This window comes from Hylobates moloch, unplaced genomic scaffold (assembly GCF_009828535.3).
Source record: "Hylobates moloch isolate HMO894 unplaced genomic scaffold, HMol_V3 SCAFFOLD_15, whole genome shotgun sequence".
Taxonomy (NCBI): Eukaryota; Metazoa; Chordata; class Mammalia; order Primates; family Hylobatidae; genus Hylobates; species Hylobates moloch.
Window position 1 is genome coordinate 64,214,609 of NW_026652290.1, and position 51,667 is coordinate 64,266,275.

Here is a 51,667-nt window from a genome sequence, read left to right on the forward strand (position 1 = left end):
GATTTGAGCCATGAGCCGGGCCTATATTTATTATTATTTGGAGACAGGGTCTTACTATATTACCCAGGTGGGAGTACAGTAGCTATTCACAGGCATAATCATAGCTCACTGCAGCCTCGAATACCTGGCCTCAAATCGAAAGATTCTCTCCGGGGCCTGAAAGCTTAAGGGAATGAATAACTCCTCCCTCTTCAGGCCCAGTCCCAAGGCGCAAGGCCACTTGCGCCAGCAGCGTGTGTCAGCAAGACAGCAGAAGCAGGAAGAGAGCTGGCTGAAAGACACGTACCCCCGAAGACAGAGAGAGAGGCTGTGTGGGTACTGCTAGCAGTTACATCAGACTGAGACACTTCCTGATTACAGGAGACTATAAAACCCCTGCCCCGTCCTCCTTTGGTGCTGACGCCATATTAGGCCTCAGCCCACCTGCACCCAGGCGCTCATTAAAACAGCGTGTTGCTCCACACCACCTTGTGTTTATTGGTGCCCTCTCAGGGTTCGAACCGATACAAGAGTCTTGCACAAATGATCCTCCTTTTTCAGCCTCCAGGATAGGTGGGATTACAGGCAAGTGCCACCTGGACTGGATTATCCCTTGCATTTTTAAGAAATCTGACATTTTCTAAACATTTTACAAAGGATGTTGCTATGGCCATTTCTCATAGTTAGAGAATCAAATTAGCCTGTCTGTTGGAATGGTGAAAGTTAATTAAGAATTTGAAGTAGGCTGGGCGTGGTGGCTCATGCCTGTAATCCCAGCACTTTGGGAGGCCGAGGCCGGTGGATCACCTGAGGTCAGGAGTTCGAGACCAGCCTGACCAACATGGAGAAACCCCATCTCTACTAAAAATACAAAAAAATTAGCCAGGCTTGGTGGCACATGCCTGTAATCCCAGCTACTCGGGAGACTGAGGCAGGAGAATCACTTGAACCCAGGAGGCAGAGGTTGCAGTGAGCCGAGATTGCGCCATTGCACTCCAGCCTGGGCAACAAGAGTGAAACTCTGTCTCAAAAAAAAAAAAAAAAAAAAAGAATTTGAAGTAAATTCATTAGAAGATGAGTTTGTTGCTACTCCAACTCCTCATCCTGTTTTCCTAACTGAGGAAAACAAACTCCATTCTGTTGCAGGTTTTCTTCAGTGTATGCTTCCTGGTGTATACAGAAACAAACCTAGCCTGGATGATCTCTCTCAAAGAGGTCTCATATCAGAGAAATCCCCCTCAGGTCTTATACATTGTAGTGGAGATTTTGTACACAAATTGCAACTGACTATGCCTTGTTCCTGGCAGTAAGGGACAAGGATAGCTTTGCTTTCACGTAGTGAGGACTTCTGAAGTGCAAACCTGATCATAATACTTCTTGCCTTCATGTTTTTAAATGTTCCCTATGGCCTCTGGATGATACTCCCACAAGTTTATAGATGCCTCTCTCCACTGTGAGTTCCTTCTGGAACAGTGGCTTCTTTCTTTCTCATTGTGCTGCCAGCTCCTAAAACAGTCCTGGGGACAGGAGGCCCTTACTGAAGAAATGTTTAAGGCATTGAGGAAAGAACTTCATCCTGATGCCTTGGCATGAAGATGCATTCGGGGGTCCCAGGGGTGTAATGACATTTCTCAGGACCTCAAGCCTGGGTGATGTGCGACACTCATTTCTTAAGCCCACAGGGGCTCTCCCTTACCCTTCAAAATCCCAGGAAGGGTATCTGAGAGAAGCTTAAGAACTTCTCTTAGGCCAGCTGCGGTGGCTCAGGCTTATAACCTCAGTACTTTGGGCGGCTGAGGCAGGAGGATCGCTTGAGCCCAGGAATTTGAGACCAGCCTGGACAACATAGTGAGTCCTTGTCTCTACTAAAAATAAACTATTAGCCAGATGTGGTGGTGCGTGCCTGTGGTCCCAGCTACTCAGGAGGCTGAGGCAGGAGGACAGCCTGAGCTGGGGGAGGTCAAAGTTACAGCGAGCAGTGATTGCACCACTGCATTCCAGCCTGGGCGACAGAGTGAGACCCTGTCTTAAAAAAAAAAAAAAAAAAAAAGCCGGGTACGGGGGCTGTTGCCTGTAATACCAGCATTTGGGAGGCTGAGTGGGGAGGATTGCTTGAGCTCAGGAATTGGAGACCAGCCTGGGCAATGTGGAGTCCTATCTAGGGAAAAGGAGTCAGGCTGGCAAGACCAAGAGAAAGCAGAAAGAGAAAGCAGATAACCTGTGGGTCTGCATGGTCCAGGATATGTAGCCCTCCTACATCCAATTTATCACAAGACACCTGTAGATTAATTAGCTCATTGCAACCTTGGTGTTATCAGCACTGCTCTAAGCCCTTGTCAGCACACAGTACCATCCTATAAAATCCTCAGCAAGCCTTTGTCTCCTTGCAGTCTGCCCCTCTCTCGCTGACCTGCCCCTTGCACCGTTGCAATGTATTTTCATACTTTCTCTAATAAATCTGCCTTTCTTTACCAACAACTGTCTTGGTAAATTCCTTTACCAGCTGCATGATAGCAGTCTCAGATAGTTGCCACTCACCTGCAACAGGCAACATGGCGAAACCCCATCTCTACAAAAAATACAAAAATCAGCTGGGGGTGGTGGCGCGTGCCTGTGCTCCCAGCTACGTGGCAGAGCTGAGGTGGGAGGATCGCTTGAACCCAAGAGGTTGAGGCTGCAGTGAGCCATGTTTGCACTGCTGCCCTCCAGCCAAAGAAACAAGAAACAAACAGAAAAAGACCTTGCCTTTAAGAGCAAGGATTGTGGGACTCCAGAGTGTGGCTGTGCATGAAAGACAATGAAGTGGGCACTATGCTGCTGGGGGCAGAGAAAAAAAGGGACATGTGTGACCTAACACAAAAGCTAGAGCTGGGTCTAATGGCAAAGATGACTATCAGGCTGCTTGTGGGACTTGTGGGACGCTGCTACGGCAAGCTGCATTTTTCTAAGATTGCCATGACAGTATGTGTCTGATTCCACGTGTTCCCCTTACAATGTGACTGGATATTCCTCCATTGAGAGTTGGGTCTATGTTCCCTACCCTTAAACCTGAGTAACCTTTTGTGTCTACCTCAACCAAAAAAAATCTGGTGGAATGATGCCATGTGACTTCTAAGATTAGGTCATAAAACAGCTTCTCCCTGCCTCTCTGTTAGGGTACCTGCCTTGGGAAACCCTGAGCTGTTATGTAAATCTAACTACCTTCAAGCTCTCTTGCTGGAGACACCACACAGAGTTAGAAGGGGATGTCTGAGGAACCGCAGGTGTTTCAGTACCTAGCTGTTGGAGTCTCCTCAGCATAGGCTACCAGGCAGGTAAGTGAAGAAATCTTTGAAATAAGCTAACCCCAACCAGTCAGGCTGCAATCTCATGAGAGACCTTGAGCAGAACTGCCCTTGAGTTGCTCTAGAATTCTTGACACATAGAAACCATGAGAGGTAAAAATGATTATTATTGTTCAAAACAATTAATTTTATGGGTGATTTGTTATATAGTCATAGTGTTTGGGAAAAGGAACTAAACACATTTACCAAAATTGACCATAACCTGGGCCAAATTGTAGTTAGGATTTAAAAAAAACATTTGGGGTAATTGCAATTTAGTGTTTTTTTTTTTTTTTTTTGAGACAGAGTTTCACTGTTGTTTGTCCAGGCTGGAGTGCAATGGCGCCATCTTGGCTCACTGCAACCTCTGCCTCCTGGTTCAAGCGATTCTCCTCCCTCAGCCTCCCAAGTAGCTGGAATTACAGGTGTGCACCACCACGGCCAGCTAATTTTTGTATTTTAGTAGAGATTGGGTTTCGCCACGTTGCCCAGGCTAGTCTCGAATTTCTTACCTCAGGTGATCCACCCTCCTCGGCCTCCTAAAGTGCTGGGATTCCAGGCAGGAGCCACTGCGCCCGGCCGCAATTTACTCTTAAAAATAAGAACCTAGGTGCCGGGCGCGATGGCTCATGCCTATAATCCCAGCACTTCGGGAGGCCAAGGAGATTGGATTGCCTGAGGTCAGGGGTTTGAGACCAGCCGGGTGGCGAAACCCCATTTCTACTAAAATACAAAAATTAGCCAGGCAGCAGGCACCTGTAATCCCAGCTACTCAGGGGGCTGAAGCAAGAGGATCGCTTGAACCTGGGAGGCAGAGGTTACAGTGAGCCGAGAATGAGCCACTGCACTCCAGCCTGGGCAACAGGGCCAGACTCCATCTCAAAAAAAAAAGAAAAAAAAAAAAGAAAGAACCTAGGCTGACTGCTGTGGCTCATGCCTGTAATCCTGGCATTTTGGGAGGCTGAGGCAGGCAAATCACTTGAGGCAGGGAGTTTGAGACCAGGGCAAAACCCCCTCTCTAGTAAAAAATACAAAAACAAGCCAGATGTGGTGGCACACACCTGTAATCCCAGCACTTTGGGAGGCTGAGGAGGGTGGATCACTTGAGGCCAGGAGTTTGAGACCAGCCTGGCCAACATGGTGAAACTCCATCTCTACAAAAAATATAAAAATTAGCCAGGTGTGGTGGCACATGCCTGTAATCCTAGCTACTCAGGTGGCTGAGGCACAAGAATCCCTTGAACCTGACGGGTGGAGGCTGTAGTGAGCTGAGATTGCTCCACTGCACTGCAGCCTGGGCAACAGAGCAATACTCAATCTCAAACAAAACAAAACAACAAACAAGAAAACTGGCTGATGCAGGAGGATCATTTGAACCCAGGAGTTTGAGGCTGCAGTGAACCATGATCACACTACTGCACTTCAGCTTGAGGGACAGAGTAAGACCCTGTCTCTCAAAAAAAAAAAAAAAAAAAAAGAAAAGAAAAAAAGAGAAAAGTCCAGGCATGGTGGCTCATGCCTGTAATCCCAGCACTTTGGGAGGCCGAGACGGGTGGATCACTTGAAGTCAGGATTTCGAGACCAGCCTGACCAACATGCGGAAACCCTGTCTCTACTAAAAATACAAAATTAGCTGAGTGTGGTGGTGCATGTCTGTAATCCTAGCTACTCAGGAGGCTGAGGAAGGAGAATCACTTGAACCTGGGAGGCAGAGGTTGCAGTGAGCCGAGGCTGTGCCACTGCACTCCAGCCTGGGAGATGGAGCAAGACTTTCTCTCCAAAAAAAAAAAGTCTAATGTCAATGGATAGAAAAGATCTTCCCTAATCTGATAAGTGACTCAATGAAAAACTATAGCAAATATCATACTAAATAGTAAAATAGTAGTAAAATATAAAAGTTTTTCCTCTTGAAGTTGGGAGCAAGACAATGATATCCACTATCTCTACATTGTCCTAGCAAATACAGAAGGCAAGAAAAAAATGTATAAGGCTCAAAACAGAAGGAAAAAACTGTCATTATATGGAATTGACATACTTGCATGCCAAGAGAATTCAAAATAATCTACAGAAAAATTATTAGAATAAAAATGATTTTAAAAGAATTAAAACATTAAAGGCCGGGTGCGGTGGCTCACGCCTGTAATCTCAGCACTTTGGGAGGCTGAGGCGGGCGGATCACCTGAGGTTGGGGGTTCGAGACCAGACCAACCAACATAGAGAAACCCCATCTCTACTAAAAATACAAAATTAGCCAGGCTTGGTAGTGTATGCCTGTAATTCCAGCTACTTGGGAGGCTGAGGCAGGAGAACCGCTTGAACCAGGGAGGTGGAGGTTGTAGTGAGCTGAAATTGAGCCATTGCACTCCAGCCTGGGCAACAAGAGTGAAACTCCGTCTCAAAAAAAAAAATTCTTTTTAAATAAATTAAAAAGAAAGAAAAAGACTGATAAACTATTCTAGAGTAAAGAAGACTAAAGAGACATGATATGGTATAAAATGTATTTGGTTTCTTTCTGCCCCAGAACTCCTAAAATCCTACAAATTTCCTGAGTGCTAGGAGGATCTTTTGTTATTCATAATTAGCTCCTTTGATAAGTCCTGAGTTTATGCTAATGAACCTGCTTAGGGCGGAGCCCGTAGATAGCTTCAGGATGGGGCTAGTCACCAGAAAGTCCAGGTGATTAGAGGATTAAAGGGTTGGAACTTAAGCCCCGCCCACCAACATCTGGAAGGGCTGAGAGTGCAAGAAATTTAGCTCTATTAAAAATTTAAACACTGCAGTCGGCTCGAGTACTCCCAGTAAAACGAGGTGTTCTCGGCGGTCCCACCCTACCCTGCCGTCGCCGGGCTGCGCCGCCGGAGCCGGAACGCGCCTCCGCTGCCCTCGCCGCCTCCATCCCCGCTGCCCTCGCCGCCTCCATCCCCGCGCCCTCGCCGCCTCCATCCCCGCTGCCCTCGCCGCCTCCATCCCCGCGGCCGCCGCTCCGCTCGCCGTCCGCGCGCACACCATGACGAAGAACGAGAAGTCCCCCAACCAGAGCCTGGCCGAGTGGAAGCTCTTCATCTACAACTCGACCACGGGAGAGTTCCTGGGGTGCACCGCCAAGAGCTGGGGTTTGATCTTGCTCTTCCACCTAGTTTTTTATGGGTTCCTGGCTGCACTCTTCTCATTCACGATGTGGGTTATGCTTCAGACTCTCAACGATGAGGTTCCCAAATACCGTGACTAGATTCCTAGCCCAGGACTTATGGTTTTTCCAAAACCAGTGACTGCATTGGCATATGCCTTCAGTAGATCTGATCCAACTTCGTATGCAGGGTACACTGAAGACCTTAAGAAGTTTCTAAAACCATATACTTTAGAAGAACAGAAGAACCTCACAGCCTGTCCTGATGGAGCACTTCTTGAACAGAAGGGTCCAGTTTATGTTGCATGTCGGTTTCCTATTTCGTTACTTCAAGCATGCAGTGGTATGAATGATCCTGTTTTTGGCTATTCTCAAGCAAACCCTTGTATTCTTGTGAAAATGAACAGAATAATTCGATTAAAGCCTGAAGGAGTGCCAAGGATAGATTGTGTTTCGAAGAGTGAAGATATACCAAATGTAGCAGTTTGTCCTCATAATGGACTTATAGACTTAAAATATTTCCCGTATTAGGGGAAAAAAACTGCATGTAGGATATCTACAGCCATTGGTTGCTCTTCAGGTCAGCTTTGCTCCTAACAATACTGGGAAAGAAGTAACAGTTAAGTGCAAGATTGATGGATCAGCCAACCTAAATAGTCAGGATGATCATGACAAGTTTTTGGGACGAGTTATGTTCAAAACCACAGCATGTGCATAGTATGAGTAGGATATCTCCACAGAGTAAATGTTGTGTCGTCTGTCTTCATTTTGTATCAGCTGGACCTCCCATTCTAGAATTATAAGACCACCTTGGAGAAAGGTGTGTGGTACATGACACTAGGTTACATCATAACGTGCTTCCAGATCATAGTGTTCAATGTCCTCTGAAGTAACTGCCTGTTGCCTCTGCTGCCCTTTGAACCAGTGTACAGTTGCCAGATAGGGACCGGTGAACACCTGATTCCAAACATGTAGGATGGGGGTCTTGTCCTCTTTTTATGTGGTTTAATTGCCAAGTGTCTACAGCTTAATATGCTGTGCTATGTAAATATTTTATGGCTATAACACTGTCATATTTTGATGTCAACAGAGTTTTAGGCATAAAATGGTACCCGGCCAACATCAAGTGACTTTATAGCTGCAAGAAATGTGGTATGTGGAGAAGTTCTGTATGTGAGGAAGGAAAAAAAGAAAATAAAAGTGTATTTGAAAAATATTTTTTTAAAAATTTAATCACTAAGATTTGATAAGTTTCCTTTCTGCTGAACACCCGGAGGTGCTGGGAGGGTGGCACACCCAGAGGTCATGGCAGCACCACACCCCTCCCCCCGTACTTTGCCATATCCATCTCTTCATCTGGTTATTCATCTGTATCTCTTGAGACAGAATCTCCCTCTGTCGCCCAGGGTGGTTTGCAGAGGCACGATCATGGCTCACTGCAACCTCTGCCTCCCAAGTAGCTGGGATTACAGCTATGTACCACCATGCCCGGCTAATTTTTGTATTTTTTAGTACAGACAGGGTTTCACCATGGTGGCTAGGCTGGCCTTGAACTCCTGACCTCATGTAATCCACCCACCTTGGCCTCCCAAAGTGCTGGGATTACAGGCCTGAGCCACCATGCCCGGCGAAGACCCTGTCTTTTTTTTTTTGAGACGGAGTCTCACTCTGTTGCCCTGGCTGGAGTGCAGTGGCGCAATCTCAGCTCATTGCAGCCTCTGCCTCACGGGTTCAAGCAATTCTTCTGCCTCAGCCTCGTGAGTAGCTGGGATTACAGGTGCCTGCCTCCACACCCAGCTAATTTTTGTATTTTTAGTAGAGACGGAATTTCACCATGTTGGCCACGCTGGTCTCAAACTCCTGACCTCATGATTTGCCTGCCTTGGCCTCCCAAAGTGCTGGGATTATAGGCGTGAGCCACCACGCCCAGCCAAGACCCTGTCTTAAAAAAAAAAAAAGGCAGAGCATGGTGGCTTATGCCTATAATTCCAGCACTTTGGGAGGCCAAGGCGGGCGTATCACTTGAGCCTGGAAGTTTGAGACCAGCCTGGCCAACATGGTGAAACCCGTCTCTACTAAAAATACAAAAATTATCTGGGCATCGTGACACGTACCTGTAATCCCAGCTACTCAGGAGGCAGAAGCAGGAGAATCGCTTGAACCCAGGAGGCAGAGGTTGCATCACGCCATTGCACCCCAGACTGGGCGACAGGGCAGGACTCTGTCTCAAAAAAAAAAAAAAAAAAAAAGCTGAGTGCGGTGGCTCACACCTGTAATCCCAGCACTTTGGAAGCCTTGAACCTGGAAGGCAGAGGTTGCGGTGAGCTGAGATCGCACCATTGCACTCCAGCCTGTGCAACAAGAGCGAAACTCCGTCTCACAAAAAAAAAAAAAAAAAAAGACAATCTTGCTCTGTTGCCTAGGCTGGAGTAAAGTGGCGTGATCTTGGCTTACTGCAACCCCCACATCCCAGGTTCAAGCGATTCTCCCACCTCAGCCTCCCAAGTAGCTGGGATTACAGGTGTGAGCCACCACACCCGTCTCATGGCGGACGTACAAAAAACTTTCGTATTTTTAGTAGAGAAGGTATTTCACCTCGTTGGCCAGGCTGGTCTCCAACTCCTGGCCTCAAGTAATCCACCTGCCTTGGCCTCCCAAACTGCTAGGATTAGGCAGGAGAATAGGACCTGGAGGCAGGGAACCTAAGGACTTCCGAGAACTAAATCAAATGGAAACATCTCAGCTATGACAGGAAATATCCTTTTCATTTACATAGGCTGTACAGTGAGTAAATGATTTTGTAACTTTACTCCATCCTCTTCATTTACATAGGGTGTACGTCAAGTAACCAATGGAAACCTCTAGAGGGTATTTAAACCCCAGAAAATTCTGTAACAAGGCTCTTGACCTCCTACGCTCAGGCCTGCTTTCACCCTCTGGAGTGTACTTTCGTTTTCGAGAAATCTCTGCTTGTGTTGCTTCATTCTTTCCTTGCTTTGTTTGTGCATTTTGTCCAATTCTTTGTTCAAGATGCCAAGAACCTGGACACCCTCAACCGGTAACAGGACTACAGGCATGAGCCACCACACCCGGCCTATGATATCTTTTATAGTAAACTGGCAATGTGTTTCCCTGAGTTCTGTGAACTGTCCTAGCAAATTAGTCAAACCCAAGGAGGAGGTTGCAGAAACCCTGGTTTCTACCCAGTCAGAAGTACCAGTGGCCTAAGGATAGTGTCAGAATTTTCATTCACTCATTCATTCATTTACTTATCATTCTTGTGGGTACATAGTAGGTGTATGTATTTCTGGAGTACATGAGATATTTTGGTACAGGCATGCAATGTATGGCTCAGAATTGAACTGAATTATGGGACACCCGGTTGGAGAATCCACTGAGGGATTGCTTAGTGGCATAAAATCCCCACACATTTTGGTGGCCAAGGGTCTCAGAAGTCTTCTCTGTTGATTGTGAGATTAAAGGCCAAAAAAAACGGTTTTTCTTTTTTGTAGAAATGGGATCTCCACCTGTCACCCAGGCTGGTCTTGAATTCCTGGCCTCAAGCAATCCTCCCACCTCACATCACTGTACCCGGCTTGGTTTTTCCTTTTACGCATGACAACTAAGTGCAATACGTGATGCTGGATTGAATTCTGGACTAAGGTTTTAAAAAACTTTTTTTATTTTGCTACAGGGGACATTAGTGAGATAACTAATGAAATTTAAATAAGGTACACAGATTTTATAGTACTGTATCAGTGTTAATTTCATGATTTTCATAACTGTATTGTGATTATGTAAGGGAATATCATTGTTTTTACAAAGTTATTTAGAGGTAAAGTAGCATCATGTCTGCAATTTACTCAAATGTATAAACAGAGGAGCCAGGTGGGGTGGCACACGCCTGTAATCCTAGCACATTGGGAGGCCAAGGCAGCTGGACACTTGAGGTCAGAAGTACAAGACTAGCCTGACCAACATGGTGAAACCTCATCTGTACTGAAAATACAAAAATTAGTTGGGTGTGGTGGTGCACGCCTGTAATCCCAGCTACTTGGGAGGTTGAAGCACAAGAATCATTTGAACCCGAAAGGCCAAGGTTGCAGTGAGCTGAGATCCCAGCGGAGGTGCACAGACTGCTTGAACCCAGGAGGTCAAAGTTGCAGTAAGCTATGATCATGCTACTGCACTCCAGCCTGGGTGACAGAGCAAGACCCCATCTGTAAAAACAAATAAATAAATAAATTGATATGATCACTATGGAAAGCTGTTCGTATACTCAATTGAACACACACGTACCCTAAGACCCAGCAATTTTACTACTAAATATATGTCCTGCGGAAATATGCACACAGATGCACCAAAAGACATATACAGGAGTATAATTCACATCAGCCCCAAACTGGATACAACCCAAAAATAGAATGGATAAGTAAAATGTGGCATGTTTATACAACTGAACACTACTGGCAATAAAAATGAATGAACTGCAACTATATACAACCACGTGGATGAATTTCTCAAACGTAATGTTGAGCAAGACACAAAAGAACACATGAATATGAGTCCGTTTACACATACTTCAAAAGCAGGCAAAACTAATTCTTAAAAAAATTTTACTTTTTAATTGAAATATAACCAGAGAAAATGTACAAATCTCAAATGTATAGCATTTTAACATATGGAAAACATTCATAATGACTATTAATTACCTAGATCCAGATATGGAATATTTCATCCCCCAGGAGCTGCGTCCCCCTCCCAGATGATAACTCCAAACTTCAACTGCTATTCTGATCTATTTGTACCTTGAATTAGTTTTTTTCATAGACTACCATTGCTTTTTTTCCTTCATTTTTTTAAAGACAGAGTCTTACTCTGTCACCCATTAAATAATAATTACCATTGCCTGTTCCCGCTAACCTCTAGCAATCAGTTTCACTTTTTGTCTTTATGAATTTTTAGTATTTATTTAGAAACAAGATCTCGCTCTATTGCCCAGGCTGGAGTGCAATGGCATGAACACAGCTTACTGCAGCCTTTAGTTCCTCAGTTCAACTGAGCCTCCTGCCACAGCCTCCCAGGTAGCTGAGACTATAGGCACATGCCACCATGACCAGCTAATTGTTTTAAATTTATTTTTTATGGAGATGGGGTCTCACTCTGTTGCCCTGGGTGGTCTCAAACTCCTGAGCTCAAGCAATCCTCCCACCTCAGCCTCCCAGTGTTGAGATTACAGGCATAAACCACCATGCCTGATTTTTTTAAAAATAATTTTTTGTAGATATGGGGTCTCCCTACGTTGCCCAGGCTGGTCTTGAAATCCTGGGCTCAAGTAATCATCCTGCTTTGGCCTGATTACTATTTCTACTATTTCTTGACCTGACTGTTGTTTCCATAGATGTAGTCACCTTTTTATTATTTATTGATCTTTATATTTAGGATTTGTATACTTTTCTGTATATATGTTACACTTCAATAAAATTTTTCTCAAAAAATCTAAAGATTTTATTAGCTATTGCTCCTCAACTCAGCACAGTGACTGTAGAATTTTATCCAGGTATGTTCTAAGCATTAGCTTCTTTCATTTCTGCTACTACAGGCATATTTCACGATTTTATGACTATTATCATTTTATGAGTTTGCCTATTTAAACTAAAGACTCATATTAAGACAGGAAGGGGGATAACATTTAAAAAATTACTGTATTGTAAAAGTCATTGTTTCTCTGTGAGGAGAGATGATGAATATATGAATTGTTTTTTCTCTCTCAGCTTCCAGCTACTAAAGAACAATCTGAGATCTGAGAGACATTCTGAAGAGGTGGGGAAAGGGGCTTACCAATGAGCACGCAAGAGCATCTTGTTTGGACACAGTGTCTACCTGGACACCCCCAGTTGGTCCCATTTAGATTAAAATATGTCTCTGGCCGGGCACAGTGGCTCATGCCTGTAATCCCAACACTTTGGGGGAGGCGGGTGGATCACCTGAGGTCAAGAGTTCAAGATCAGCCTGGCCAACGTGGTGAAACCCCGTCTCTACTAAACATACAAAAATTACTTGGGCATGGTGGTGTGCAACTGTAGTCCCAGCTACTTGGGTGGCTGAGGCAGGAGAATCACTTGAACCTGGGAGGGTGGAGGTTGCAGTGAGCCGAGCTGGCGCCACTGTACTCCAGCCTGGGCAACAGAGTGAGACTCCATCTCTAAATAAATAAATAAATAAATAAATAAATAAATAAATAAATAAATGTATAGCTCCAAGTCTTGTCTTCAACGTTAAAGTCTGACACTAACATCCCAAGGCAGAATCTTGTTATTTCCAGTGGTATTCATTGTCATGAATTCATTAGTTTGATGCTGGGACTATGTAAAATTCTTTTTTTGTTTGTTTTGGTTTTTTTATTTTACAGAGCATAGTAGAGGAGTGAGGCTATATATAATTATATAATTATCTTGGCTGTTTTCTGAGAAAACTTACAGGAGGAATGGATAGCAATAATTTTTTTTTTTTTTTTAGATGGAGTCTCAATCTGTTGCCCAGGCTGGAGTGCAGTGGTGTGATCTCGGCTCACTGCAACCTCTGCCTCCTGGGTACAAGCAATTCTCCTGCCTCAGCTTCCTGAGTAGCTGGGATTACAGGCGTGTGCCACATACCTGGCTGGTCTCAAACCCCTAACCTCAGGTGATCCACCCACCTCGGACTCCCAAAGTGCTAGGATTACAGGCATGAGCCACCTGTACCAATAATTATTGAAACTAGAGTTTTATGTAAGAATTGACATTTCTTTTTGTTGTTTATATTTCTCCCCACCTCCATGATGTACAACCTTTCTATTAAGAGAATGTTGAGCTGTTGTGATGATTAATGTTAAATGATGTTATATTTATCTGAATTAGTTTCAATTTAATCACCATTTCATGAAGTCACCGCAAAATGAATTGCTGACTCTAAGAAAATAATCACTTTTAGGAAACAATTAGTTTGGACACTGTATTTCTACTGTTAGGTGACAACCAAATAGAATTTTATGTTTGAAAAATTAGAAGCAGTTAATTGCACTCAAATCATGACTCTCTCCTGAGGAAAGTACTTTGCAGATTGTAATTATCAGTAATACTTTGTAAATGAAAAAGCAAGCATTGAAGAAATTAAGCGTTTTGTGGTTCTCTGTGAAATTAAAGCCAGGAATGAGAACTCTGTATTTCTGGTTCTTGTTCTTGTACCAAATCATCTGACCATAGATAGGCAACTTTTAGAATTTAGCCAAGAATAAAGGAAATTGTCAAGATAACCTTAATAAATTTATGCAATATTAATATGCAATCCTCTTTCACATTAAATTTATGAAATCATATTTAATGCCAGGCCTGGTGGCTCACACCTGTAATCCCAGCACTTTGGGAGGCCAAGGTGGGCAGATCACTTGAGGTCAGGAGTTTGAGACCAGCCTGGCCAACATGGTGAATCCCTGTCACTACTAAAAGTACAAAAATTAGCCAGGCGTGGTGGTGTGTGCCTTTAGTTCCAGCTACTCGGGAGGCTGAGGCAGGAGAATCGCTTGAACCTGGGAGGTGGAGGTTGCAGTGAGCCAAGATCTGTTCCAGCCTGGGCAACACACTGAGACTCTGTCTCAAAAAAAAAAACAAAGAAAAAGAAAAAAAAGAAATCATATTTAATGTATACCTTAAGATATGGAATTTTATATTCTCACTTTCAGCTGGGATCCCTAGTCACTTAGGAGAGTCATTCTTTTTCTTCGAAACAAGTCTGTCTCTTATTGCCCAGGCTAGAGTGCAGTGGCTTGATCTCAGCTCACTGAGGCCTTGACCTCCCAAGCTAAAGAGATTCTCCCACCTCAGCCTCCTGAATAGCTGGGAATACAGGTGCACACCACCACACCTGACTTTTTGGAGAGACAGGGTTTTGCCATGTTGCCTAGGCTGGTCTTGAACTCCTGGGCTCAAGTGATCCTCCTGCTTGGACCTCCCAAAGTATTGGGATTATAGGCGTGAGCCATCGGACATGAACTTGGGAGTCATTCTTGACTCCTTCTGTTACCAGAAAGGGGTTCCGATCCAGACCCCAGATTTCAAGAGAGGGTTCTTGAATCTTGGACAAGAAAGAATTGGGGTGAGTCCACAGGGCAAAATGGAAGCAAGTTTATTAGAGAAGTAAATAAACAAAAGAATGGCTACTCCATAGGCAGAGCAGCCCTGAGGCCTGCTTGTTGACGATTTTTATGTTTATTTCTTGATCATATGCTAAACAAGGGGTGGATTATTCATGAGTGTTCAGGGAGGGGGTGAGCAATTCCTGGAACTGAAGGTTCCTCCCCTTTTAGACCGTATAGACTAACTTCCTGATGTTGCCAAGGCATTTGTAAACTGGGATGGGGCTGGTGGGAGTCTTTTAGCATGCTAATGCATTATAATTATAAATAAATATAATGAGCAGTGAGGACCACCAGAGGTCACTTTCATCACCATCTTGGTTTTGGTGGGATTTGGCCGGCTTCTTTATTGCATCCTTTTATCAGCAAGGTCTTTGTGACCTGTATCTTGTGCTGACCTCCTATCTCATCCTGTGACTGTGAACCACCTGGGAATGCAGTCCAGCAGGTCTCAACCTTCTTTATTTATTTTTTTTCAAGACAAAGTCTCACTCTGTCGCCCAGGCTGGAGTTCAATGGCGCAATCTCGGCTCACTGCAACCTCTGCCTCCTGGGTTCAAGGGATTCTCCTGCCTCAGCCTCCTGAGTAGTTGGGATTACAGGTGCCCACCACCACGCCTGGCTAATGTTTGTATTTTTAGTAGAGACGGGGTTTTGCCATTTTGGTCAGGCTAGTCTCGAACTCCTGGCCTCAGGTGATCCGCCTGCCTTGGCCTCCCAAAGTGCTGGGATTACAGGCGTGAGCCACCGTGCCTGGCCGACTCAGCCTTATTTTACCCAGCCACAATTCAAGATGGAGTCGCTCTGGTTCAAATGCCCCTGACACTGCCTGTCTCAAGTTCAAACTTTTAAGCTCTGCTCTTACTTTTTTGCTTTTCCTTTTTTTGGAAATAATTTCAAGCTTATAAGAAAAGTTGCAAGAATAGTGAAAAGAATAGTTTTTCTTCAAATCATTAATTTTAATTTTAATTTTTTTTTGAGACAGAGGCTTGCTGTGTCGCCCAGGCTGGAGTACAGTGGCAGGATCTCAGCTCACTGCAACCTCCACCTCCTGGATTCAAGTGATTGTCCTGTCTCAGCCTCCCGAGTAGCTGGGATTACAGGCGCGTACTACCATGCCTAGATAATTTTTCGTATTTCTAGTAGCGACAGAGTTTCACCATATTGGCCTGGTTGGTCTCAAACTCCTGGCCTCAAGTAATCCACCCACCTCGGCCTCCCAAAGTGCTCAGATTACAGGCATGAGCCACCGCGCCGGGCCTAATTTTTTCTTTTCCTTCCTTCCCTCCCTCCCTCCCTCCCTCCCTCCCTCCCTCCCTTCCTTCCTTCCTTCCTTCCTTCCTTCCTTCCTTCCTTCCTTCCTTCCTTCCTTCCTTCCTTCCTTCCTTTCTCCCTCCCTGCCTCCCTCCCTCCCTCTCTCTCTTTCTCTCTTCCTCTCTTTCTCTCTTTCTCTCTTCCTCTCTTTCTCTCTTTCTTTCACAGGGTCTCACTCTTATTGCCCAGGCTGGAGTGCAGTGGTGCAATTATAGCTCACTGTAGACTCAACCTGCGGGGCTCAAAGCGATTCTCCCACCTCAGGCTCCCGCGTAGCTGAGACTACAGGCACAGGCCATGACCCCCAGCAAATTTTTGTATGTTTTGTAGAGACGGGGTTTTGCCATGATGCCCAGGCCGGTCTCGAACTCCTGGGCTCAAGTCATCCTGTTGCATCAGCCTCCCGAGTAGCTAGGATTATAGGCGCCCACCACCATGCCCAGCTACTTTTTTATTTTTGGTAGAGGCAGGATTTCGCCATATTGGCCAGGGTGGTCTCAAACTCCTGACCTCAAGTGATCTGGCTGCCTCAGCCTCCCAAAGTGCTGCCTTTTTGTTTTTTTGAGACAGGGTCTGGCTGTGTTAGCCAGGCTGGAGTGCAATGGGATGATCACAATTTACTGCAGCCTCAACCTCCTGGGCTCAAGTATTCCTTCCTGCCTCAGCCAGGCACACACCACCATGCCGGGCTAGTTGTTTGTGTTTTTTGTAGAGACAAGATGTTACCATATTGTCCAGGGTGATCTTAAATTCCTGGGCTCAATCCTGCTGCCTCAGCCTCCCAAAGTGCTAGGATTATAGGCGTGAGCCACCTCGTCAGAACATTTGTTTTCTTTTCTCTGGAATAAAAGTTCAGGAGGGGCTGGCGTGGTGGCTCACACCTATAATCCCAGCACTTTGGGAGGCAGAGTCGATCATTTGAGGTCAGGAGTTCAAGACCAGTCTGACCAACATGGTGAAACCCTGTCTCTACTGAAAATACAAAAATTAGCTGGGTGTGGTGGTGCACGTCTATAATCCCAGCTACTTGAGAGGCTGAGGCACTAGAATCGCTTGAACCCTGGAGGCGGAGGTTGCATTGAGCTGAGATCGTGCCACTGGACTTGGGCCTAGGAAGCCGCTCCAGCCTCCATCTCAAAAAAAAAAAAAAAAAAAAAAAAAAAAATTCCAGGAGGGGAGGGCAGTTAGTTGCTGGACCAAATAGTAGTTTGCATGTCGTTATAGAAAAAATTGTTTGTTGCAAGCCGACAAGAAATTGCATAGTGGCACATGCAGGTTGTTCCAGCTACTTGGGAGGCTGAGGCAGGAGAATTGCTTGACCCAGTGAGGCAGAGGTTGCAGTGAGCCGAGGTCACTCCACTTCACTCCAGCCTGGGCAACAGAGGGGAGACTTAATCTCGAGAAAAAAAAAAAAAAGCTTGTCTGGTGTGGTGGCTCATGCCTGTAATCCAGGCTTTTTTGTTTGTTTGTTTGTTTAAGACAGAGTCTTGCTCTGTCACCCAGGCTGGAGTGTGAGTGGCATGATCTTGGCTCACTGCCACCTCTGCCTCCTGGGTTCAAGCAATTCTCCTGCCTCAGTCTCCTGAGTAGCTGGGACTACAGGCGCGTGCCACCACACCCAGCTAATTTATTGTATTTTTAGTAGAGACGGGGTTTCACCATGTTGGCCAGGCTGGTCTTGATCTTCTGACCTTGTGATCAAACCGCCTTGGACTCCCAAAGTGCTGGGATTACAGGCATGAGTCACTGCACCCAGCCAAGTCCTGGCATTTTGGGAGGCCAAGATGGGAGGATTGCTTGAGGTCAGGAATTGAAGACCAGTATGGTCAATATAGTGAGACCCCCAACTCTAATTTAAAAAAATTCTTTTTCAGACTGTTTTCCAGAGTGGTTGTATTATTTTACATACCTACCAGCAGTGTATGAATGATCTAGTTTCTCAAAATCCTCACCAGCATTTGGCGATGTCACTATATTTAATTTTGGCCATTCTGATAGATGTGAAGTGATATTCCACTGTGGTTTTAATTTGCATATGTTTAATGGCCAGTGGTGTTGGATATCTATTCAAGTGCCTTTTTGCCTTCTGAATAGTTTCTTTGATGAAATGTCTGTTTATATCTTGTGCCTACGTAATTGGTTTGTATTTTTACTGTTGAATTTTGAGGGTTTTTAAAAATATATTTTAGATATTAGTCCTTTGTCTGATGTAAACTTTGTCAATATTTCCCCCCTACAGTCTGTAGCTTTTACTTATATATTGTCTTAATAGAGTCTTTTATAAAGCAAAAAATATTTTAATTTTGATGAGGGCCAAGTTGTCAATTTTTCCATCATGCTTTTGGTGTTAAGTGTAAGAATCCTTTGTCTAGCCTGAGATCCCAAAGACTTTCACTTATTTTTTTCTAAAAGTTTTATAGTTTTGCATTTTACATTTAAATCTATGATTTATTTTTGTTAAATTTGATAGAAGTTGTGACGTTTAGGTTGAGGTTCATTTTTTTTTGCCTATGCATGTTCAATGCTCCAGCATCATTTGTTAAACAGGCTATCTTTCCTCCATTGAATTGCTTTCATACCGTTGTCAAAAATCAATTTGCCACATTTGTGTGGGTCTATTTCTGGGTTCTCTGTTCCTTCACCAATATCACTCATTTGATTACTGTAGCTAAATAGTAAGACTTAATATTTGGTAGAGTGATTCTTTTTTGTTTCTTCTTTTTCTTTTTTTCTTTCTTTTTCTTTTTTTTAATTATTATTATATTTTAAGTTTTAGGGTACATGTGCACAACATGCAGCCTTCTTACATATGTATACATGTGCCATGTTGGTGTGCTGCACCCATTAACTCGTCATTTAGCATTAGGTATATCTCCTAATGCTATCGCTCCCCTCTCCCCAGACCCCACAACAGTCCCTGGTGTGTAATATTCCCCTTCCTGTGTCCGTGTGTTCTCATTGTTCAATTCCCACCTATGAGTGAGAACATGCGGTGTTTGGTTTTTTGTCCTTGTGATAGTTTGCTGAGAATGATGGTTTCCAGCTTCATCCATGTCCCTACAAAGAACATGAATTCATCCTTTTTTATGGCTGCCTTTTTAGGATTCTTATAGGAATTGCATAAAACCTGTGGATAAATTTTGGAAGGAACTAACATCTTTGTTATTTTGAGTCTTCCAATCCATGAACATGGTATGTCTCTCTATTTATGTACATCTTTCAGAATTTCTTTCATCAGCATTTTGTAATTTGTAGGATACAGATCTTGTACTGTTTTATTTTATCTATTTATATACTTTTTTGGGACAGAGTCTCACTCTGTTGCCCAGGCTGGAGTTCAGTGGCACGATCTTGCCTCGCTGCAGCTACTCTGCTTCCTAGGTTCAAGTGATTCTTCTGCCTCAGCCACCCAAGTAGCTGGGAATACAGGCATGTGCCACCAATCCTGGCTTATTTTTAGTAGAGATGGAGTTTTACTATAGCCAGGCCAGTCTTGAACTCATGATCTCAAGTGATCCACAGGTCTTGGCCCCCAAAAGAGCTGAGATTATAGGCGTGAGCCACTGAGCCCAGCCCTGTACATGTTTTATAAGTTTATACCTAAGCATTTAATTTTCTTTGGAGTGATTATATATAGTATTGTGTTTTTAATTTCAGTTTCCACATGTTTATTATTAACATATAGAAATGCAATTGATTTTTCTGTGTTGGTTTTGTGTCTGTGACCTTGCTGTACCCATTTATTGGTTCTAGGAATTTCTTTGGCAGATTCCTTGGAATTTTCTAGATAGACAATCATATCATCTGCAAATTGGGACAGTTTTATCTTTCCTTCCTTCCTTCCTTCCTTCCTTCCTTCCTTCCTTCCTTCCTTCCTTCCTCCTTCCCTTCTCTCTCTCTTTTTCCTGCCTTCTTTCTTTCTTTTCTTTCTTTCTTTCTATCTCTCTTTCTTTTCTTTTTTTTCTTATTGCACTTTCAGTACTATGTTGAATGAGAGTCGTGAGAGGACATCCTGTTTTAGCAGGAAAACATTCAGTCTTTCACCATTAAAAGTATGGTTCCTTTCTTTCTTTCTTTCTTTCTTTCTTTCTTTCTTTCTTTCTTTCTTTCTTTCTTTCTTTCTTTCTTTTTCTTTCTTTCTCCCTATCTCTCTCTCTTTCTTTTCTATTTGTTCTTATTGCACTTTCAGTACTATGTTGAATGAGAGTTGTGAGAGGATATCCTATTTTAGCGGGAAAACATTCAGTCTTTCACCATTATAAGTATGATGTTAGCTGTAAGTTTTTTTTGTAATCCTACATTCATTTTGGAAACAAATCTACCATGTTGGCTTTTGATTAATCCATGTTCTGGGAAGTCCTCTATGATTTCCAGTTTATCTATTGTTCCTTTTGTAAGAGCAGGTATTTACCATAAATTCTGCCCTTAGATCAAACAACCTTGATGTTATGGTGCTTCAATTGTCCTTCACATCCCTTCTGAACCACCCCTCCCATATGTTATAAAAGCCCTGAGTCGGCCAGGCATGGTGGCTCATGCTTGTAATCCTAGCACTTTGGGAGGCTGAGGCTGGCAGATCACCTGAGGTCAGGGGTTTGAGACCAGCCCGGCCAACATAGTGAAACTCTGTTTCTACCAAAAATACAAAAATTGTCAGACGCGGTGGTTCACGTCTGTAGTCCCAGCACTTTGGGAGGCTGAGGTGGGTGGATCACCTGAGGTCGGGAGTTTGAGACCAGCTTGACCAACATGGAGAAACCCTATCTCTACTAAAAATACAAAAAATTAGCTGGGCATGGTGGTGCATGCCTGTAATCCCAACTACTCAGGAGGCTGAGGCAGGAGAATCGCTTGAACCCAGGAGGCAGAGGTTGTGGTGAGCCGAGATCACCCCATTGCACTTCAGCCTGGGCAACAAGAGCAAAACTCCGTCTCCAAAAAAAAAAAAAAAGAAAAAGAAAAAAGAAAATTAGCCAGGTGTGGTGGCACACGCCTACGATCCTAGCTACTCAGGAGGCTGAGGCAGGAGAATTGCTTGAACCCAGGAGGCAGAGGTTGCAGTGAGCTGAGATCGTGCCACAGTACTCAAGCCTGGGTGACAGAGCAAGACTCCGTCTCAGAAAAAAAAAAAAAAAAATGCACTGAGTCTCGGGAGTAAGAGTATGGCATCCAACATCTTGTCATCGCTGCGACCCGAGACACAGACATAACTTCTGTTAGTAAGTCTCTGTTAATGTTTTTTCTAAGAAGCTGGATTTGTCCACCTATTTCTTCAGCCTCTCAGCTTCCTCAGACTTTGGGGCAGATTTACATAGATCTGCTGGCCATGGAACAATGCTCTTTATCAAGTTGGGGAATTCCTTTCATTCCTGGTGTGCTGAGACTTTTAAATTTTATTTTATCTTATTTTATTTTGAGACAGGGTCTTACTCTGTCACCCAGGCTGGAGTGCAGTGGTGTGATCATAGCTCACTGAAGCTTCAATTTCCTGGGCTCAAGCAGTCCTCCTGCCTTAGCCTCTGTAGCAGCTGGAACATTTTGCTAAATCTTTTTTCTTCAACTGATATGATTATATGATTTTTCTTTAGCTTATGGATATGGTGGATTACACTGATTATTTTTTGAAATATTGAACCAGCCTTGCATATGTAGAATAAATCTCACTTGGTTATGGTATATTATACCATAAACAAACCATTACCATTTTCATACATTGTTTGATTAGATTTGCTAACATTTTGTCAACGCTTTTTGTGCCTAAGTGATCTGTTGTAATATATTGGTCTTTAATTTTTTTTCTTTTGCCTTCTTGGTACTTTGGCTCAAGCCTGTAATCCCAGCACTTTGGGAGGCTGAAGTGAGCGGACCATTTGAGGTCAGGGGTTCCTGACCAGCCTGGCCAACGTGGTGCAACCCCGTCTCTAGTACAACTACAAATATCAGCTGGGAGTGGTGTCGGGTGCCTGTAGTCGTAGCTACTTGGGAGGCTGAGGCAGGAGAATTGCTTGAATCCTGGAATGGGAGGTTGCAGTGAGCTGAGATCGCACCGCTGCATTCCAGCCTGGGCTATGGAGCAAGACCCCATCTCAAACACACGAATAAAAAACACAGAAAGAACATTTACTCCAAATTACATTTAAGAATATTCACCATTTTGGAAAACAAATATTCTAATACTAATAATGAGACCAAATCACATGCCTACTTTATATAATTGTTCCTGTTACATGATTAGATAGTAAGCCACGGCTGGGTGAGGTGTCTCATGCCTGTAATCCCAGCACTTTTGGGAGGCTGAGGCAGGTGGATCACTTTAGGTCAGGAGTTCGAGACCAGCCTGGCCAACATGGAGAAACCCCTTCTCCACTAAAAATACAAAAAATTAGCCAGTGTGGTGGCTCACGCCTGTAATTCCAGTTGCTCGGGAGGCTGAGGCAGGAGAATTGGCTGAACCCAGGAGATGGAGGCTGCAGTGAGCTGAGATTGTGCCACTGCATTCTCTAGCCTGGGCAACAGAGTGACAATCCGTCTCAAAAAAAAAAAAAAAAAAAAAAGACAGTAAGCTACTCTTTCATAGAATTACTCAGGTTCAGGGACATCAGAAATGATGTTTATAGCAAGCTCTTGGTCAAAACCAAAGTCAATTGGCTGATTCTGGCTTAATTCATTTTAGTATATGCCTAATGCATTTGTTTATTATATAATATAAAATAATATACTGCGGTAATACCCTACTGCAGTAATATATTATGTATCTGCAATAGGGTATTATTACTATATTACCTTAATCTGTTTTATGTTGCTTATAACAGAATACTTGAAGGTGGGTAATTTACAAAGAAAAGGATTTTTTTTTTCTTTTTGAGACAGGGTCTCACTCTGTCACCCAGACTGGAGTACAGTGGCCAATCTCGGTTCACTGCAACCTCCACCTCACAGGCTCAAGTGATCCTCCCACCACAGCCTTCCAAGTAGCTGGGATTACAGGCGTGCACCACAATGCCTGGCTAATTTTTGTATTTTTAGTAGAGACGAGGTTTCGCCATGTTGGCCAGGCTGGTCTTGAACTCCTGACCTCAGGTGATCCACCCGCCTCTGACTCACAAAGCGCTAGGATTACAGGCATGAGCCATTGAGCCCAGTAAGTCATCATCTTTTAAAGGCCCATCTCTTAATATTGCCGCATTGGGGATTAAATTTCTTCTTTTTATTTTTATTTTTTTCTAAGATGGGGTCTCACTATGTTGCCCAGGCTATTCTTTTTTTTTTCTTTTTCTTTCTCTCTTTTAATGTGTTTACTTATTTAACAGCATTACTGAGGCGCAATTGACATACAATAAACTAGACATATTTAGAGTACACAATTTCTTAAGTTTTGACATAGGTATGCATCTGTGAAGCCATTGCCACAATCAACATAATAAACAAATCCAGCACCCCAAGAATTTCCTTGTTATCCCTTTGGATAATCTCTTCCTCCAGTTACCCTCCCCCGGCAACCACTAATCTGCTTTCTTTCACTATAGACTTTAGTTTGAATTTTCTAGAGGTTTAAACAATTGGAATCACATAGTACGTATTCTTTTTTCTGGCTTGTTTTGGTCAGCATAATTGCTTTGAGATTCAGTACATGTGGTGTTTATCGATACTTCATTTCTTTTTTTTTTTTTTGAGACAGAGTCTCCCTCTGTCACCAGGCTGGAGTGCAGTGGCGAGATCCCGGCTCAGTACAACCTCCGCCTCCCGGGCCCAAGCAATTCTCCCGCCTCAGCCTCCTGAATAGCTGGGACCACAGGCATGCGCCACCACGCCCAGCTAATTTTTGTATTTTTAGCAGAGGCAGGATTTTACCATGTTGGCCAGGATGGTCTCGATCTCTTGACCTCATGATCCGCCCACCTGGGCCTCCCAAAGTGCTGGGATTACAGGCATGAGCCACCATGCCCAGCCCAATATTTCATTTATATTGCTGAGTAGTATTCAATTGTATGGATACATCAAAATTTGCTTATCCATTCGCCCGTGGGTGGACGTTTGGGTTGATTCTAGTTTTCAGTTCTAATAAGGCTGTTATGAACATTAATTCACACATTGGTCTAGATGTAAGCTTTTTATTTTTATTGAGCATGTTTGCTAGGTCATATAATAAGTAGTGTTTAACTTTTTAAAAAATGGATGAGGCTGGGCATGGTGGCTCATGCCTGCAATCCCAGCACTTTGGGAGGTCAAGGGGAGAGGACTGCTTGACCCTGGGAGTTTGAGACCAGCCTTGCCCAGGCTATTCTTAAACTCCTAGGCTCAAGCAGTCCTCCTGCCTTGGCTTCCCAAGATGCTGGGATAATAGGAATGAGCTGCCATCTCCAGCAGGGATCAAATCCTAACACAAGTTTTGGAGGGGACAAATACCTTACAAAACGTACATAAATTTTTTTTAAGTTAAAGCACAAGATAGAAGTTGTAACATTTTCTTCCTGTATTCCAGTGAACTTTCTTCTGTACATGGGTTGTATGTACCCCTCCTTGTAGACCACTGACTTATAAGACAGAGTTCAAAGTCCTTCCCCTGTTATAAACAGAGTTCTTGCTTCTCACCTCTCCCTGCTTGAACCTTATACTCCCACAACATTGAATTTTTTTTTTTTTGAGTTGGAGTCTCACTCTGTTGCCCAGGCTGGAGTTCAGTGGCATGATCTCGGCTCACTGCAACCTCTGCCTCCCAGGTTCAAGAGATTCTTGTGTCTCAGCCTCCCAAGGAGTTGGGATTATAGGCGCCTGCCACCACACCCAGCTAATTTTTGTATTTTAGTGGAGATGGGGTGTTGCCATGTTGGCCAGGCTGGTCTCGAACTCCTGACCTCAAGTGATCCTCCCACCTCGGTCTCCCCAAATGCTGGGATTACAGGCGTGAACCGCCGTGCCAAGCCTGAATTTATTTATTTATTTATTTATTATTTTTATTTTTTGAGAAATGTCTCACTCTGTTGCCTAGGCTGGAGTTCAGTGGCACGATCTTGACTCACTGCAACCTCTGCCTCCTGGGTTCAAGCAGTTCTCCCTGCCTCATCCTCCTAAGTAGCTGGGATTACAGGTATGCGCCACCACGCCTGGCTAATTTTTGTATTTTTTAGTAGAGGTGGGGTTTCACCATGTTGGCCAGGCTGCCCTCGAACTCCTGGCCTCAAGTGATCCACCTGCCTTGGCCTCCCAAAGTGCTGGAAATACAGGTGTGATCCACTGTGCCTGGCCCTGAATTTATTTTATTTTATTATTTATTTATTTATTTTTGAGATGGAGTTTCGCTCTTGTTGCCCAGGCTGGAGTGCAGTGGCACGATCTCAGCTCCCTGCAACCTCTTCCTCCCAGGTTCAAGCCATTCTCCTGCCTCAGCCTCCCAAGTAGCTGGGATTACAGGCATGTGCCACCACTCCCCGCTAATTTTGTATTTTTAGTAGAGACAAGGTTTCTCCATGTTGGTCAGGCTGGTCTTAAACTCCCGACTTCAGGTGATCCATCCGCCTCAGCCTCCCAAAGTGTTGGGATTATAGGTGTGAGCCTCCGCACCCGGCCTGAATTTATTTTTTAAAAAATATTTTTATTATTTGTTCGCTTTGGAATGCTTCATGAATTTACATGTCATCTTTGTGTAGGGGCCACGCTAATTTTCTCTGTATTGTTCCAATTTTAGTATATGTGCTGCTAAAGTCTCCTACACGTTGTGCTATTTCTTGCCTCTGTGCCTTTGTTCAGGCTGTTCCCTGTGCTAGCATGCCATTTCCTTTCTTCGTCTGGCTAACTTGATTCATTGTTTTGTCTCATCTTCAAACACATCACACTTTCCAGGAAGTTCCCTGACATTTCTTTTTCTTCTCCCTTGAGGTTGGGTTAGGTGTCCCTCCTCTTGGCTTCTAAGTTCTCAGTGTGTCATTCTATTCTTACTTTTTATTGTTTTTGAGATGGAGTCTTAACTCTGTGCAATCTCGGCTTACTGCAAGCTCCGCCTCCCAGATTCACGCCATTCTCCTGCCTCAGCCTTCTGAGTAGCTGGGATTACAGGCGCCCACCACCACGCCCTGCTAATTTTTTGTATTTTTAGTAGAGATGGGATTTCACCATGTTAGCCAGGACGGTCTCGATCTCCTGACCTCATGATCTACCCGCCTTGGTCTCTCAAAGTGCTGGGATTACAGGTGTGAGCCACTGTGCCTGGCCCATTCTATTCTTATGCCTATTAATTGCATTTTTTATTTTAATTTTTTTAAATTTTATTTATTTATTTATTTTGAGACAGAGTTTCGCTCTTGTTGCCCAGCCTGGAGTGCAATGGTGCGATCTCGGCTCACCGCAACCTCTGCCTCCTGGGTTCAAGTGATTCTGCCTCAGCCTCCCAAGTAGCTGGGATTACAGGCATGTGCCACCATGCCCGGCTTATTTTGTATTTTTAGTAGAGACAGGGTTTCTCCATGTGGGTCAGGCTGGTCTTGAACTCCTGACCTCAGGTGATCCACCTGCCTTGGCCTCCCAAAGTGCTGGGTTTACAGGTGTGAGCCACTGCGCCCAGCTATTCATTGTATTTTAATTGTCAGGGGGCAACCTGGGCTGATTTAACTTATGTTTCTACCACCCTGGAGCATTGGGGCTGAAAGAGAAATTAAGTTGGGTTATAGAAAAGTAGAAAAAGTTGGTCCGTGCGCGGTGGCTCAGGCCTGTAATTCCAGCACTTTGGGAGGCCGAAGCGGGCAGTTTGCCTTAGCTCAGAAGTTCGAGATCATCCTGGGCAACACGATGAAACCCCGTTTCTACTAAAATACAAAAAGATTAGCCAGGCATGGTGGCGTGCACCTATAGTCCCAGTTACTTGGGAGGCTGAGGCAGGAGAATTGTTTGAACCTAGGAGGCAGAGGTTGCAGTGAGCCAAGATGCCAAGAATGCGCCACTGCATTCCAGCCTGGGCAACAGAGTGAGACTCCGTCTCCAAAAAAAAAAAAAAAAAAAAAAGAAAAGTAAGAAAAGTAGAAGTTGTATTTTTTGCACACTTGAGAGTTTTCAGACTGAAGTTTGAAACTACTATTCTTACTGACCTTGGCTCTTGGTACAGTTGTACTTTACCCAGGTGTTAGGTTCAAAAGGGAGTTACGTGAAAAGCACATATATATTCATCAGGTAGAGTGCTAGGAAATAGATGGCATTGCCAAACGAAGATATTTAAGGAGAGTTTAAAAGGGGACTCTATAAAGCTATCGCTGTGAGGTTTACCTCCACAATGGATTAGGCAACACTCAAGACTTGTCATAGCAGGTTCTGTTTCCATTCCTAGGCCTACAGAGGCCGTAAGAGGAACTGGTTACAGGAATGCAGAGTCAGAGAAAGCTGTGTGGGCAAGGTCACCTGACAGAGTATACACATTTGAAGTGACCCTGATGGGAAACAAGCACCCTGACTTTGTTCTTCCATCTCCTACCAGCGGCCCCCACCTTTAACTGAACCCAACTCGAAGGCAGAGAGCAAGTCAGCCTGCTGCTGATGTAGTCCCAGGCACAGGGCATGGTGGGTAAGGTGGAGAGAGCATCAAGTGGACACACCAAAGACATCCAGCACAACAGATAACCCTAAGAGTCACTGTAGGTGTCGAGTCAGACATGAGCAGGGTAGGAGAGCTCCCTTCCTCAAACCACCACTAGGAATGTCAGGCAGCCATCAGGTGATGGTCAGGTGGTTATTAAATGGTTTCTCTAAAATAATAATTGGTCACAGCCATAGCCAGGGAAAGGCAGTCTCTCAATAGATAAAAACACCTGAAACTAGTGATCAGCAGCTTCCCAGTAAGATCTCAGGAGTTGGGCAACTGGGCTCAAGCATGCTCATTAAGAGACGAAATGGGCCGGACGTGGTGGCTCACACCTGTAATCCCAGCACTTTCAGAGGCTGAGGTGGGCGGAACACAAGGTCAGGAATTCGAGACCAGCCTGGCCAATATGGTGAAACCCCGTCTCTACTAAAAATACAAAAAAAAATTAGCTGAGTGTGGTGGCGCATGCCTGTAATCCCAGCTACTCAGGAGGCTGAGGCAGGGGAATTGCTTGAACCCAGGAGGTAGAGGTTGCAGTGAGCCGAGATTGTGCCACTGCACTCCAGCCTGGGCAACAGAGCAAGACACTGTCTCAAAAAAATAATAAATAAATAAATAAAATAATTTTAAAAAGAGACAAAGTGGTGGAGTTTAACTGGTATATTACCTTCTATATGACCTTCCTCTAGGAATGTTAGACTGGTAAGGGAAGTATGTTAGTGGTGGAAAGTATCCGAGTCACACAGCACCAAAATGTGTTACCAGTGGCGAATCCGTACCAGTCTGCAGCAACCTCAATTCTTGTCTCCTTAGAAGAAAGAATTTAACTGAAGGGTGTAAGGCAGAAGGAGAGACCGAGGCAAATTTTAGAGCAGGAGTGAAAGTTTATTAAAAAGCTTTAGAGCAGGAATGAAAGAAAGGAAAGTACACTGGGAAGAGGATCAAGCAGGCAACTTGAAAGGCAAGTGTGTGGTTTGACCTTTTGACTTGGGGTTTTATATGCTGGCATATTTCTGGGGGCTTGCATCCCTTCTCCCCGATTCTTCCCTTGGGGTGGGCTGTGCTTCTGTGCGGCAGCCTGCCAGCACTTGGGAGGTGAGCATGCATGGTGTGTTTACTGGAGTTGTGCGCATGCTCACTTGAGGTGTTCTTTCCTTACCAGTCGAATGTCCCTAGAAGGTGGCCATGTCTGTTAAACTCCATCATTTTGCCTCTTAGTGCTCATGCTTGAGCCCACTTGCCCAACTCCTAAGATCTTATCGGGAAGCTGCTGATCACCAGTTTCAGGTGTTTTTATCTATTGGAAGACTGCCTTTCCCTGGTACTGGCTGTGAACAATTTTAGAGACTGTTTAACAACCACCTGACCATCACCTGATGGTTGCCTGACATTCCTGGTGTGTGTGTGTGTGTGTGGGGGGCCTGTCTTACCCTGCTTATGTCTGACTTGGTGTCTACTCTAACAAAAGTACCTATGAAAAACGCTAAAATCCACTCCTAGCCCCCTGTGCACTTAGCCTTGAGGTTCCACATATGAAACCTTGAAATAAGTGACATCATACAGTGATGGAAAATGCTAAACTCTTTTTTTTATTCCTTTACGTCTGAGAGGATTGCTCTCTCTCAGCCATTAAAGCATTACTGTCTGGCTGAAGTGGTGAATTCCATAATTAAGATGATTAGCAAAATATCATATGTCACAAACTCAAATGCCTCGGGGGCCAGGCAGGCGATGGAAATCAGAGCAAATAAAACATGGATGGATGCAGTTGCAGGCCAGTGGGTGATCTCTGGCTCACTTTCTTTCTGATACCCCTTGATATGGTTTCGCCGTGTCCCCACCCAAATCTCATTTTGAATTGTAGTTCCCATAATCTCCACGAGTCATGGGAGGGACCCATTGGGAGGTAATTGAATCATGGGGGTGGTTTCTCCCATCCTGTTCTTGCCATAGTGAGTTAGTTCTCACGAGATCTGATGTTTTTATAAGGGGCTTCCCCCTTTGCTGGGCATTTGTTTTCTCTCCTGCTGCCATGTGAAGAAAGACATATTTGCTTCCCCTTCCACCATGACTGTAAATTTCCTGAGGCCTTGCCAGTCATGCTGAACTGTGAGTCAATTATTATTATTATTATATTTCTTTTTGAAACAGAGTCTTGCTCTGTCGCACAGGCTGGAGTGCAGTGGCTCAGCCTCCCGGGTTCAAGCAATTCTCCTGCCTCAGCCTCCCGAGTAGCTGGGATTACAGGCATGCGCCACCACACCCGGCTAATTTTTGTATTTTTTTTTTTTGTAGACACAGGGTTTCACCATGTTGGCCAGGCTGGTCTCGAACTCCTGACCTTGTGATCCACCCACTTCGGCCTCCCAAAGTGCTGGGATTACAGGTGTGAGCCATCATGCCCAGCCTATTATTATTATTTTTGAGATGGAGTCTTGCTCTGTCACCCAGGCTGGAGTGCAGTGGTGTGACCTCTGCTTACTGCAACCTCCACCTCCCGGGTTCAAGCAATTTTCCTGTCTCAGCCTCCTGAGTAGCCAGGACTACAGGTACCCGTTACCACCCCCAGCTAATTTTTGTATTTTTAGTAGAGACAGGGTTTCACCATATTATTCTGGCTAGTCTTGAACTCCTGACCTCAGGAGTCCACCTGCCTGGGCTTCCCAAAGTGTTGGGATTACAGGCATAAGCCTCCGTGCCGCCTGAACTGTTAGTCAGTTAAGCCTCTTCCCTTTATACATTACCCAGTCTCAGGTATGTCTTTATTAGTAGCATGAGAACAGACTAATACACCCCCTTTCATCAGTCTTTAATAGTGAGGAGCAACCACCATATTGGCAAATTGTTTCTGGTTTGCGGGTGGGATTGGTAGAAAGCCTTCTCTTCCATGCCCTGCTGAAAGGCTGATCTCCCTAATAACTGCAAGCCACAGGCTAGGGCACTTCTGAAGGCCTACCATGTGCAAACACTGTTCTAAGTGCTTCCACCTTAATTGGCTTCTTTTTTTTTTTCTGAGACAGAGTCTTGCTTTGTCACCCAGGCTGGAGTGCAGTGGTGTGATCTCAGTCCACTACAACCTCTGCCTCCTGGGTGCAAGTGATTCTCCTGCTTCAGCCAACCGAGTAGCTGGGATTACAGGCACCTGCCACAATGCCTGGCAAATTTTTTTTTTTTTTAGTAGAGACAGGGTTTTACCATGTTGGCCAAGCTGGTTTCGAACTCCTGACTTCAAGTGATCTGCCTACCTCACCCTCTCAAAGTGCTGGGATTATAGGCATGAGCCACTGTGCCTGGCCCTCCTAATTAGTTTATTTAATCCTCTCTACATTGCCCCAAGATAGGTACTACTATGATCACTATTTTACAGGTGAGCAAATGAAGCACAGAGAGGTTAAGGAGGAACAGGGTTATCTGTTACAACTCTTCAGCAGGGCATTCTGGGCAGTACTGTCTAACTTGTAAGAGGCAAGGGGACTATTTGTTAATCATTTATTATTATTATTATTATTTTTTGAGCAGAGCCTTGCTCTGTCACCCAGGTTGGAGCGCAGTGATACAATCTTGGCTCACTGCAACCTCTGCCTCCTAGTTTCAAGTGATTCTCATGCCTCAACCTCCCGAGTAGCTGGGATTACAGGCCTGCACCACCATGCCTGGCTAACTTTTGTGTTTTTTAGGAGAGAAAGGGATTCACCATGCTGGCCAGAATGGTCTTGAACTCCTGATCTGTATTAGTCCATTTTCATGCTGCTGATAAAGACATACCCAAGACTGGGCAATTTACAAAAGAAAGAGGTTTAATGGACTTATAGTTACACATGGCTGGGGAGGCCTCACAATCATGGCAGAAGGCAAGGAGGAGCAAGTCACATCTTACTTGGATGGCAGCAGGCAAAGAGAGAGAGAGCTTGTGCAGGGAAACTCTCATTTTTAAAACCATCAGATCTCGTGAGACTTATTCACTATCATGAGAACAGCATAAGAAAGACCCACCCCCATGATTCACTTATTTCCCACCAGGTCCCTGTCACAATATGTGGGAATTATGGGAGCTATGGGTGTGAGAGAGAGCCAAAGCATATTATTCTGCCCCTGGCCCCTCTCAAATCTCATGCCTTCATATTTCAAAACCAATCATGCCTTCCCAACAGTCCCCTAAAGTCTTTTTTTTTTTTTTTTTTTTTTTTTGAGATGGAGTCTTGCTCTGTCACCCAGGCTGGAGTGCAGTGGCGCATCTCAGCTCACTGCAATCTCTGCCTTCTGGGTTCATGCCATTCTCCTGCCTCAGCCTCCTGAGTAGCCGGGACTACAGGCGCCCACCAGCACATCTGGCTAATTTTTTGTATTTTTAGTAGAGACGGGGTTTCACTGTGTTAGCTGGGTTGGTCTCGATCTCCTGACCTCGTGATCTGCCCGTCTCAGCCTCCTAAAGTGCTGGAATTACAGGCTTGAGCCACTGCGCCCGGCCGTCGCTGAAGTCTTAACTCATTTCAGCATTAACTCAAAAGTCCACAGTCCAAAATCTCATCTGAGACAAGGCAAGTCCCTTCCACCTATGAGGCTGTAAAATCAAAAGCAAGTTAGTTATTTCCTAGATACATGGGAGTACACGAATTGGGTAAATATAGCCATTTTGAATGGAATAAATTAGTCAAAACAGAGGGACTACAGGCCCCATGCAAGTCTGAAATCCAGCAGGGCAGTCAAATCTTAAAATTCCAAGATGATCTCCTTTGACTCCATGTCTCCTATCCAGGTCACGCTGACGCAAGAGGTGGGCTCCCATAGCCTTGGGCAGCTCCACCCCTGTGGCTTTGCAGGCATAGCCCCTCTCCTGGCTGCTTTCATGGGCTGGCATTGAGTGTCTGCGGCTTTTCCAGGTGCACGGTGCAAGCTGTTAGTGCATCTATCATTCTGGGGTCTGAAGGATGGTGGCCCTCTTCTCATAGCTCCACTAGGTGGTGCCCCCAGTAGGGACTCTGTGTGGGGGCTCTGATCCCACATTTCTCTTCTGCACTACCATAGCAGAGGTTCTCCATGAGGGCCCTGCCCCTGCAGCAAACTTCTGCCTAAGCGCCCAGGCATTCTCATACATCCTCTGACATCTAGGCAAAGGTTAAAAAAAAAAAAAGGCCAGGCACGGTGGCTCACTCCTATAATCCCAGCACTTTGGGAGGCCAAGGCGGGTGGATCACCTGAGGTCGGGAGTTCAAGACCAGCCTGACCAACATGGAGAAACCCCATCTCTACTAAAAATACAAAATTAGCTGGGCATGGTGGCTCATGCCTGTAATCCCAGCTACTCAGGAGGCTGAGGCAGGAGAATCACTTGAACCTGGGAAGCGGAGTTTGCAGTGAGCCAAAATCGAGCCATTGCACTCCAGCCTGAGCAACAGGAGTGAAACTCTGTCTCAAAAAAAAAGGTAAAATAATAATAGCAATAAAAACAAATCTTTCACGCCTGTAATCCCAGCACTTTGGGAGGCCGAGGTGGGCTGATCACGCAGCACTTTGGGAGGTCGAGGTGGGCTGATCACGAGTTCAGGAGATTGCGGTCATCCTGGCTAACATGGTGAAACCCCATCTCTACTAAAAATACAAAAAATTAGCCAGGCGTGGTGGCGGGTGCCTGTGGTCCCAGCTACTAGGGAGGCTGAGGCAGGAGAATGGCGTGAACCCGGGAGGCGGAGCTGGCAGTGAGCTGAGATCACGCCACTGCACTCCAGCCTGGGTGACAGAGGAAGACTCCGTCTCAAAAAAAAAAAAAAAAAGAACAAAAAACAAAACAAAAAAACAAATCTTATGTCTGCAAGTTTGACGTCCTTCTAAAGCAAATGACTTTTCTGATGAGATTGGTGGGGATATTAAAAAGTGTGGTTAAAAAATGTATAATGAAATGTGTGAACATTCAAAAGGTCTGCATAATTCAATGAACCAATATTTCCCAAATGGCCAATGAATGATGTTCAAAATTATGCCTGGACAAATGATTCAAAGTGCAAAATAGACTGTTTTTTTTTTTTTTTTTGGTATTTTTAGTAGAGATGGCATTTCACCATGTTGGCTAGGCTGGTCTCAAACTCCTGACCTCAAGTGATCCACATGTCTTGGCCTCCCAGAGTGCTGGGATTATAGGCGTGAGCCACCGCGCCTGACCTAGACTTACAGATTTTAATGTAATAGAGTATGGAATGGTTATTGATGGGGTTTCAGATTCCATATTGCCAATAACCTTTAAGAAATCATCCCTTGTTGGCCGGGCGTGGTGGCTCATGCCTGTAATCCCAGCACTTTGGAAGGCCAAGGTGGCCAGATCACGAGGTCAGGAGATAGAGACCACCCTGGCCAGCATGGTGAAACCCCGTCTCCACTAAAAATACAAAAATTAGCTGGGCGTGGTGGTGCATGCCTGTAGTCCCAGCTACTTGGGAGGCTGGGGCAGGAGAATCACTTGAACCCGGGAGGCAGAGGCTGCAGTGAGCCGAGATCGTGCCATTGCACTCCAGCCTGGGTGACAGAGCGAGACTCCATCTGGAAAAAAAAAAAGAGAAATCATTTCTTGTTGACTGGGTGTGATGGCTCACACCTGTAATCCCAGCACTTTGGTAGACTGAGGCAGGTGTGGATCACCTGAGGTCAGGAGTTCAAGACCAGCCTGGCCAACATGGTGAAATCCCACCTCTACTAAAACTAAAAAGTTAGCCAGGCGTGGTGGCAGATGCCTGTAATTCCAGCTACTCAGGAAGCTGAGGCAGGAGAATTGCTTAAACCCAGGAGATAGAGGTTGCAGTGAGCCGAGGTTGCAACACTACACTATAGCCTGGCCAACAGAGCAAGACCCCGTCTCAAAAAAAAAAAAAAAAAAAGAAAAAGAAATCATCACTTGTTGAATTTTGGCATAGTATCAGATAAAAATGTCCACAATAACCTTTTTTTGTAGTTGTTGTTTGTTTTTTTTAAGATGAAGTTTCACTCTTGTTGCCCAGGCTGCAGTACAATGATGGGATCTCAGTTCACTGCAACCTCCACCTCCCAGGTTCAAGCAATTCTTCTGCCTCAGCCTCCTGAGAAGCTGAAATTACAGGCACGTGCCACCACACCTGGCTAATTTTTTGTACTTTTTAGTAAAGACAGGGTTTCGCCATGTTGGCCAGGCTGGTCTCGAACTCCTGACCTCAGATGATCTGCCCACCTCGGCCTCCCAAAGTGCTGAGATTACAGCCATGAGCCACTGCACCAGACCACTCTTTCCTTTTCTTTTTGTTGTTGTTGTTGTTGTTTTTTTTTTGAGATGGAGTCTCACTCTATTGCCCAGGCTGGAGTGCAGTGGCACGATCTCGACTCACTACAACCTCCACTTCCTGGGTTCAAGTGATTCTCTCACCTCAGCCTCTCAAGTAGCTGAGAGTACGGGCGTGCACCACCACGCCTGGCTAATTTTTGTATTTTTAATAGAGGCAGGGTTTCACCATGTTGGCCATGGTCTCAAACTCCTGACCTCAGGTGATCCACCCGCCTCAGCCTCGAAAGGACTGGGATTACAGACGTGAGCCACTGCATCTGGCCCACTCCTTCCTTTTCTAACTGTGCCAGGCATGCGCCACCACACCCAGCTAATTTTTTGTACTTTTTTAATAGAGACAGGGTTTCGCCATGTTGGCCAGGCTGGTCTCGAACTCGTGACCTCAGGAAATCCATCCACCTCGGCCTCCCAAAGTGCTGGGATTACAGGCATGAGCCACCGCGCCTGACCACTCTTTCCTCCTTCCATGTGTCAATGCCTTCCAGACAAAGACCACCAGGAACACAGCTGTAATTGGAAAAGTTGGATTTGTTAATCACTGCAGTGAGGGAGAACATACATGATAGGGAACTGTTGGGCACCTTAGTAAGATAGTTTTAGAAAACACTTGTAGATTTGGGCTTGTGTTAGGTGATTTTGGGGACAGTTTAAGAAAATGGGGTTTTGCTTTGGATTGAATTGTTAGGAAATGGGGATAATTCTATAATTGGGTATTGTAATCGTTTTTTCACTTCAAGTTGTTTTTTTTTTCTTCTGAGACAGAGTCTTGCTCTGTCACCCAGGCTGGAGTGCAGTGGCACGATCTCAGTTCACTGCAATCTCTGCCTCCCAGGTTCAAGCAATTCTCCTGCCTCAGCCTCCTGAGTAGCTAGGATTACAGACGTGCGCCATCATGCCTGGCTAATTTTTTTTGTATTTTTAGTAGAGACGGGGTTTCACCATGTTGGCCAGGCTAGTCTCGAACTCCTGACCTTGTGATCCGCCCGCCTCAGCTTCCCAAAGTGCTGAGATTACAGGTGTGAGCCACCGTGCCTGGCCGCACTTCAAGTTTTAATGAAAGCTTATATAAGATTATTTTGGCTGGGCGCAGTGGCTCACGCCTGTAATCCCAGCCCTTTGGGAGGCTGAGGCAGGCGGATCACGAAGTCAGGAGATCGAGACCATCCTGGCTAACATGGTGAAACCCTGTCTCTACTAAAAAACACAAAAAATTAGCCGGGTGTGGTGGCGGGCGCCTGTAGTCCCAGCTACTTGGGAGGCTGAGGCAGGAGAATGGCGTGAACCCAGGAGGCGGAGCTTGCAGTGAGCCAAGATCCCCACCACTGCACTCCAGCCTGGGTGACAGAGTGAGACTCCGTCTCAAAAAAAAAAAAAAAAAAAAAAAAAAAAGATTATTTTCTTCCTGCATCTTCCCTATTGTTTCTTTCTTGTATTTGCCATTTTCCTTTCCTACCTGGCGAGATTTGGCTTTCTGTTCAAGGATCCTTTTGTGGCCTTTGTCAAGTTTTAGCTTAGTGATAACCACCTTGCTGGGTGAATGCCCACAGGGACAGCTATGCCGTTAGCCTTTTCCCACTGCACCCGTTCAATGTAGATGACCTATTTCTTCCTGTAAACCTGGATTATTTGGCCAGTTTGCTGACCCTTACAGTGTCCTCGCACAACCTGAACTTCGTCATCCTTTTGGATGGTCTTGGATCGAACATTGTACTTTTGTCTCAGCTCTTTGGAAAGAGGGGAAGACATGATCTTTCTGTAAGTATGGGAAGGTGCGTTGAAATGCCTTTTGCAGTTCTTGCTTTGGTCAGAAGTCACAAAGGGATTGTACTTCATTTTGGCTGCTCCACCTTTGGTGATGGCTGCAAAGGTTTAATAAATCTTATTTATAGGAAGGTATAGTGGATTGAATGGTGGCCCCCCCAAAAGGTATGTCTACATCCCAGCCCCCAGAACCTGTAAATGTGAGCTTGTTTGGAAAAGGATCTTTGTAGATGTAATTAAGGATCTCAAGATGAGATCATCCTGTATTACCTGGATTACCTAGGGGAAGAGAAAAGCAGAGGCAGATCTGAGACAGGTACAGAGAAGAAGGCCATGGGAAGGTGGAGGCAGAGACTGAAGTTGTCCAACCAAGGAACGCCTGGAGCCACCAGAAGCTGGAAGCAGCAGGGAAGGATTCTCCCCGGAGCCTTCAGAGGGAGCACGGCCCTACCTATCCCTTCACTTCGGACTTCTAGACTCCAGGACTGAGAGAGGCTATATTCTGTCTGAAGCCATCAGGTCTGTGGTACTCCACCATAGCAGCTGCAGGAAAGGAGAAGAGAAGGGCTCAGTGGAGCCACACTGTAGCTGTGAGCAGTGACTCAGATTGACTGGAAAAGGAGGATGTTTGGTCATTTTGGACAAGTTCCTGGTTCTGTTTTTGTTTTGGTTCATCACAGTCACCGGGTGGCCTTGTCTGATGTGGATGTTCTGTGACATTATGTTCAGCAGGAGACTATGAGGGCCAGCTGTGTGCCAGGCCAGCTCCTGGAAGAACCAAGGCCTGGCTGGGCATCGGGGGCTGCTTTTCTTTCTCTCATACGTGAGGCTGGGTGTTCTTTACGGACTTCAACCAAAACAACACATCCCAACAGACTGAATGCAGAAGCTATGAGAATCCAGCTCTTTTCTATTCAGCCAGATGTTAAAAAGATTTGTCAAAATGTAAAACAATGCCATTTTCTCCCCCATCCCTTTTTTTAATGGCATTTTTTTCCACAAAAATTTTATTTATGAGAACATGTAATGGGTTTTTAATGATTGTTATTTTATTTTATATTTTCTATTTTTTGTAGAGGCAGGGTCTTACTATGTTCCCATGCTGGTCTTGAACTTCTGGCCTCAAATGATCCTCCTACCTTGGCCTCCCAAAGTGTTGGGATTATAGACATGAGCCACCTGGCCTGTTATTATTTTTAAATTTATTTAATATGTTCATAGATAAAACATCTTGCAGTTTTAATTTCTAATATAGTAAATATTGGTAAATATAACCCGAATAAATACAAGCTCATTGAGTCCTCAGTAATTTTAAGTGTGTAAATATAACTTATACATATAATATTTAAGTACGTTAAGGGGTTCAGAGACCAAAAATTTTCAGTACTACTTACCTAGCTCATTGTCAATCTTTGTAAATGCATGTGTGCTTATCTACTTATTGGAGATGGTGTTCTATATTTGTCCACTAGATCAAGCTTGCTAAGTGTGTTCTCATCATCTGTATCTTTTTTTTTTTTTTAGACGGAGTCTCGCGCTGTTGTCCCAGCTCACTGCAACCTTCACCTCCCGGGTTCAAGTGACTCTCCTGCCTCAGCCTCCCGAGTAGCTTGGATTACAGGTGCATGCCACCATGCCCGGCTAATTTTTGTATTTTTAGTAGTGATGGGGTTTTGCCATGTTGGCCAGGCTGGTCTTGAACTCCTGGCCTCAAGTGATCTGCCCATTTTGGCCTCCCAAAGTGCTGGAATTACAGGCGTGAGCCACCATACATTTACATGCTTTCAATACATTTAATTAAGCCAGTGTGGCTTACTCCTTGTGTAACCTAGGGAATTTACTAATTCCCTCAGGACCTTGTTTTTCTTATTCATCATCTACTGATAATAATAGTGCTATCTTGTAAAGTAGTTATCAATAAATATTTGCTATTGTTCTTCACTAGCAGTGTTTAGTGTAGGAGCAACAAAAAGGGACAACGGTTGGATTTATACAGTTGGGGTTTTGACTGGGCAACAGGGAAGAAAGATAAGTGGGTAAGGATATTAAGGAGGTCAGAAAAATAATAGTGGGAGTGTAGGTTGGATAGGAAAAGAAGTGGAAGGCTGAGCTGTGAGGAGCAAATGCAGTGGAAGCTTAGTGAGAGGCAGGAGATAGTATGGGGAACGGGGACTGAGTAAACTGGAGAGACAATTACTAGGGCCCATGTGAGGTCCCATGCGAGATCCCAGGTGTGGGCGCAATGAAGGGGTGAGTGGAGTGGACAAGTTATCTGCACAGAACAGGGTGGTACTGGATCGACATGAGAACCCAAAGTCTTCTATGCTGGCTTGACCAGTAGATAAATAAGGGGCAGTGGAGCACCAGAATGACACAAATCTCCCAGCAGAAGTGATGCCTTGAGAGCGGTGCTGGCAGCTGGGCAAATGCCAATCCTGCTTAGGATATTGGGGCCTTGGGAGAACCTGCCACCTTTCCCGGAGACAAAGGCAGGGGAGCCAGACCTTCTTCAGGACAGCCAGCTTTCAGTCATGGCAAGAAATGAAGCAGTTTCCGAGTGGAGCTGATGATGTTGGAGGTAGGTTTACTGTGCGAGCAGTGGGCCAGTGGGTCAATGGAGAGAAAACACAGGGACCTTCCATCTGGAGCAGTGGCTGAGGATGGGAAGGGTGGGAAGCATGCTGGCATAGACTGGCCAAGACTCTAAATGATATTCTAGACAATATGGCTCAGCTTAGAGCCCAAATTAGCGTTGGTTTCTTTTCTTTTTTCTCTTCTTTTTTTTTTTTTTTTTTTGCTATGAAGTCTCATTCTATCCCCCAGGCTGGAGTGCGGTGGTATAATCTCGGCTCACTACAACCACCGCCTCCCAGGTTCAAGCGATTTTCCTGCCTCAGCCTCCTGTGTAGCTGGGATTACAGGCACCTGGGTAATTTGTGTGTTTTTAGTATAGATGGGCTTTCACCCATCTGCCTTCCTCAGTCTTCCAAAGTGTTGGGATTACAGGTGTGAGCCACCGTACCTGGCTTTTTCCCCTTCATCTTAAGATCTGCTTCTAAGTGTTGATTTATTTTTGTTTTTGAGACAGTCTCCCTCTGTCCCACAGGCTGGAGTGCAGTGACAAGATCTCGGTTCACTGTAATCTCCATCTCCCAGGCTGAAGCGATTCTTGTGCTTCAGCCTCCCAAGCAGCTGTGGCCACAGACTCTGGCCAACACGCCTGGCTAATTTTTTTGTATTTTCAGTAGAGACAGGGTTTCGCCATGTTGGCCAGGCTGGGCTCCAAATCCTGGCCTCGAGTGATCCGCCCATTTCGGCTTCCCAAAGTGCTCGGACTACAGGCATGAGCCACCGCTCCTGGCCTAGTGTTGGTCTCTTAATGGTTTTAGGCAAGGAGGGGCAGTTACAGATAGGTCAAGGAGAAAGAGGACTTTCTAAGTAACGGTGCTGCCCTGCCGAAGAATAGTCTGTCCCACGAGGTGGTGACTTCATCATATATTGTTTGTTTTTAAAGAAGTGGGATGGACATCTGTCAGGGAAGCTGAAAGTAGGGTTGGGCTGCAGAACTTCAAAAAATTCTAACTATGAAAAATCTGAAATTTCAGAGTATAGTATTTGGCTATGACCCCCTCTAGTGGCCATTGTGCAGAATTAACCATAATACAAACATTTCAGAACTGACTCAAAATTTCAAACCTCAAGACTAGCTAGGGTTTGTGGCTTTTAGGGAATATCCTAAATTCTGCTATGTGGATAATTCTGCATGAAATCCATCGAAGTGTCTTGGCTTTTACTGTTTGAATCACATTAATGATTTTTTCTAAATCAGAGGCAGCTGTATCAGGAAGATGTTGCTGGCTGGTAGACTTCTGCACCAGGCACATAAAGTCTAGGACAGCAAAACAAATCAGATTCCTGTCTTCATGGTGTTTACATTCTTGTGTGGGGAACAGATAATCAATAACCAGTTAATAAGAAAGTAAGACTCTGATTAATGTTATGGCAGGAAATAGGCAGAGTTTGGTGACAGGGACTAAGGAGGCTGACCTACTTGCATAGGGCACTCAGGGAAGGTTTCTTTAAAGAGGTGACATTTAAATGAGAAGAGGCAGAAGAATATCCCAGGCAGGGAAAGCAATAGATGCAAAGGAGTGGTAGGAACAGCTCATCTAGGAGCTGATGGAAGGCTGACATACCTGGAAAACGAAATTAGCAAATGGCATAAGGCCTGGGTTGTGGCTGGAGGACACCCAAGGGCCAGATCATACCAGTTCTTGAAGACCATAGGAAACCTCAAAAGCCAGGGGAAATTCAGTTATGATAACTCTCATCCCATCTTAACAGACTGTGTTTATTTATTTATTTATTTATTTTTTTGAGACGGAGTCTTGCTCTGTCCCCCAGGCTGGAGTGCAGTGGCGCATCTCAGCTCACTGCAAGCTCCGCCTCCCGGGTTCACGCCATTCTCCTGCCTCAGCCTCCCGAGTAGCTGGGACTACAGGCGCCCACCAACACGCCTGGCTAATTTTTTTGTATTTTTAGTAGAGACGGGGTTTCACCATGTTAGCCAGGATGGTCTCGATCTCCTGACCTCGTGATCCGCCCGCCTGGGCCTCCCAAAGTGCTGGGATTACAGGCTTGAGCCACCGCGCCCGGCCTATTTATTTATTTATTTGAGATGGAGTCTCGCTCTGTCACTCAGGCTGGCGTTCAGTGGCACGATCTCTGCTCACTGCAACTTCTGCCTCCAGGCTCAAGTGATTGATTCTCCTGCCTCAGTCTCCCGAGTAGCTGGGACTACTGGTGCACACCACCACACCTGGCTGATTTTTGTATTTTTAGTAGTGATGGGGTTTCGCCATGTTGGCAGTGGCTGGTCTTGAACTCCTGGCCTCAAATAATCCACCTGCCTCGGCTTGCCGAAGTGCTGGGATTACAGGCATGAGCCACCGCGCCCAGCCTGTATTCATTTAAAGATTAATTTTGTTGAAATTATCTGTACCCATACTTTGCTTCTAAATGGAATAAATATTTTTTAAAAACTTGAATTTGATTTCATATTAACCGATTTGATCTGTTGGTTTCTAAGACCATAGATTTCTTTTGTACTAAACATTCTTTCTGTACCAGCATTTGGTAGTGAATTTAGACAGGTTATTGAATTGGAAACAGCAGATTCTTTGTTGGAAAACATAGGACATTGTTCTGTTGAAGAGAACATCATCAAGGCACTGACCTCTTTCTAAGGAGGAACTGGAGAGAGTTTTCTCTTTTCATGAAGACAGCTTCTGTGCTTGAACTACTTCATCCAAAAAGAGACTTACTAGAATTAGCCAAGCCCCAAAGTATGAGAATTTTTCTGCGATGTGAAAAACTTAACATTGTTTTACTTTGTCAGGGAATTTCAGAAGTGAGTTAAAAATTTAAAGCTCGATGTAGATTAGTCAGCCTCTTTTGATCTAAATATTTCTTAATTTAGAAGCACTGTGAAAAATGAGGATGATGAATGCTAGACAAAGCCAACACTATTAAGTTTATAAAAGAGAAACATTCAGCATGACTTCAAGGTTGGTGGATGGCACGCATACAGCCAGTGGGCCCATTGTGCTATGTGTAGGCAAACTCTGCGGTCGTGCCAAGGAGATCGCCTTACCTACCTGTGCTGTGTGTCAGCACCCGAGTGGTCTGACAGACTGATAGTAAAGCTCACTTTATTAGATAATGCGAGAAATGTGGATATGTTAATTTCTCAGTCAGAAAGTATAGTACTGTTTTGTGGCACAAAATGGGCAATTGTAAGAATGGTAATTGTTGAGAAGGAGGAAGGGAAGAGGGAGAGAAGAGGCATCAGTGGGATTGACTCTGGTATTGAAGGTGACGTGGCATGAGGAAAAGAACATTAGAATTGCCTACTGCCACTGCCACCCAACTGGAGGTAAAGATTCTGTCTGTCAGTATACATGCACTTAACGAGGCCAAGACTCAACCAGCTACTCAGTCATCTATAGGGAGTGGGAGCAATAATTCTACAACTGGGTATCTTCAAATTCTAGCCAAGATTAAACTTTTTTTGGTTGCAAATTAAATGTTCTAAAAAAGAAACTATTTAGCTTGTTGTGGTGGCATGTATCTGCAGTCCCAGCTACTCGGGTGACTGAGGTGAGAGGATTGTTTGAGACCAAGAGTTCAAGGCTGCAGTTGAGCTATGATAATGCCACTGCACTCCAACCTGGGTGATAGAGCAAGACCCTGCCTCAAAACAAAACAAAACAAACCCCAAAAAACCAACATTAGTACAGTCTGGAGCATCCAAATCATCCATACAATACCTTTGTGAGCACTGCCATGTGATTTTATTTTATTTTTTATTTATTTATTTTTTTTTTGAGACGGAGTCTCGCTCTGTCGCCCAGGCTGGAGTACAGTGGTGCGATCTCGGCTCACTGCAAACTCCGCCTCCCGGGTTCACGCCATTCTCCTGCCTCAGCCTCTCCGAGTAGCTGGGACCACAGGCGCCCGCCACCATGCCCGGCTAATTTTTTTTTTTTTGTATTTTTTAGTAGAGACGGGGTTTCACCGTGGTCTTGATCTCCTGACCTTGTGATCCGCCCGCCTCGGCCTCCCAAGGTGCTGGGATTACAAGCGTGAGCCACCGCACCCGGCCTGCCATGTGATTTTAATGCCCAGGTTTGCACTTTTATATACAATCAAGATCATGCTCAGTGATATTTAACTGTTTTGTTTATATGTATAGAATTATTTTATTGGTTTCCGTAAAGTGCATATTTGACACTAAAAATAAAATTTAAGCCAGGTGTGGTGGTGTGTCGCTATAGTCCCAGCTACTTGGTAGGCTGAGGTGGGAGGGTCATTTGAGCCCAAGAGTTCCAGACCAGCCTGGGCAACATCATGGGACCCTATCTGTTAAAAGCAAAGCAAAACAAAACAAAACAAAACAACAACAACAAAACAAATGGTGCTGGAACACGTGGACATTTATAGGTCAATAAAAAAAGGAACAATAAGTAAATATAAAAATTTGCCTTTTGTTGTTCATTCCGACTAAAACCATGCAGTCTTGCTCAGTCAGCTCATGCTGTGTTTGTCTCTGGGATAAAATATGGCTAAACTGGCCTAATAGAGGTAGAGATTCTGTCGGTTAGTATATGCTCACTTAATGAGACCAAGACCCAGTCAGCTACTCAGAAGGTCTGTGGATCACATTACTCACAACCCTGAACCTAGGTAATAAGTGCATGGATAGAGCACCAGAAGCCTCTAGATTTGGTCAACATGCTGGCTAATCAAGCTGTGCCTATAGGTCAAGTTGAAAGTAAATGCTGGTAAAGGAGCAGACAGTCCTAAAGTTATCCTCTCTGCCAAGAATACTCCAGACCTGCCGGTTCCCAAGGCTTCTACTTTCTCAACTTCAATGTCACATTCTCAAAAGGAAAAATTAAAGGATACTATCCATATAAAGAAAACAAATGGAAATAAAAATACAGCTCTTGAAAGAGAAGTCAATAGCTGGGACAAACTCAGATCAGAAAGGATTAGAATATTAGTAGATTGGGAAGGAGAACTGAGGAAATTTAAACATTTTAAAATTCTAGCATTGAAAAAAATCTAGAATTAAATAATATGCATCCTGAAATGAAAGTGCATCCCAAATACCAAGCAGAATATATGAAAATAAGCCCGCACACTGGCCACATTGTGACACTACATCAGAGATAAATAGAAAAATCTTAGAAGTTGGCCAGACGCGGTGGCTCACGCCTATAATCCCAGCACTTTGGGAGGCCAAGGAGGGCAGATCACCTGAGGTCAGGAGTTTGAGACCAGCCTGGCTAACATGGCAAAACCCCATCTCTATTAAAAATACAAAAAAAAAATTAGCCAGATGTGGTGGCACGTGCCTGTAATCCCAGCTACTTGGGAGGCTGAGGCAGGAGAATCTCTCGAACCCGGGAGGCAGAGGTTGCAGTGAGCCAAGATCACTCCATTGCAGTCTAGCCTGGGCAACAAGAGTGAAACTCCGTCTCAGAAAAAAGAAAAAGAAAAAGGAAAATCTTAGAAGTGACCAGAAGGAGGAAGAAGACCAATTATCTACAAAGGAATGACAACTGGCTTCTCATCATTGACAGCTGGCTTGTCATCAACATTGATAGATGCCAGAAGACAAAGACGTAAAATTATGAAAGTGTTTGTTGAGAAAAAAAAAAAGCAACCATCAACCTAGAATTGTATGACCCGTTAAACTATCACTCAAAAATAAAAGTAAAACTTGTCACAGGCTCTCATTGAAGAAATGGTTAAGAATCTCCTCAAGAAGAAAAGTGCACCCAGAGGGAAAGCATGGCATACAAACATAAGCAACCGACTGACCGAAAGACTAAGCACAGGGGCAGATGAAATATATCAGGATATGTATTTATGTGGCTGAACGGTCCCCCATAAAACACATTTTTGTATGTTTTTATAAAACAATAAAAATAATAACTCCCCTCAATAAAAACATCATGGCTGAGTGCGGTGACTCATGCCTGTAATCCTAATACTCTAGGAGGCTGAGGTGGGAGGATTGCTTGAGGCCAGGAATTCCAGGTTACAGTGAGCTATGATTGTGTTGGTGCGCTCCAGCCTTGTCGACAGAGTGAGACCCAGTCTCTTAAAAAACAACAAAAAAGGGCCAGGCGTGGTGGCTCACGCCTGTAATCCCAGCACTTTGGGAGGCCAGGGCGGGCGGATCACGAGGTCAGGAGTTTGAGACCAGCCTGAACAACATGGTGAAACCTCGTCTCTACTAAAAATACAAAAATTAGCTGGGCATGGTGGCGCGTGCCTGTAGTCCCAGCTACTCAGGAGGCTGAGGCAGGAGAATTGCTTGAACTCAGGAGGTGGAGGTAGAATCGCTTGAACTCGGGAGGCGGAGGTTGCAGTGAGTCAAGATCGTGCCACTGCACTCCAGCTTGGGCGACAGAGGGAGACTCCGTCTCAAAAACAAAACAAAAGATTGTGTGTGTGTTCAGTGGATAGTTTATTCTAAGTCCTTTAAAATACTGTAGTCATTACCCCGCTTTAGCAATAGTTAACATTTTGCCAACTTTTTTTTTTTTTTTTGAGCCAGAGTTTCGCTCTTGTCATCCAGGCTGGAGTGCAGTGGCGTCATTTCGGTTCACTGTAAACTCTGCCTCCTAGGTTCAAGCGATTCTCCTGCCTCAGCCTCCCAACTAGCTGAGACTACAGGCACCTCCCAGCATGCTCCGCAAATTTTGTATTTTTAGTAAAGGTGGGGTTTCATCGTGTTGGCCAGGCTGGTCTTGAACTCCTGACCTCAGGTGATTCACCTGCCTCAGCCTCCTAAAGTGCTGGAATTACAAGTGTGAACCACTGTGCCCAGCCTTTATGTGCTTTTTATAATCAGTAAGAGGATACAAATAGGAAGTGATTTCAGATGTTATTGAAAACTTATGGTGAAGAATATAGGCTAAATATTTGACCACGCAATGTGGCTCACACCTGTAATCCCAGCACTGTGGGAGGCCAAGGCAGGAGGATCACTTGAGCCCAGGAGTTCAAGACCAGCATGGGCAAAATGGCAGAATTCCATCTCTATAAAAAGATACAAAAATTAGCCAGGTGTAGTGGTGAGTGCCTGTGGTCACTGGTACTTGGGAGGCTGAGGTAGGCAGATTGCTTGAGCCCCTGGAGGTGGAGATTGCACTGCACTCCAGCCTAGGCAACAGAGTGAGACTCTGTTTCAAAAACAAAAACAAACAAAATACGGATTTTGAAAGTGAAGTAAAGTTGTAAAAATTTATCAATCCAACAGAAGACAGGGAAGAAAAGAGAAAAAACTGACAAAAAGAATTGCAAATAGTAAAGAAAAAAAATAATGATAGAAATAAGTCTATATAGATCACTGAAAAAACAAATATAAGTAAATTAAATTCATACATTGAAAGACAAGTAGCTACCAGATTTGATTATGCTTCTTACAATAGGTACATCTATAACAGAATGACATAGGAAGGTTTAAACTAAAGGAAGGTAATAATACTCAAGAAAAACATAACCTGGGCCAGGTGCAGTGACTCACGCTTGTAATCTGGACCTTTCTCTTAATTTTGCTGTGAACCAAAAACTGCTTAAAAATATAGTATTAAGGCTGGGCACGGTGGCTCATGCCTGTAATTCCGGCACTTTGGGAGGCTGAGGCAGGCGGATCACTTGAGTTCAGGAGTTCAAGACCAGCCTGGCCAACATGATGAAACCCTGTTTCTACTAAAAATACAAAAATTAGCCAGGCATAGTTGTGCGTGCCTGTAATCCCAGCTACTCAGGAGGCTGAGGAAGGAGAATTGCTTGAACCTGGGAGGCGGAGGTTGCAGAGAGCCGAGATGGGGCCACTGCACTCCAGCCTGGATGACAGAGCAAGAGTCTGTCTCAAAAAAAAAAAAAAAAAAAAAGCCCCATTATTTTAGCTACAGGTTATACTGCATTATTATAAACTGCGCAAGGAGAAACAGCATATAGATAGATTTACTCATGTTTGTGTATATATATATATATCTATATATATCTTTCTCTTTTTTTACTTGTTTTTTTTGTTTGTTTGTTTTTTCTTGTTTTGCTCTTATTGTCCAGGCTGGAGTGCAGTGGCAGGATCTCAGCTCACCACAACCTTTGCCTCCTGGGTTCAAGCCATTCTTCTGCCTCAGCCTACTGGTCTCGAACTCCCGATATCAGGTGATCCACCTGCCTCGACCTCCCAAAGTGCTGGGATTATAGGCATGAGCCACCACACCCGGCATATATATATATATATCTATCTTTCTATCATCATCTGGCTTTCCTTGTCTTTGTTGAGAAGTCAACTGCAAGTATTATTGTTGTGACATCGATAGTAATATTACTTTTCTCTCTGGGTGCTTTGGGTTAGAAATAATCCTCTTTCTTGTTTAGTTTTAAGAAATTCTGCTCCGATATGTCTGTTTTAATATTAATATTTGTTTATTTATTTAGTTTTTTGAGACAGAGTTTCGCTCTTGTTGCCCAGGCTGGAGTGCAATGGTGTGATCTCAGCTCACCGCAATCTCCGTCTTCTGGGTTCAAGCAATTCTCCTGCCTCAGCCTTCTGAGTAGCAGGGATTACAGGCATGTGCCACCACGCCCAACTAATTTTGTATTTATAGTAGAGACAGAGTTTCTCCATGTTGGTCAGGCTAGTCTCGAACACCTAACCTCAGGTGATCCGCCCACCTCGGCCTCCCAAAGTGCTGGGATTACAGGTGTGAGCCACTGTACCTGGCCATTAATATTTATTTTATTTGGCCCTTGAAGGGGTTCAGTTTTATTATTAATTTAATTTTTAAATTTTATAGTGACAAGTCTTGCTATGTTGCCCAGGCTGGTGTTGAACCCCTAGGCTCAAGTGATCCTTCCTCCTTGGCCTCCCAAAGTGTTGGGGTTATAGGCGTGAACCACTGTGCACAGTCTGTAGTGGTTCTTGAATCTTGAAATTGATGCTTTCATTAGTTTTAGAAAAATTGTGGGAAGGGGTAGGTACTTAGGTGTTCAGTATGTTGTTCTATGTGCTTTAATATTCGTATCAAATATTTAAAAAAATGTTTTAAAAAGCAAACTGACAGGTCTTGCCTCAGGTATTTATGTACGACTCCACTCCCATTTCATTGTTTAGAGATTGCTCCTTACTCTTGAATTCCTGGCTTGCCACTTTGATTCCCTAATTTACTTCCTTAATAGCAATGTTTTCAAGTGTTCTGCCTGTGAACAAATCTGAGACTTACTGCCTAAAATTCAGAAGCTTGAAACGTATCTTAGAAGCTAACATGAATGCAGAAGTAGCACAGAGAGGAGCACTGAAAAGAAAGCAATCCTTGCCAAAGGTGATACGATCGAGAGGTAAGAAGGAGAGAAGATGCTGCTGTGAGAGCTTGGTCTAAGGGAGCATCAGTGTGAGCAGGGAACTACACAATAATTAGACCCAGGGATATTGCAAGAGGAGTCTGAGAACTTCTCTGCCAACCTCAAGGCCCATCAAGATGCCTAGGAAATAAACTACATATGTCCAGGACAAAACAAGAAAAAAAAAAAGGCTGGGCATGGTGGCTCACGCCTATAACCTTAGCACTTTGGGAAGCTGAGGCGGGAGGATCCTTTGAGCTCAGGAGTTTGAAACCAGCCTGGACAACATAGTGAGAACTTGACACACACACACACATACACACACACACACACACACACACACACACACACACACACACACGAGCTACTGAAGATCAAAACAGCTTATAGATTTTGCTTCCAGCTACTCATGGAAAAATTTATCAATCCTCTGCAAGTAATACATATCAAACAAGAATGCATTTATATATACTTATCATAATCAGCTGGGGTTAAGTAGACCAGAGTGTGAGATATACAGTCAGACATTCTTATCGATTTCTACTTTGTCATAGCTACATGGCCTTGGCAAGTCATATTCTTTCTGGGGCCTTACTTTTTGTAAAATGAGTATAATAAAAAAATCAACCCTACCACCTTCGCGGGACTATAGTGAGAAAGAGCACTGTGAAGTAGTGAAGAGCATGGGCTCTGGAGTCAGGTGGGTCTGGGCTCAAGTCTTTTTTTTTTTTTTTTTTTGAGATGGAGTTTCACTCTTGTTGCCCAGGCTGGAGTGCAATGGCGTGATTTTGGCTCACTGCAACCTCCTGTGTTCAAGTGATTCTCCTGTCTCAGCCTCCCAAGTAGCTGGGATTACAGGCAGGTGCCACCATGCCTGGCTAATTTTTGTTTTTTTTGTATTTTTAGTAGAGACGGGGTTTCACCATGTTGGTCAGGCTGGTCTCAAACTCCTGACCTCAAGTGATCTCCTGCCTTGGCCTCCCAAAGTGCTGGGATTACAGGTGTGAGCCACCGTGCCCAGCTGGGCTCAAGTCTTAATTGTGATACTTACTTGAATATTTTGGGTGAGTCTCAATGTCTTTAAACCTCAATATCTTCATTTGTAAAGTGGAATTAACGATGGTCCTTCAGGAGTGACTAGAGTATGCTGAAATTTTTGTACAAGGTGGATATACAGTAATTAATATTTGCTATTAATATATAAATCATAAATGACCAATGTATATAGAAGTACTTTAAAAATTGTTAAGAGTTATACAGTTATTAATGATAATCATCTTTACCACAAGTCTTATTTTGGTTCTTGAAACTGATTGTATTATTTCCAAAGTCCTGAACGCGCGAGGAACTCTGATTATATGCAGGATGATTGATCTCAGTTGGACTGAACAAACCACTGAGAGATGAGCTACCTTTGATAGAGTCTACTTGATGCGGATTACACAGCTGATTATGTAGGCTGATTACATAAAGGCCTTAAGAGGGACTAGTTCTCTTAGGGCATCCCAGTGCCTTTTAGTACTATACATCTTTTTTTTTTTTTTTTTTTTTTTTGAGACGGAGTCTTTCTCTGTCCCCCAGGCTGGAGTGCAGTGGCCCGATCTCGGCTCACTGCAACCTCCACCTCCTGGGTTCACGCCATTCTCCTGCCTCAGCCTCCTGAGTAGCTGGGAATACAGGCGCCCGCCAACACGCCCGGCTAATTTTTTGTGTTTTTAGTAGAGACGGGGTTTCACCGTGTTAGCCAGGATGGTCTCGATCTCCTGACCTCGTGATCCGCCCGCCTCAGCCTCCCAAAGTGCTGGGATTACAGGCTTGAGCCACCGCGCCCGGCTTAGTACTATACATCTTAAGTGTCCCAACAAAAGAGGTCCTTTGACAGAGAGTGGTAGAAAGAGCAAAGGACAAAGTACACATGAGAACCAACGTACCAGCTTTGTTCTCTTTTATATTTGCCTAGGCTGATTCTAGACAGAGAAACCCTAAGTATTAGTTAGGGTTCTTCAGAAAAACAGAACCAACAAGATCTATCTATCTATCTATCATCTATCTATCTATCTATCATCATCTATCTATCATCTATCTATCTATCATCTATCTATATCTATATCTATATCTATATCTATATCTATATCTATATCTATATCTATATCTATATCTATATCTATATCTATATCTATATCTATATCATCTTGGTTCTCAGGTCTTCAAACTCAGACTGGGGCTTACACCATTGGCCCCTGGTTCTCAGGCTTTAGAGCTTGGACTGAAACTACACCACCAACTTTCCTGGGCCTCCAGCTTGCAGACTGTGCATCATGGGACTGCTCCATACTCAAGTGAGCCAATCCCTCATATAAAACCTCTATCTGGCTGGGTGCGGTGGCTCACTTCTGTAATCTCATCACTTTGGGAGGCTGAGGTGGGCGGATCACTTGAGGTCAGAAGTTCAAGACCAGCCTGGCCAACATGGTGAAACCCTGTCTCTACTAAAAATACAAAAATTAGCTGGGCGTGGTTGTGCGCGCCTGTAATCCCAGCTACTCAGGAGGCTGAGGCAGGAGAATCGCTTGAACCTGGGAGGTGGAGGTTGTAGTGAGCCGAGATTGTGCCACTGCACTCCAGCCTGGGTGACAGAGCGAGACTCCGTCTCAAAAACAAAAAACAAAACAAAACAAAAAACAAAGCACACATCTGAGCCCAGAGTTGGAGACGCTTGCTGAAGAAGAATCCAGGGGAAGGTGAAGTGGTTGCAGGCCAGCTGATGCTCTCCATGCCAAAGAGATGAGCCAACAGATACACAACATTGTGTGTGAACTACAAAAGTGCCTGCTTCCACCTTTTCCGCATAAAAATTAAAATGGCTTTGTTTCACTTCTGCCTCTGAAACCTCATGCAGAAGTGTCTCTTGAGGCCCACCTTAACTGGAAACAAATTGGGAAAGGAATTCTGGGAAATGTAGTTCAGGCTAGTCAAGTTGACGCATTACAGAGGCACTACATACATACCATTTTTGTCTCTTACACAAATGCTACCATACTGTATACATTCTTTTGCACCTTGCTTAGAGGTCCTACCAAATTCTTTTTTTTCTTTTTCTTTTCTTTTCTTTTTTGAGACCGAGTTTCCCTCTTGTTGCCCAGGCTGGAGTGCAGTGGTGCAATCTCAGCTCACTGCAAGCTCCACCACC

At 44.4% G+C, this 51,667-nt stretch overlaps 1 non-coding gene and 2 pseudogenes across 1 annotated transcript; 1 reads left to right on the forward strand and 2 right to left on the reverse strand.

Annotated features, from left to right (window-relative positions):
- Positions 1–6,309: 6,309 nt before the first annotated feature.
- On the forward strand, positions 6,310–7,161 carry LOC116483260 (sodium/potassium-transporting ATPase subunit beta-3-like; annotated as a pseudogene).
- An 18,357-nt stretch (positions 7,162–25,518) lies between these two features.
- LOC116484328 (U6 spliceosomal RNA) lies at positions 25,519–25,628 on the reverse strand. Its single transcript, XR_004252510.1, has one exon. It is a non-coding gene; the product is annotated as a U6 spliceosomal RNA (small nuclear RNA).
- Positions 25,629–36,181: 10,553 nt separating this feature from the next.
- On the reverse strand, positions 36,182–36,618 carry LOC116484258 (large ribosomal subunit protein uL24-like; annotated as a pseudogene).
- Between the last annotated feature and the right edge of the window lie 15,049 nt (positions 36,619–51,667).